The sequence below is a fragment of the Cryptomeria japonica genome, chromosome 7, assembly GCF_030272615.1.
Source record: "Cryptomeria japonica chromosome 7, Sugi_1.0, whole genome shotgun sequence".
NCBI classification, from domain to species: Eukaryota; Viridiplantae; Streptophyta; class Pinopsida; order Cupressales; family Cupressaceae; genus Cryptomeria; species Cryptomeria japonica.
The window spans coordinates 694,284,068-694,356,156 of NC_081411.1; the positions used below are offsets into that span (position 1 = coordinate 694,284,068).

The following is a 72,089-nucleotide window of genomic DNA, read 5'->3' on the forward strand; positions in this document are numbered from 1 at the left end:
ACCGAAGGCATTTATGATCTTGCATTTTCCATCCTTTAATTGTAGATCATAACCTTTATCAACCATCTATGCAACAGTCAAAAGAATATGCTTCAAACCTTCAACATACAAGACATCATTAGTGTTATGCTTACCATCAAAAGAAATAGAACATCTCCCATGGATTACACAGGTTTTGTCATCTCCAAATATAAATATTTCACCATCATACCTTTCCATACTCACAAATTTTCTTTTATCACTGATCATGTGATATGAACAACCACTTCTAATTACCCATTCATCTTTCTCTTCAACTTTAGCAGCTAAAGCTTTCTCCTCAATAGTACAACTAGTGGAATCAATAGGTACATGTCTATCTTCCTTAATTGTAATCAACAAAACTTCATCTAATCCTTCATTAGTAGCATAATAATAGTTCTTTTGATTCCTAAAATTCTGGTTAGACTTGTAGGGTTTATCATACTTCTCATGCTTTTCATATCTATCATTCCTATCATGCTTATTAAAATTATCATGTATGTCATACTTATCCATTCTCTTCGGGCATCAAGAAGCAAAATGTCCTATCTTATTACAAGAGAAACATTTCAAAAGCAACTTTCCATCATACTTACCAGATCCTTTAGCTAATCTCTGAGAAATCAGTGCTTCAAGGTCACCTGGCTCTCTTTCTTGCTCTTCCATCTCTCTTCTCTCTCTTTCGTATCTAGATATTATGCACTCATCAGGATCATACTTCTTTTTACCAAATACAGATGTTGATTCTCTAAATTCAATGTTAGACTTTCCATGTAATTCTCCAAATTTACTTAGCTCAAATGCTACAATCTTTCCAACCAGCATATCTCTTGTCGTTGTAGTCACACTTCGGATCTCATCAATAACAACAACCTTATGTTTGTAAGTAGGAGACAAAGATCTCAACATCTTAGAAACAATTTTGTCTTCCTCAATGGTTCCACCAACACATCTGATACCTAGGACAAGGTCATTCACCTTAGCCATGAAAGAGTGTATGTTCTCTACATCTCCCATCTTCAATGTTTTATATTTTCCTTTTAAGCTCTGGAACTTAGCAACTTTCACCTGTTTATCACCTTCATATAGGATCTCAAGCTTCTCCCATATCTCATATGCAGTATGAAGTCCCATTACATTTGTCATCTTAGAATTAGTTAGGGATCTAAGGAATGCTTCCTTCGCTCTAATATTATGTTCAACTTCCTTGATCTTATCTAGAGTAGAAGGTTCATTCAGAGGAATAGATTAAAATTCTTTATAATCTTCCAGTAATCTTCTCCAAGACTTTTCAAGTGCATTTCCATCCAGTTCTTCCATATAGCATAGTTACTTCCATCAAACGTTGAACTGTCCTTCTTAAAGATAACACCTTGAGTTGTCATCCCTGATCTCCTCAAGCAATTAAGCTTCTACTGGAGGATCTAGCTCTAATACTAATTGTCCGTGCAACCAAGAAGGAAGACTGAGAGGGGGGCCCTAAATCAGTCTTCACCGGATCAACAAATTTAATCACAAAATAGATCTGATAAATTGTAGTAATAGGACAAATAAGCAAATTGAAAGCACAACACCAAGATTTTGATGTGAAAAACCTAGTTATTGAAAGGATAATTTTTTTCTACTAGCTTGATTGTGTGAGCTAGCATGTAATGTCAGAATTTTTGAGAGGCAAATACCACAACTAGACAAGCCTTCTCAATGAATGTGTAATTCAGCTCATATCCATTTAATGTTCTATTGATGTAATAGATAGATCATTCCATGCCTTCTTGATCTTCTTGTGCTAACATTGCCCCCAATGATATGTGTTAGGTCCCGGAGACAACTAAGAGGGGGGGTGTGAATCAGTTGTCCAATATAAATTTAAACCAAAACAACTTAACCAAATTATTACTTAATACCGGTGAACCAATCTATTATAGCAGTGGATACATTTAATAGATAAATGCAATACCGGTAAAGATTAATGCATGAAACAAAAGGACAAAGTCATCCACAACACATAACACCAATATTTGTACGTGGAAACCCTGTAAGGGGAAAAATCACGGTGGGAAACCTTACACACAATCAGATGATACTATTGTAGATAGTAAGTGTACATAAATGGGGTCGGCACATGCAGAAAGGCCAAGCGCCTAGAGCTCACTACTCAAGCACAAATGGGAGTAACACTGACTACAATTGGATGGTTAAATCCAATAAGAATGTACTACTCAAAATAGCATCTTCATTTGCTAGATTCAATACCGGTGTAGTTCTGATATGCTTTCACAAAAACCTAGCTTCACCTTCAAATGATGTCTACGTGTATAGTTCTGCTTAATCTCACATATACCATCACACAAATCCTTTTTCGCATTCCACATTCGATCTTACAATTAAGACCTTACATTTATACCATAACCTAAGACCAATTTTAGTAGGTCAGCTCTACAAGATATTACAATAAAATCATTTTACAAACAATACAATATCCGATATAATAACCGATTCAACATGTCGGCTTAATGTATTTACAACAATAATTAATCATCTCCATAGCGTGTCATGCTGATCTAGAAAAGATAAACCTGCCGGTGTATAGCCTTGACCTATTTGCTGATAACAACAAATATGCAAATATGAATATGCTAATAAACAATTCTCCAAGATAAGATGTCCAAACAATGTCTTCGACATTACCAAGTGTTTTTCATGCCACTACAAGTGCTGGTGATCATTATATCCTATCGGTGTACCATATACTGGTGACAGTGCAAAAGTCACTTTCTTGCCGGTGAATGTTGTTGGATCTCCAAAGTGCTAGAGTTTTAGTAGGTGTTGACATCAATGACAAAACCATACCAAAATACCAACAATCTCCCCCTTTGGCATTGATGGCAACACAAGATGGAAAAACCATCAAAGTGCCAAAATAGAAATGCCAAATATAAAAACCAACAATCTCCCTAAAGTAACAATATCTCCCCCTTAGAGTAATATGAGTTACCTTATGTTTTTCTGCACCAATCTCTTCCCAAAAGATAATGTGTTTTTCAATAGATATCACTCCCCCTTTGACATCAAATGCCAAAGTTATAACAAAATTAGGTCCATATACAAAATAACAACCAATTTCAATATACCAACTACTCCCCTTGAGAAGTAGCTTCCTCATCAAAGATGAAGTAAGAATATTTCTCTGTTAATTTTGTCAGTTGATGACAAACATCATTTCTCTAATTATCTACTGGTGGGGGTATGACCCCAAGTTGTTCTCTAAGATATTCAAAAGTCTCTTTAGGCAAAGGTTTAGTGAAAATATCTGCAAGTTGTTCTTTAGTATTCACATAAACCAGTTTTATTTCTTTTGCTTCAACTTTTTCCCTTAGAAAATTCAATTTGATTGAAACATGTTTTGTTTTAGAATGTAATACCGGATTCTTAGATATATCAATTGCTGCTGTGTTATCACAATAGATAGTTATAGGTTCCTTGCATTTTACCTTTAAATCTTTCAACATTTGTTTAAGCCAAAGTAACTATGTACAGTTAGTTGATGCTACAACATATTCTGATTCTGTTGTTGATAAAGATGTACAACTCTATTTCTTACTCATCCAAGAAACTAATCTGCTTCCAAGAAAAAATTCTCCATCGGTGGTGCTTTTTCTATCATCCACATCTCCTACCCAATTTGCATCTGTGTATGCACATAGGTCAAAGTTTTCATCTCTATGATACCATAATCCAAGATTTGTAGTGCCTTGTAAGTACCGAAAAATCTTGTTTACTGTTGATTCATGATTTTCTCTAAGATAACTCTGAAATCTTGAAAGAATACATACTACATTCATAATATCAGGTCTTGTTTGTGTTAATACAGTAAACCTCCTATCATGGATTTTTACCTTGTTGGATTAACAGGTGTGGATTCATTCCTTAAAGATAGTTTGTCATTTATAGTCATAGGTGTGCTTACCAGTTTAGAGTTCTCCATCCCAAATTTCTTAAGTAACTCTTTTAAGTATTTTGATTGACTCAAGAATAAACCTTTGTCAGTTTATGAAATCTGCAATCTTAAAAAGAATCTTATTTCACCAATCATACACGTTTCATCTTCTCATCCAAAGACTATGTCATCAACAAAAACTTCTATAGCCAAGATTTCATCATTAGTCACTTTATAGTATAAGTTACTGTCAGCATTACCTTTAGAAAAACCAACTTTCAAAAGATACTTATCCAATCTTGCATACCAAGCTCTTGGAGCTTGCTTCAATCCATACAAAGCTTTCCTTAACCTACAAACCATATCTTTGTCATATGTCAAAGAAAATCCATCAAGTTGTTCAATGTAAACTTCCTCCTCAAGATCTCCATTCAGAAATGCACATTTAATATCCATTTGATATACTTTGTAGTTCTTATGTGCTACAAAGGCCAAAAATAATCTAACTACCTCAATTCTAGCTACCAGTGCAAAGGTTTCATTATAGTCAACTCCTTCTTTCTAAGAGTATCCCTTACACACTAGTCTTTCTTTATTTTTGATAACCTTACCATCTTCATTAAGTTTGTTTCTAAATACCTATTTTGTTCCAATTACATTTGTATCTTTAGGTTGGGGAACTAATGTCCAAGTGTTATTTTTCTCAATTTGTTCTAATTCTTCTTCCATAGCTTTAGTCCAATATTTATCTTCACATGCCTCGTTAATTGATGATGGTTCAATTTGAGAAATAAGACATACCTCTTCATTTGCCAATCTTCCTCTTGTCATAACTCCTTTGTATTTGTTTCCAATTATCTGATCTTTAGAATGATTTAATCTAACATATCAGGGTGTCTTTGTTTGTTGTTGTTCTTTAGTCACAGTGGAATTTTCAGATGATACCGGTGTAATTGGATCTTCACTCTGTACCGGTGGATTTAGTGAAGGTTCATTTGTTATAGTTTCTGTTGCTGGTTCAGAATCTATGTACCTTGAAGTTCCTCTGAATTGTTCATCAATCTTTACATTTGTACTCTCAACAATTTTTTGCAATCTCTTTTTAAAACATTTGTATGCTTTACTCTTAGATGAATAACTAAGAAATATTCCTTCATCACTTCTAGGATCAAATTTCCCAATATAATCATCTCTTCTAATGTAACATTTGCTTCCAAATATTCTAAAATATTTAAGAGTAGGAGTAATACCAAACCATAGTTCATGAGGGGTCTTATCGGTTTCACCTTTGATGTGTACTTTGTTAAATGTATAGACCATTGTACTTACTGCCTCTCTCCAATATACATGTGGTAGATTTGCTTCTGATAACATACTTCTAGCTGCATCCAAGATAGTTTTGTTTTTCCTTTCAACAACTCCATTCTCCTGAGGTGTTCGAGGTGCTAATAGTTGTCTTTTGATTCCATTTACTTCACAGAATGTATTAAATTCCTTAGAAGTAAATTCTCCTCCTTGATCTAATCTTAAACATTTGATTTTCTTACTGGTTTCATTTTCAACCATTGCTTTGAATAGTTTAAACTTTCCAAGTGCTTCTGATTTTTCTTTGAGAAAAGTAACCCAACACATTCTAGAATAGTCATCAATGATTAGCATGAAATATCTATCACCTTGTAAGCTTTTAGTTCTAGCTGGACCACATAAATCAGTATGAATTAAATCAAGAGCATTATTGCATTTTTTTGGAATACTTTTGAAACTAGCTTTAACTTGTTTTCCAAATTGACATTCCTTACATAATGTATTGTGAGGTTTGACAATTTTAGGTAAATCTCTAACTACCTTAGTAGTACTGATTTTTACCATGCAATCAAAGTTTACATGACAGAGTCTCTTATGCCATAGCCAACTTTCATCTATATGTGGAATCAGGCATTCCTTTTCACTATTATTCAAATGAAAGATATTACCTCTAGTCTGATTTCCGGTTGCAATTTCTAAACTAGTTCTGTTCATGATTTTGCATTTTCCATTTTTAAATTGTAACTGAAATCCTTTCTCAACTAATTGACCAACACTCAAAAGATTATGCTTTAAATCTTCAACATAGTAAACATTGTCAGTGTTATGCTTACCATCAAGAGATATTGAACCCTTACCTTTGATCTGACAAGCTTTTTCATCTCCAAATCTTACTAAGCCACCACTATATTCTTGAAAGTTCAAGAGTTTACCTTTGTCTCATGTCATATGATGTGAGCATCCAGAAACAATGATCCATTCATCCTTTACTTCAATTTTAGCTGCCAAGGCCTGTTCTACCGGTTGCACTGCAGGTGTCGGTTGATCTTTTGTTATAGCAACAAAAACCCATCCATTGTCTGTCGGATCTTCATCAAAATCACCAGTCACTCCATCAGCAACATAACAAGATTTTTCATTATTCTTCTTAAATCTGTATCTCTGATATTCAGGATTAGGCTTGTATGTCCTTCTAGCTTCTTCTCTTAGTCTAGCATGTCTATCAAGGCATCTTGAAGCCATATGACCAATCTTATTGCAGTTAAAACATTTAAAGGGTTCTTTACCTTCATACTTACTTCCAATTGGACCTTTAGGTATTTTCCTTGCAAATAGTGCTTCAAGTTCTCCAAGTTCTTCATTTTCTTTCCTACTTTCCTCAAGTTCTCTTGCATAAAAGGCTTTCCAATCAGATTTGTCAAATGATGATGTAGATGATGTTGATGCTTTGAAGGCTAAATCTGTCTTTATAGTAGCAATAGGACCAAATTCTTCAATTTCAAAGGCTGAAAGTTTTCCAATCAATGTATCCCTAGTTACTGATGTATTAGGCATTGTTCTTAACTCATTTATAGCAGTAACCTTCATTTTATATGCCGGTGGAAATCCTCTTAAAACTTTTGAAACAATTTCATCTTCACTTAAGATTCCTCCACAATATTTAATACCCAAAACAATTTCATTAACTCTTTCCATAAAAGTAGAAATTCTTTCATCTTCTTCCATTTTTAGATTTTCATACCTGACCCGGAAGCTTTCAAGTTTTGCAATTTTGACTGTGGGATCTCCTTCATTCAGTGTTTCTAGATGATCCCAAATAGCTTTAGCAGTTGATCTATCTAATAATCCCATGATTTGTTGATCTGTTAATGCGGTCAAAAGTGCTTCTCTTGCTTTGCAATCATTTTCCTCATCTTTAGTCAAGTTAGGTGGATTAGGCTGACTGAGAGTAGCAGTAGTATACCTATTCTTTGTAACATCCCAGATGTCCTTTCCAATGCAATTCAAATGTGTCTCCATTCTGATCTTCCATATGCCATAGCTGGTTCCATCAAGTTTAGGACTATCCTTTCTGAAATAGTTAGTAGACATTGGATCTCCTCAAGCTATTAAACTTCTACAAATAGAGGACTTAGCTTTGATACCAATTGTTAGGTCCCAGAGACAACTGAGGGGGGGGGGTGAATCAATTGTCCAATATAAATTTAAACCAAAACAACTTAACCAAATTATTACTTAATACCGGTGAACCAGTCTGTTATACTGGTGGATAGATTTAATAGATAAATGCAATATCGGTAAAGATTAATGCATGAAACAAAAGGACAAAGTCATCCACAACACATAACACCAATATTTGTACGTGGAAACCCTGTAAGGGGAAAAACCACGATGGGAAACCTTACCCACAATCACATGATACTACTGTAGATAGTAAGTGTACATAAATGGGGTCTGTACATGCAGAAAGGCCAAGCGCCTAGAGCTCACTACTCAAACACAAATGGGAGTCACACTGACTACAATTGGATGGTTAAATCCAATAAGAATGTACTGCTCAAAATAGCATCTTCATATGTTGGATTTAGTACCGGTGTAGTTCTGATATGCTTTCACAAAAACCTAGCTTCACCTTCAAATGATGTCTGCGCGTATAGTTCTGCTTAATCTCGTATATACTTCATAGAAATCCTTTTTTGTGTTCCACATTCAACCTTACAATTAAGACCTTACATTTATACCATAACCTAAGACCAATTGTAGTAGGTTGGCTCTACAAGATATTACAATAAAATCATTTTACAAATAATACAATATCTAATGTAATAACTGATTCAACATGTCATCTTAGTGTATTTACAACAATAATTAATCATCTCCATAGCGTACTGTGCTGATCTGGAAAAGATAAACTTGTCAGTGTATAGCCTGGACCTATTTGCCGGTAACAACAAATATACAAATATGAATATGCTAATAAACAATTCTCCAAGATAAGATGTCCAAACAATGTCTTCGACATTACCAAGTATTTTTCATGCCACTACAAGTGCTGGTGATCATTATATCCTACCGGTGTACCATATACCAGTGACTGTGCAAAAAAAGTCGCTTGCTGGTGAATGTTGCTCGATCTCCAAAGTGCTAGAGTTTTAGTAGGTGTTGACATCAATGACAAAGCCATACCAAAATACCAACAATATGTTCATTGTTGATATGTAGAGAATAAGTGGCTTTCCTTCTATTAGTGGTACCAGAACTAGTGGATTCATTAAATATTATTTGATTTGATAGAATGATTCTGCACACTTGGCTTCCCATTTGAATGGTATGTTCTTATGTAGCAAATGATTGAATGGTAGACTTTTATCTGCTAGTTGGACTATGAATGGCCTGATTGACTAGAGACGTTGTTGTAGAGATCTGAGTTGACTGATGTTCTTGGGAGGTGGAATCTCCTTGATGGCCTGTACCTTCACTGGATCTACTTCAATGCATTTTGCTAACACAATGTAGCCTAATAATTTTCCTGATGTCACCCCTAAGACACACTTCTTAGGGTTTATGTTGACATGGAATTTCTCCTATCTTTGAAAGATTTTATCTAATATGCCCAAATGTTCTACCTAGGTAAATGTCTTAGCCAGTAAATCATCCACATAGTCTTCCATGAAGGTATGTATCATATCATGAAAGATTATCGTCATTGCTCTTTGATAAGTTGCCCCAACATTCTTCAAGCCAAAAGGCATGACATTCCAACAATACATTCCCCAAGGATAGGTGAATGTTGTTTTATCTTGATCCTCTAGAGCTATCTTGATTTAAATGTATCCAGATAAATCATGCATTAATTAGAGAATTACATGGCCTGCTATGATGTCTATAATTATGTTAGTGTTAGGCAAAGGAAAGTCATCATTTGGATAGGATTTGTTAACCCTAAAATCTATGCATATCCTGATGCTTCCATTTGGTTTTGAAACTGGCACAATGTTTGAAATCCATTTAGCATAGTCTATAGGTTGAATGAATCTGATGTCTTATAGCTTCTTTAGTTTAGCTTTGACCATTAGGGCTACATGTGGCTTCATCTTTCTTAGTTTTTGCTTGACTGGCTTAGCTCCTAGAGTAATAGATAAATGATGCACGATTAAGTTTGAACCTGTTCCAAGCATATCAGCATAGGACCAAGTAAAATTGATTTTATTTTCTTTGAAGAATCTGATAAACTAGTTTTTCTTCTTCTATCAGAGATTCTGCTAGCTGTATGTTTTTAGTTGCTTCTTCTGTACAAATGTTGATTGATTGAGTGGGATCAATCAATATGGGTGATTGCTCCTAATAGTGTTCAGGAAGAGTTTCAAGTCTCCCATCCTTAGGTGCCTTCAAAAGGTTTTCACCCTCAGATGCGTCCTTTATTTTGACTTTTTTGTGATCTAGTGCTGCCATTGAATGGTTTTTAGCATAAGATCCTTTATTTCTTTCCTTTTTGTGACTGAGAGACTTGGCACCCTCTTGATTATGGATATCATTATTTTGTTCGCTAGTAGAGTCTGTTTCCAGGTGGACTGTACAAAGGTAATAGATAATGGATTCATCATTTGGAAATATGGGTAAGTCATGGTGTTCAGGTTCATCCCAGTCTATGAGATCAGGAAATATGAATGGTAAAGAGTCATTGGGTGGGTTGAGGTTGGCTGAGGTATGTGTCATGATAGAGGTATCGTTAGGGTTGTTTGGGATATTGGCTAAGTTAATGATATTGTCGAGGTCTTCAATGGTATCATCTTCCATGTAGACTTGCTCATAGTGTCGCTGCTCATTTTCCTTAGCTTCGTAGATATGTTGTGGACCAAATTTAAGTAATCTAGACTCTATGCCTTGTCCTTCTTGAGATAGGGGTGTATGAATAGAAACTTCAGGTATATCTTTAGCAACATTTGAACAACTACCCCACTCATAGTCATTAGAATCAATTTTAGAAGTACTGTCTCAAAGTCTTTCAGTGTTGTGGACAGGTATGTTGTAAGGTGAAAAGAAATCTCTGATAATTGATACCAGTTTTTTAGCTTTCTCTGATTTCGTATCAGAAACTTCTTGTACTCTTTGCATCTATTAATATATTTTTTCTCCTTGCGGAGTAGTGATTTCTTTAGGAGGTGATTCTGCCTTGTTTTGAATAGGTTCCTAGACATGGTGTACTTCCTTATAGGATGCTTCTTCTCTCTGAATGGCCAACTCCTCTTGTTGTTTCTCTTTTTGCTGGTGTTCTCGCTCTTTCCTTATTGTTTCTACTTCTTTGTGTAGTGCCTCTTGCCATGAGTCATCGTTGTATCTCTTCTTTTCTTTCCACTAAGGTTTTTGATATTTATTCTTCTTTTTCCTTGGGGATAGACTGTGTCCATATCCCAGTCCTATTTTATCTCTAGAAAACTATGAAGGAGGGTCCAACAGTTCTATAATGCCTTCTTGATGCTTTCCTATATGTCCTTTGCCATTGTATCCCATCTGTTGCATATCAGGAATCCTTTTCCATATTGTTGTGTTGGTATGGCTACCTCCATAGTAGCAGCTCTCAGTTCTTCCTCATCCTTGTATAGCCAACTAAGGATGTCTTTCTCTTCTGATTCATGTGATAGTGTGCCCAATTGGATAAATTTGCCATCAAACTTGGTGATGGGCTATGTTGCTTGATGTGTCGATGCAAAAGGTTGCCCATGATTTTTTGGCAATGTTGGAAATTTGGTTAGACACATGGGTTCGAAAGAGTATTCTCCCATGCCTTTCTCTTTGATTTTCATCTTTTGTTTGAAACCCATGGATAGAGATTTGAGCTTTTTTTGATGATGATCTAATGCTAAGGAAGTTTGAGCTTCCCTATTGTGTGGAACCAATTTGTCTTGGGCTGCCCCCATGGCATTGCAATGTTTAAAGGGGTTATTATCTGCTGATATAGAAATCTCCTGTCCATTATATGAGAATTTGACACATTGATGGTAGGTTGATAGTACTACTTGCATTTCATGTATCCAAGGGCGACCCAATAAAATATTGTATGTCAAGTCTATCTCTAAGACTTGGCACATAGTGTCTCTTTGTATCGGTCCTACCTAAATAGGTAATAACTATTCCCTTGGATGATCTCTCTTCATCATCATATGCCTTGATGGTGATCTTTTTGTGTCGATCAATAGACTATTCAGAGAAGCCTAACACACATATAAGTTTTAAGGTACAGATATTGAGACCAACTCCTCCATCTATTAATACTCTTTTAACTCAATGTTTGTAGACTAATACTTCACTGTGAAGGGGGGTATTATGTGAATGACTCAAGGAGATATTATCATGCTCAAAAAAAGTGTTATTATGAGGCCCTATCACCATGGCTTAAAATTTATCAATATCCAGATCTTGAGGCACATTTCTTTCAACTAATGCTTGGTCCAAAATGTCCTTATGCTTCGGCAAAAGTTTTAGTAACTCGAGTATGGATATCTGAGCAGGAGTTTTTTGAAGTTGATCAACTAAGTTATACCGAGTCTTGGGGAGAATGGTTGTTGTTGATGTATGTCCTTTCAATACATATTTTTGAGCTCTGGTGGTTACATTGATCGACTCATTTTTGTGTTTGTCTTTGATTTTAATGACATTTACTTGATTGTTATTTGTCGATATATGACTGATGGTGTTATTGTATACATGATTTATGCAAGCTCCTCTAGTATTGTTTGATGATGAAGCTCCATCTTTGTTGTAATTTGGAAGATGATTCTTCAAAGCATCATGATCATCATTTGTTTTGAGACCATCGACCGCTAAATCACCTCTATTAATCATGTCTTGAACAATGCTTTTAAGCCTCATGCAATCATTTGTTTGATGTCCTTTATTTCGATGAAAATAACATAAGTGTGAGTCATTCCACCAAGGTGGTTTGACCTGGGGTTCAAAGTTGTTTATGGCTAGTAATGTGATAATCTTGTTTTCTAGGAGTTCTCGTAATGCTGAATCTAAGGATTGTCCTAAAGGTGTGTAAATGCGTTTATTTTGGAAATTGTTGGTGTTACCCCTTTTATTTGGATTAGTTCCTTGATTTGTTTTGTTTCCTTGGGCATTGTTGTTGGTATTTGGATTCAAAGGTCCTTGATTGGTATTTGGCGAATAAGTTTTAGTGCCTTGGTTAACACCCTTTTGATTCTTGGTACCCTGGGGATTACCTAATAAATCCAATATTGGTTGTTTGGACTTCATATCATTAGCATGAGTTTCTCCCTCATTAACAATGTTTTTGTTTCTGGTCTAGAATCTGGATTTGTCTAAGGTGTTGTTGTTGTTGTTTTGGTTGTTAAAATGAGAGTTAGATGAATTAGTTCCCTCTTTGAAGAACTTCAATATTCCTTTCTTGATACATGCCTCCTCTACTTGGATTCTATTTTCAATTAATTTGGCAAAAGATGGTACACATTGGAGCTTGAGTAGGTAACTCATCTCACTGTTCAGATTGTCGATAAAGATTTCCATCTTTTCTTTCTCAGGCACATCTCAAGGATATCTTGAAAGCATACATCTCCATCATTGAAGAAACACCATGAATGTTTCACTATTTTTTTGTTTGGTATTACATACATCCACCATGGTGATTGTGTGTTGAATATTGTAGGAGTATTGCGTGATAAATTTATTGGCCAACTCATCAAAGGATCTAACATGAGGTGTAAGTTTAGACAACCACTCCATTGTTTGTCATCCCAAACTTCTTGGGAACAACCTCATCAAATAAGTGTCATCGTGAGAAAATTAAAGGCTCATGGTACAAAAATCCCAAACTTGATCGCGAGGATCACTCTTAACATCATATTTGTCATATTTGGGTATGTCTAAATTTGGGGGAAAAGGTATCATGTTCAATCTCTTGTCAAAGGGGTAAGGAAAAATTTCATTTAAAGAGTATTGTACTATGCTCCCCCGTTGCATGTCCTCCATTTGTCTCTACAGCATTTGCATTTATTGTGTAAGAGAAACCATGGGTGCATTTGTTTGCCAAGGGAATGATTCTTCTTTTTTGTTATCCCTAGTGTAGGCATGGGTGTGTTCTAGTATGTTATGTTGTTCATGTATGTTGTGTTCAGGTTCACGTGTTTCCTATTCTTTATGTTGTTCTTGATAAGCGTAATTTTGAGACTGTGTCCTAAATATTCAGCATCGAATTCTTTAGGAATCCTAACTCCTTTGCTTGTTAGCATGAGCATGTATTTTTCTTTGTCAGCTTCTATGAGTCTTTCCATAAGTTTTTGGAATGAGGCGCTTTCTTGACATTCTTGGAGTAGCTCCTCAGTAATCTTTGTTTCCTCTAGATTTGGATACTCGGAAGGATTTGATAATCTTTAACCCATACTAGAATCTGGTTGTGGTTTGCTTTGCTTGTTTCGTTGAGAGCGAGTGACAACGGGCGTCTAATAGAAGCTTTTTGTGACAAAACAAACAAACTCCTCTTCTATTTGTTTAGGGGTTGGTGGTTCAAATCGAGCTATGTTATAAGTGATGCAAACTTGTGGGAAGAAAGTGGGGTTGATCTTTCCTCACCGATTTAAGCATTGACTGAATATTGACTTTTGGCAAAAGGATCTACCTCTCAAAGGTTCGTTGTCAATTTTTTTTGACTTGTCTTGAAGATATAACTGCATATGATGGAGAAAGGTGCGATGTGATTTGAAGAGTTGACGATTTATATAGAGAAATCTATTTCATTTGGCAAGTTTCTGAGAACTGAGTTGTTGTTTCTTCAACTTAGTTTTGTGTTGAAGACTTTTTCTTCTCAAAATATGAGGAGTCATCATACACAATTGATCAATGATTTCCTCTAATGTTTGGATTATGATACTTTGTTTGAAAACATAACGCTACTTTTATTCATTTAGATTCTCCTCTACGATAAAGTATGTTAAATGATATGGAATAAAAGTTTCCCTATATGGAGACTTAATTTGATGACTTAAGTTTAAACTAGGAATGTTTGGTTGATGAAATCCTTTAGATGGTGGACCTTTTGATCAATGCAATGATGTTACCTGATTTTGATAGGATAAAGTTCTATCTCTAGCTAGTTTTAGTTTTGATAATTTTGTTCTAAGATTGACTCGCTTGATTGTTTGAAATATTTCTCTAACATTTTGGTTCAAGTTTTTCTTGGCAAGGTCAACTGAGGATCCTAGAGGGTATCTGAGACTGATGATAAAGTCTTTCCAAAATGCTCAATTTTTCTCTCTATTTTTCTAAGTTTTACCTATGCGCTAAGATAGGGACCAGATGCGCTATCAAAAGCCACCAATGCGTTAAGCTACCTGTGTTATGCGCTAAACCAAAGTTTTGAATTTTGACTGATCTAGATGGGTTATGCGTGAATATGTCATTAATACATGCTAATGTTTAGACTCAAAGCGCTACAGTTTTCCCCCAATGCGCTAGGGTGATGCTTCAAAGTGCTAATATGGGGTCTTAGAGTGCTAGTAAAAAGTTTGCTAAATTTTCAGACTGTTATGCACTATCTTTAAAAATGAGTGCACTAAGTTTCATCTTGGATGTGCTAAAGTGTGCTCTAGATGCGCTAGGAGATTGCTCCTATGTGCTAAACTGCTCTATTTGCTTTGTTTTTGGTTTTCTTGGAAATTTTCAACACTTGTTTTAATTCTGATGGATGATTTTATGAATTATAAACTAAAAACACAACACAAAAGAGACAACCATTTTTGGCTATTCTAAACAAAGAGTGTATATTCTGTGAGGATGTGTTCAAATCCCTAATGTTTGCACAGTTTTGGATACAAATAAGACAATTAAAATAGACTCTTTATTCAAAGGTCATCAACAATACCATAGCTGACTAGTCACGATACTCCGTCAGCTTAAACAACCATGTCACCCCCTAGGGGTCATCCATTTTTTTGCCTTTTGCCAGAAATTAACCCAAAGTGAATTGCTTCATAATTGAGTAGATATCTTGGGAGATATATGGTGAGTAATCTTGGGGGCGGATTCTTCCCCACCCTTGCACTATGATATCGAGGATGTTTGGATACTGACTCGGCTCAAGGTTTCTATTGCTAAAGTTCCTAATCAGGATTTCATTAGGTCTTCAATGATAAACTCCCTCGGGAGGCTTCCCAACCTTTACAACAAAGGCTTTACATATTGTAAAGGTACTGGGGGAAGGCTAATCGCTGAGAAAAGTCATTGAAGGGACTTTTGTCATCCTCCACTTTTGATTATAGTGGGTTGGAACACTTGGTGATAAAGTCATTTCCCACTTAGGTCATTCTCCTCTCACTGACCATTTAAATGTCACTCTAAGAGAAACTCAGAAGGGTAGATCTGTGAAAGGTTTTAATTACTTGAATTACAGAAAGCTTTAAGAGTGGTTTGGCTTTTTGGTCACCCAATTAAGGGGAGAGCATATACCTTCCACTTTCGAGACAAGGCACAAAAATGGTTCTTTTTAACCTTTCAATTCAATGATTTGTTAACTTCTATTGGGAGATGTTTCTCCAAAAAGGCATGATGTTCTTTTTAACTTTCAAATCAGTGATTTTTTTTTATCTAAGTAAAGAAATCTGGGTCAACAAAGAAAATGTTTTGATATGGTCAACAAAAATAAATTCAATAGGGGAAGTATTTCCCTCTTTTGCCTTATCTAGAATTTAGAAATGAGGTTCTTTAACTTATGCAAAAAATGAAATGGATCCTTTTAAACAGCAAAGGATGGTGAGGTTCATTTTAGAACATTGCAAAAATAAAGTTTGTCTTGTTCCTTTTAAACCCCAAAATGAAGTGTTTCTCTCCCTATGAAAGAAAGGTAAGGTTTTTGTTTGTTGTTCTTTTTAAGTAACCCAAAAAGAAAATGAGTTCATTTTTATCAATAATGAAATGAAGAATTTCAGATAGCTAACTTAACAAAGTTAGAAATAAGAAAAATTAAACAAATGCCTAAAATAGTAAAATAAAATCTCCCAACCCTACAAAACAGATGTTAGTGACCTGCAATAAAAACACTAGTTAGAAAAAAGAGTTATCAAGGTGGACTTTTAAAAGTCTAATTTTTTTGTCTCGGTTACAACTGTGTTTATTCTTTGTATCTTCTATGCGCTAATTTGTAGACCCGATGCACTACAAAATCGCACCTATGCGCTAACAAAAGACCTAGATGCGCTACACTGTTGTATGGATGCGCTAGATTGATGCTTATCAAGAATCTGCTGAATTGTTATGCACTAAGGTTACTATGCAATGTGCTAAGTTTTGGGTTCAACACATTATATAGTAAGTGGTATGAGCTAGAAGATAGACTGGATGCACTAAAGGATGGTATCAACGCACTAATTCATGTTTTCCACGTACCTGCAATGTTAGTCTTGCATCAAAAATGATTTGATAAATGGGGTTATGCCCCATGGTGGGTGCCAGAAATGTGTGCGGGAAAAGTGGGGTGATGAAATGGAAAATATGAATTTAGGACTAGTCCACACACCAATGGGACCCTTGGTGTAAGTTATGGAGTTATATGGAATAACTCAACTTCCCGCCTGTATAAGACATGATACTACCTATATAAGACATGGATGATCCAGTGTCTGGTTTCAGGAATGATATCACCTGTATAAGACATGGATGGTTGTGGGTTCGAGCCCCACGGTGGGCGCCAGAAATGTGTATAGGAAAAGTGGGGTGATGAAATGAAAAATACAAATTCAGGACTAGTCCACACACCAATGGGACTCTTGGTGTAAGTTATGGAGTTATATGGAATAACTCAACTTCCCAAGGGATGTTCCATTTTTCTCTATCTTACAAGACCCCTCAAGCCAATGTCTTTGCTCTCAGATCACTAAAAAAAGTGGCTTAGGGATTACAATCATGAGAATGAGGGATACTTGATCAATCTAACATGAATGCAATCCTAAGTGTGCATGATATTTAATAAGTATGAATTAAACTATCATGTATACGATAATAAGATGTAAGGATTAGTAAAAGAACTATCCTAACATGACATACTTGCTAAATATGATTATTATGATAATAGAAATAATTCCAAAATGTTTATTAGATTATTTCTATTCAAAGAGAGACTAAATTCTTTATAAAAATGAGTATAGATTAGATGCACGAAACTTGGATTATGAGTAAACTGTCTATAATTTTGATACAAACACTTGGATATGAAAATGGAGGAATGAGAGATCTATTTATAGGAAGAATAGGGCAATGGATGGTCAGGATTGAATGATCTCATCAAGGGTCAGGATTGAAAGTTATCAATCCATGTTTACAATTCTCACCAATGAAATGTTGACAATTGTCAATATAAGACTACTTGACAAGGGATGCAAGAAGCATTAAATGCTTGAGAAGACTTCATGGTTACCTTAGAAGGTAAGGGTTAAGGTTAGGTTAAGGTTATCCAAATTGGATAAAGCTTTTACCCAAAGGATAAACTTTTGTGCAAGTGTTAAAGGAATAACCAAGGGTAAAGCCATGAATGCTTGATGAGACCCTTGGGTTAGATGAGCGTTGAGTTAGAGAGAAAGTATCCAATCGTGCAAGAGGGTTGAGTTAACCATTAATGGTTTGGAAGACTTTCAAGGTTAACTTGTTGAAGACATAAAGCCTTTAATGGTTTTCAAAGACTTTGAGGTTTTGACAAGTGAGTTCCCTTTGCTTAGGGATGTGACAATATTTAGTAGATGGGTTAGGCTAATTTAGAAGTTATTAGAAGAATCTAGAAGGGGTGTTAGAGAGGCAAGTGGGAGATGTAGGAGAATGCAAGTGGATGGAGGGTAATTTTAATTAAAATAAATTGCTTTATTTCAACAAAATAGATGCAAGTGGGGGATTTAAATAAATTAGATTTATTTATTTACCATGAAAAATTTAATTAAATGTAAATTTAATTAAAAGGGGAGAAAGGGAAATTAATTAAATAAAGTGATTTATTTAATTAAAGGATATGAAAGGCTTAGGTGAATTTAATTATATAAATTGAATAATTTATTTAGTAAAATAGATGAAAGTGAATAATTTAATTAAACAAAATTTAATTAAATAGAGGAATGAGGTTAAAATGAATATTAAATATTCACTTAGAAAAGTGGTCATTTTTATACATCTACAGAACCTATACTATAATTCCTTATTCAATCAAATATGTGTCATAGGAGATTTCAATTCCATTATAATGTGTTAATACCATCAATAAGTGTTAAAATAAAATTAATGCAAAAGTAAAAAATGATAGCAACGAAAAAACACCAAGACACAAATATACTTGGTTCTCTTAATATGAGCTATGTCTGCAAAGAAACACCAAGTCATTACTTTTTATTTTTTTAGAAAAATGAAGGGATACAATCTAGAACACAACCACTATAACTTCCTCTTCTCTTTATCACTATTTCTACATAGTAAAATACAATATATAGTTGTAATACAATGCCCTAATAGAATATGACTACATTCTAGTGAAAGATAAGCTAAGTAACCTCTATTGTAAGATTTGTGACCTAAAGTCCAAGGGGTTGAGCTTAACTGGTTAAAACACTGGGTTCTCACTCTGGAGACCCAAGTTCAATTCCCAATAGGGACATCTGAAGTGGTTGGGGCCCCCTACTGTGTCCCCACTGTGTCCAAACTCTCACTAGGGGAATAGGCCCCCTCTTCGCGAGCTTCGCAAGGGGGTACCTCTACACTGTCTCAAATGAAAATGGGTCCGTAATCAAGAAGATTAGGCTCTATAAAAAAGAACATTCTTGGAAGTAGATGGTGATTAAAGATTTCTTGAGTGAGTTTATTCCATCTTTTTAAAGTTTCAAAATATTATAACTAACTAGTTATTACAATTATGCCAAAACATGATACTACTCTCTTAAGTATATCAATATCATATTTTATTAATTATAAGGTGTTAATTTTGATAATTTTTTATTTTCAAGTTGATTGACTATAAGAAAGTACACAACCCTTTCAACAATTTCTTAGCTACCCACAGGGACATCATAGAGAATTCAATGATGGTAAAAGTGCAATATAACTAGCCAAGAATCTTGATTATTACTCTTGGTCAAATCATATTAGAGTCAATACCATTCTATGAGAGAAATGACTAAAGTATATGAGCATGAGCATGGTTGGGAAAACTTCATTTAGGAAAAACAAAGCTTGGTAAACTTATACAATAGAAGTAGCATGTATAATCTTTTAAAAAAAATACATAGAGTAATGGAAACCAAAGATACATAATATTTTTCATAATATTTAATATTTTATTTAATAAAATATTAAAAATCTAAAAAACATAAATCTAAAATTTTCTAATATAATCTAAAACTTTTATTTTTAATTTTTTTTTACAAACAAAACTATTAAAAACAATTATTAATAATAAAATGATAATATAAACTATTAGACAAAATAACTTTTAAATGTTTTCTACCAATAAAATATTCTATAATATTTATATTGAATGTGAAACACAATGTCCTTGGTATCCATAACTATTAAGTTGTTCATTGCCTATGAAGAAAACAATCTCTTGGTGTTACTACAAGACACTAAAATCTTAAGCACATATACAATATGCTTCATAGCTTAGAGAGAAACAGTAATAATAAAAGATATTCATTAAAAACCAACTAAACCATAGGAAATTGAGATAGTTAATTATACAGAGTTCAGAATTTCATAATTGTCTTCCCACTGGCATAGATCAGGTTCATCAAAGCTAAACACTAGAACCAGAACCACTAAACAGTATGTACGACTGCAGAACCAGATAAATGATGTAACACTAGAATAGGACCATTCCTCTTCCAATTCTAATATTTGTCTTAATAACTGTAGGTTCGATTTCAGCGACCATGGCTATCAAGCATTTCGACCAGAAAACCCCTCTCTACTTGTACCTCGTTCTCAAAACAATTTCCAAGCTGTATAATGCTTTCGAGGGAGCCGATTTCATCCAAGGATTTGGTTTCAGTCAAGGTATGATCATCACTAGAACAAAAGTTATGATCTTCCTTCTCCTTAACATGAGTAGAACTATCACACCCATCTGATATTAACTTTCCAGGACTTGTCAATGGTGTTGTTTCTATGGGTTTACCTTCTGATATACAATTATCTTCAGTAGAAGTAGAAGAAGAATCGCTTGTATTAGAATTGTGAGATTTTGCCACCCTCCTGCTGAGATGAGCATTCCAGTAGTTTTTTATTTCGTTGTCTGTTCTCCCTGGAAGACGTTTTGCTATCAGGGACCATCTGCCATTCATCACAGGAAATTCTAGCAACCTTTTACTTTTCTGTTCTTGGATTGCCATATAAGCTAAGAATAAAAGTATTTTATTGTTATTTTTTCTTTTCCTTTCAAACAAAATGGTGTTATTGCTTACTCAAGCAATTTGCCGAAGCATAATCCAATTTATTGCAACAATCTAATTTTAGAATTGAGAAGATAAGGTAATCTTATTAGAGAAGTTTTTTTCAGAGAAAAAGAAGAAAATACGAGTGAAGAGAGAAAAAATGATTCATTTTAAGAGATTTTAGGGTTTTTTTTTATGCTTTTTTTCTTTTGGAAAAAAGATTTAAAAATGTTTCTTTTGTTTTCTTTTGTATATTGTGAGATTTAAAAAAAATAAAAATGAGTCTGGTTGAATCTAGGCATTGGGATTTGCTAGTTTGAGTCCGAGGTTTCTGCAGACCAGCACTAGTTTGAGACGAGGTTTCTGCAGACTTCCCCAATATCCTTGATAGTCTAATCTAAATAGGGAACTTGATGGAGTCATCATTTTTTAGATTCAAGACCAAAGACCATTTTAAGACAAATTCCATTCTTCTCCATAAATAAAGGACCTTCTTGCTGAGTCTTTGAGCAATCTTCAAGATTGGAAAAAGAAGATAAGAAAAAATATTCAACAAAGCAATGTTTTTTATTATATAAGCAGGGAGACAACCCTGAATGGAGAACAACAAAGAGTTATAAAATATCTAATGAATATGTTTAATGAGAAAAGCTACCTTCATAAAATATTTTTTAAATAACTTTTTTTAAGATATTGATTTTACCTTCTACTAGCTTACAACCTAAATGAATGAAATAGGTGAAATCTTGAGAATACTCTTCTTATTATATATTGGAATGCATAAAGTGGGTTTATGTAGTGTATATGAGATGGCATTTGAGTAAAAGGCTTACTATAATGATATTTTACATTAAAGAATATTAGATGGAGCAATTTTTTAACGTGGAAAATACTTTTGTAACTTTAAGAGATTCATATATGATTTGATAATCCTTAATTTTATTATCTTTTTGTATTTGATAGCCATACATATTTCCCTTTTGTTGATACCTCCACTATTACAAATTATATTCCTTATCTAAAATATTTAAATATATAACATATTAATAATAAACAAATTTAAAATAAAGATATATAAAAAAATTCAAAAGAATAAATATTTAATATCTATATAAACAGTGTATGATAAAAGGCTGATTTTATAGGTACCTATTGCCAAGCAGACGATACATTTTAATAATGAGGTCATCTTCCTCTGCGGAAATATTTCCACGTTTAATATCAGGACGAAGATAATTCACCCATCTCAATCTGCAGCTCTTTCCACTCCGTTTTAACCCTGCAAATCCAGATCAATGCTTTTCTCCATTCATCAATTTATTTTCTATATTGAATGAAGCTAGAAGAATACAGATTAAGTACAGTTAAATACATATATTGTGCTGAAAAATGCATTAAAAAATCTCATTAGAAACCTCTTACACAGTTTTTAATCAGAAATATGTTTTATTTACACCGAACTGCAGAATTCTCAAAACCTTAACATATTGACAGAAATTTCAAAATCTATATTGAAATACATAAACATATGAAGAAAATCCAGATTTAAACATTTTGACTGTCATTTCTTTAACTGTACAGAGCCACTCGTAGTGTTACAACCCAATTTTGTTTTAATTTATTAACTTAAATATATGGAATTTTTGCAGTTTATAAGAATAACAATACTTTTAATCATTTTTCATAATGTATTATGAGAATTACAGAAATATGACAATCATTACTGAACAACATTCACTAGAAACGTTGTAATAATCAGCATTCAGAAATAAAATGAAAACGAACAATAACATTACCCCGTTTTGTTGGGCACATAATCCCATGAACCATCACCGTGGGTTTTTATGTATTTAAATAAAGTGAAATCTTCCTCGAGAGTCCATGCCCTTCTCTGGGGCTCTTTTGAACAGCAAGGAGACCTCATCTCAGATTTAATTGAACAGCTTCCTTTTATTTTCTTTCTATAAATTAGTCAAGACGATAATACTTATGAGACCAAATAAAAAATAAAAAACTACCCAATAATAATACTATTATTTAACTGTGATAAAACATCACATTTTCTGTGAAAATTATGAATATTTTCAGAAAACTTAAGAGAAAATTCGAAACTGTCATCCCAAAAAATATTACAGTCCCAAACTATCACTGAATCAATAAACAAACAACTAACAGCAGCTTTAGATTTCATCAATATAATAAAAAACGTAAACATTAATTTATTTTAATCAATTAAAATTTAATTGTTGATATTTATTGTATTTATTGTAATAATAAATAAAATGTGCAATCCAATTTTCTTTTAGAAAAGATGAGTGTTCAATCCTCATCAATTCTGAATCAATTGTTTATTTTTGGTTGGATCACTTGTATTTGTTTTTTTTCTCCTTTCTTATTCTTCCACTCATTTCACTTTATCATGTGTTAAATATGGTTGTATGTCTACATCAAATTTTTTTAGTATATTGTACAATCTTTTGTTTTCTTTCTCATTCATCCACTCGTTTCATGTTATAATGTGTCAAATATTCCTGTTTGCTCACTCATTTCACTTTTTTATGTGTTATATACCATCCCATGTGTGCATTATATGGGTTGGTTCGTCTCTTATATTGTATAGTCTTCTGTTTTTTTCTCATTTGTCCACTTGTTTCACTTTTGCATGTGTTGGATAAAGCTGGATGTCTACATCATTTGTAGGCATGATGTTATTCTTAGATTTTTTTAGCTTTAGGCAAGTAGTATGCGGGAATATATTTATCTAAACATGATAAATATATTACATCCAATTCAGTCCACATTTTTCAAATATGATTATGTTTAGGCAAGTAGCATAGGGAGAGGTATAATTCATCATGTTTAGCCTTCATCATAGAATATTTGTTATTCAATTCACTACATACCTTTGTAAATATTTTTTTACCAAATTCTTCAAGATAAGCATAGAGATAATAAAAAAGATGGTAACCAAGAATGGATCCTCCATGTAGACACATTAGACCTTGTTGATGGTATAAATTGCTTGGTGAATTATGAGTACCCACCTTCTCCTCTAGCCATTATTGTTTTCCCCACTTAATGACCTCCATAAACATACACATTCCCCTTTTTATTGTTTGTTATAGATTGTGTTCCTTATCTGAGTATTTAATATATTAATACAACGAATATCTTATTTCTTTATAAGCACTATATCTAACTTTTGCATGTATGATAAAAGGCTGATTTTATAGGTACCTATTGCCAAGCAGACTATACATTTTAATAATGAGGTCATCTTCCTCTGGGCAAATATTTCCACGCTTAATATCAGGACGAAGATAATTGATCCATCGCAACCTGCAGCTCTTTCCACTTCGTTTTAGCCCTGCAAATCCACATCAATGCTTTTCTCCATTAATAAATTTTTATTATTTTATTGAATGCAGCTAAAGAATACAGGTTAAGTACACTTGAATACGTATATTTCTGATGAGTATGTTAAAAAGTTTCATTGAAAACATCTTCCAAATTAATTTGTTCATTTACAAAGAACAGCAGAAATCTCAATAGCTCCATTAAATTTAGATCATATTTTACAAAATATAAAAATAATAACATTTATTTAATCAGCATTCATTCAGAAGCAAACTGAACATTACCAATAACACTACCTGTTTTTTCTGGTACAGAATTCCATGAACCATCGCCATGGGTTTTAATGTATTTAACTAAAATGAAGTCTTCCTGGGCACTCCACGCCTTTCTGTGGGCATCTTTTGAACAGCAAGGAGACCTTCCCATCTTATCTTACTACAGAAGAATCAAAACGTATAAGATTCTGAAGCAAAACATAAAGAATTGCCAAATAATTGTACATATGCTTCGCTGTGATATAACATCACACCAATGGACATACAGTGAAAATTATCAACGTTTTCACAACATTCCAAACAGTTAGAGAAAACCATAAACAAAACGTGCAACTACCATTCTCTCTTAAATAAGAACACGGCTAAATTATCATCGCTTTAGTTATTTATTCCTCTCTGAAACCAGATTATAAGCAAACAGTAATTTTTTTTTATCATATATATTAAATTATTTAGTTTTATTAGTGGACATTCACGTGTTTGATATTTGAAAACAATCATACACAAAACGTTCATCTACCATAATAAACCAAACGTGCAGCTACCCTTCTCGCTCAAAAGATCATTGTTACTATTCTCTTAAGAACAGCCATCAATTTATTTCCCCGTGTCTGATGCCTAAAATCCATTATTTTGAATGGTGGGTGAGATGCAAAGATTGCTTTCCTTTTTTCATTTGTCCATTCATTTTGGTGTACTTTTTTTGGGGTTTGTTTTCACTTTCATTCATCCACTCATTCTACTTCTCACATGTTTGATACTGTCATATGCCCACATCATTTGTATTACTTTTTTAAGGCATTCTATATCTTATTACTTGTAGTATATAGGGAGACATTTAGACAAGTGGTAATAAATTATTTTAGAATAGTATTGTAGACACTTAAAAATAATTATTTTAATTATTTTTAATGCCTCACATAATTAATTAATTAATTATGTTAATTCAAATTCTCCTCAATATTAATTAAATATAATTAATATTGTCACTATAGCATGTGATTGATTTATTTAATAAACCAATCCCTTTCTTTATTCTTCTAAAAAATCAAATCCTTACAAATCTCCCTCTTAGCTAATTAATTTCAATTAATTAGATAACCTACATGATTCCTACAAATCATCTTCTTAATTCATCATTAACTTAATAAATTCTTCTAGAAACTCCCTAAAGTCACTTAACATTATTCTTCTAATTTTTTATTCCCTTCACTCATTCTCTCTCCTAGTCTAATCCTAATCCCACCTAACATTTCCTCCAATCCCCCTCCTAAATGAATCGTTAATGGCTAATCATCATGATTAGCCACAAAGTCAACTCCTTGCTTTAAAATAATCTTTTCCTAGGTGAATGTAAGATTTTTGAAATTTCACATTCCTCTAGGTATCCTCTCTCTCAAAGAATTTTTAATTCTTTTTTATTCCTCCAATCCCCATAATATCCTTTTTGGGAGAATTTTTAATTTCTCCAATGCACCTTGTGGAGTGTGGAGATACGAAATGTCTTTAAGGCATATTTCTCGGTCTCCACACCCTCTCTTGGAGCTTGAGTGAGCTCACAAGTAAATCTTAGCCATTTATCTCAAATCCATCCTAGCCATCCATTTTTCTTTCCTCTTCCTATAAATAAAGGGCTCCATCCCTTCATTTGAACATCTTGAAATCCAGTAAGCTTATGCTACCCTTTTCAACCCGGAAAATCATCTTGGCAGCTTCATCATTTTCATCCTTATCATCCTCCTGAAATCCATTTCATGTTGTGCACGTCATTGGAGAGCCATCCACATCCAGCAATCAAAGGAGTCTATCAAGTGGAGCATTATCAAGGGGCACCTTTACTTCATCAAGCTCAATCTGAAGGAGAAGGTAAAATAGCAAGGTAAAATGGTCTTTTCATGCTATTTGAGCAGCAGGTTTATTTTGTTATGTTCTGATCATTTAACCTTCTAATCTGTTTTTCCCTCTTCAAGTATATAGGGAGACATTTAGACAAGTAGTAATAAATTATTTTAGAGCAGTATATAGGGAGACATTTATCATGTTTAGTCTTCATGAAATATTTGCAATTTCTTAAACATAACCGAAAAGATAATGGCAAATATAGTATTGTTGGACGGAACACTCTAGACAATTTGTCCCACCTACTACGACTTTTGTCACTTAGTGATCTTTGACAATTGTGTTAATGTTTCATGCTTTAGGCTATAATTTCATTTGAACTTTCATGGTGCAACTTTTTACAACCACCTATTTTTTTTATAACTTGTAACACTATTTTATAAATTGTAATTTAGACATTTATTCATAAAATCTATAATTAAGACGAGAGGATTCCTACAATGACAACAAATTTATAAGTTAACATTTGGCATGACAACTTATAAGTGAACATTTAGTTTTATGAGTAAATTTAAGAGTCATTTGGTGGTTTTCAATGGCCAGATTGAAAATATATATTGAGATTGCTAATGCTAATATTCTCAATATCGTAGCAGGGTAAGAAAACAATTAATTTCCATTATTATGAATATAATATATTATAATAGCTTTATTGTTACAACAAGCATTGAAATCATATAAAGATTGCTAATGTTAATATTTGTTAAATAAATAATAAATTTTAACACAATTATTAGATATTATCTTTTGTTGCAAAAGAGAGAAAATTAATAACATTATTTAACATATGAATTCTGTTAAAATTTATTAATTTTCCCTCTTTGTATTTAACTTAGATTTTTTTTCCTTTAAATATTTGTTACCTTATACTAAACTTAGATAATTGAATTGATATATGAATTAAAATGAAAAAAAAAAAGTGAAATATTAAACTTAGGTATTTAGTTTTTAAACAATTAATGATATATATATTTTTTTTTCAATAAAAGTGGATTATTCCACTAAAATTTTTTATTTTTTACATAGGATTCAAAGAGCATACCGGAGGAAAGAACTCTGGGAAGAAAACCTCCCATCACAGCTCATAAAATTAACCTATAGTATCTAATAGATCAGTTTATACATCCCGCCCAAAACCACATATAAAATGTAGTCATAACACATATAATATCAGTTTTACATAGAGCCCATATGGAAATTTGCAAACCCATCAGATAATTTTCAAATGAGGACATAATTTTTGAAAGCCCTATGCCAAATCCCATGAGCCAAAAACCTTCCTGCCAAAAAAGAAAGTATCAAAAAACCTTTGGAAAAACACTATTGTATCAAATACCATGAGATCGAACTCTCCTCTACACAACGAACATAAATACTTGAAATGAAAAGGCAAAGCGGGAATAATTATCATCATAAAATTTTACATCAACATAACTCAAGAAAGTCACATAACTATTGTTGCAAACCTTCCCATACCTTAGAAGGAATTTTCTCAAAATGAACCTCTTGCTGATTAGCATTGCTATCAATGGCTAAATTTGGCAAATAATCCACAATCTTATTAACTTCTTTGTAACAATGCGATAACAAAAAAGATTCAAACAACTTTTTATTTTTGTAAAATGAGATCAAGTATATATTGCACATTCCAACAATTTGATTTCTTTTTCATAACACATTGAATAATAACCATATAATCACCTTCAATTATTAAGTCTTTAATTCCCAAAGAGATTTCCATATCCAATCCAAAAGACAAAGCATGAAATTCTGCATAATTGTTAGTTTTAAAACCAATAGCATGACACTTAGCACAATAAAGTACCCCTGTGGAGGAGGTTTCTATTTTTATTTTTTTTCACTTTCATTCATCCACTCATTCTACTTCTCACATGTTAGATACTATCATATGTCCACATCATTTGTATTAGGTAGTTCTTAGTTTATATTAGCTTAGATAATAGCATGTGAAAAGGTATTTATTACTTTTTGTAAGGCATTCTATATCTTATTACTTGTAGTATATAGGGAGACATTTAGACAAGTAGTAGTAAATTATTTTAGAGTAGTATATAGGGAGACATTTATCATGTTTAGTCTTCATGGAATATTTGCAATTTCCTAAAGATAACTGAAAAGATAATGACAAATATGGTATTTGTGGATGGAACACTCTAGACACTTTCTCCCACCTACTAAGAATTTTGTCACTTAGTGATCTTTGACCATTGTGTTAATGTTTCATGCTTTGGGCTATAATTTCAGTTGGACTTTCATGGTGCAACTTTTTACAACCACGTACTTTTTTTATAAATTGTAATTTAGACATTTATTCATAAAATCTATAATTAAGACGAGAGGGTTCCTACAATGACAACAAATTTATTCTTCCATAAAAACAACAAATTCAACCCTAGTAACCTTATCAGAAAAACTGTAAAGCATGCAAACTCATAAACAGAGAAGATCATAAAACATATAACACCATATTTAATGTGGAAACCCAAATAGGGAAAACCCATTGTGGGATTTCAGACTCACTAAGAAATATACTCTTCTAGAGTATGCTCGGTTAAAAGATAATCCTGTTAAAGATTACAAAACACATTGCTAGATGTGACCTGGTTAAGGGATTTCCCTCAAATCTGTTAGGATATTCACTTTGTTAGAAGTGACCTTGTCAAAGGATTTCAAACACTCAATCAGAATATCACCTTGCTAGAGGGTTTTACAAATAAGACTGTTAATTCCATTCAGTTAAGAGATTTTTTGTCCCTTTACAAAATAACAGTAATAAAAATCTATCTGCAACTTCACATCTAAAATGCTAAAGCAGATTCTTATTTGCTCAATACAATCTAGTCATAAGACTTATCTTGTCCCTCTGCTGGGCTCTATACTCTATTTTCAAAATAGGTCTTCAAGCTTCAGTGCTCAGTAAATACTATGTAGCATCCTTGTACTTACACTTGCTCGCATACATTGTTTATCAACAATTCCTTATTTATAAACAATTTGCCAATTGCTTAATCTCCTTGATCACATTTCCCATGATCAATCATAGCCATCAAATCTTCAAACCTGACTAGGTTCAATGTATCCTTTGATCTGAAAAATATTTTACCCTGCCTTGGAACTTGCATACATTTATTGGAACTTGTGCTAGGGTATTGCGGTTCAATCTAAGCTATAGATCTTCTTGTCGATTTTCCTTTGTCATATATTCTTTAACAAAATTGATGCATGGCTTACTAATCATTTAATCAATTCTAGCTCATCAGCTTCCTTCATTAAATAATGCATTCAATCATTTTTTGCATTCTGTTATTACTCGGTTGCAACTCAGTGAATACTATCTTCACTTGGTAGACATTCTGCCTTCATTAACCGATAGCGATAACCTTAGGGTTTACCGACTAGGTTCCTTAGGGTTTACCAACTAGGTTCTTTGCTCAGTAACATAGTATAGTATTAACCTTACAATCAATAACATATGTAAGATATCAAAACAATCTAAAACATCATGATCTCATCATTGTCTAACTCGGTAATAGTTGCCCATTGAATAACTTATTTCTCCCCTTATTCATCATATTCTTTATGTGTCCTTTACCAACTTCTTTATACTCATCAAAACATACTTCTTAAGATATGGCAACATCATACTGAATCAGAAAATCAATTTCTTGACATCAGTGACAAAATAATAATGTTAAGACAGTAAATGTCGTTAATCAGTTATATCCATAATCATCAACAACCTTCTCAATATCCTTATTCAAATGCCAACAATCTCTCTTTGTAATTGGAATGCCAACAATCTCTCTTTGTAATTGGAATGCCAACAATCTCCCTTTGTCTGTTATAATGCCAACAATCTCTCCCTTTGGCATTGATGGCAAAACCAATTGATTTGACCTAATTGATTCGGATTCAGATTGTTGTAAAATGCTAAAATGCTCTCTTCCTATCATCAAAATTCTCCCCCATACATTAGTCTTCTCCTCCTTTCTTCAGTCTTCTTCCCCTTTGACAACAATGCCAAAAAGTAAAGAACTAAAACATAATTTCTTTCACTGAGAAGTGAATTCCTTACTGATATGTGTCAACTTAGTCTCGATAAGAGCATTTTGTCTTCAATTCCTGTTCCCTGTACACCTTTAGAAAACCTCCTAAAGTGTGTAAATCAGTATCAACTCCTGAAAGATATTATGTAGAGTCATCGAATTGATGCTTTCACCGAACTTGTTCAGTGAATGGAAGATAGGGGTAGGACCCCTAACTTGCTTCTGAGATACTCAAAAGTGTCCCTTGGCAGTGGCTTGGTGAAGATATCTGCTATTTGTTCCTTTGTACTAACATACTTCAACACCACTTTCTTCTCTTGAACTTCTTCTCTAAGATAATGATATTTGATAGAGATGTGCTTTGTCTTAGAGTGCATAACAAGATTCTTTGAAATGTTAATAGCATTAGTATTGTCACAGAATATAGTTATTGACTCAATAACTTGCTCATTTATTCCTTCCAACAGTTGTTTGTTCCATGCTATATTAGTGCAATTCAATGCTGCAGCAACATATTCAGCTTTTGTTGTTGACTGTGAAACACATCCTTGTTTCTTGCTAAGCCAACTCACTAGTCTTTCTCCTAAAAAGAAAGCTCCTCCACTTGTGCTTTTCCTGTCATCAATGTTGCCTGCCCAAGCAGCATCAGTATAAACTTTTAAATCAAAATCATTTCCTTTCTGATATACTAAGCCATAATCTTCAGTGCCTTTCAGGTATCAAAAAATTCTCTTGATTACTATCATGTGTGTTTTCTTGGGATCTGCAGAAAATCTTGCAACTATACCTATTGTATGTGTTATATCTAGTCTTCTGTGAACAACATATTACAGTTTTCCAATCATAGATCGGTAGAGTGTCTCATCAATAGATGTAGATTCATCATTCTTTGATAATTTACAATTGGTAGTCATAGGAGTACTTACTGGTTTTGAGTCCTCCATTCCAAATTTCTTCAAGATTTCCTTTATGTACTTGGATTGGGTAATGAAAATCTCAGTTTTCATTTGCAGTAGCTATAGACCTATAAAATACTTTATCTCACTGATTAGTGATATCTCAAATTCTTTGCTCATTTCATATCCAAAGTTCTTGCATAGAAAGTCATTTCCACAAAATATAATGTCATCAAAAAATATGGCTGAGATCAGTATTCCATTGTCTTCATCATTCTTCATGTACATATTACTATTTTCACTTGTTCTTATAAAACAAATTTTGATCAAATAAGAGTGCAATCTCTCATACCATGCTCTAGGTGCTTGTTTCAAACCATATAAAGCTTTGCTCAACTTACATACTTGATTATTATTTTCTCCTTCAACAAATCCTTTAGGTTGTTCAATAAAAACTTCTTCTTCTAATATACCATTTAGAAATGCAGATTTGCCATCCATTTGATATACCTTGAAATTCTTGTAAGCAGCATATGCCAACAATGTTCTTACTCCTTCAAGTCTTGCCACAGGTGCAAAACTCTCACCATAATCAATTCCTTCTTCTTGAGCATAACCTTTTCAAACTAGTCTTGCTTTATTTCTAATGACCTCACCTTTTTCATTCAGCTTGTTTCTGAAAATCCACTTTGTACCAATTACATTTTTGTCCTTCGGTCTTGGGACTAGTGTCCATGTGTCATTCTACTTGATTTGATCAATCTCTTCTATCATAGCATTTATCCAATCTTCACTGTTAAATACCTCTTTCACTATCCTCGGTTCAAATTCAGATATCAGACATGTGTTTTATCTCAGTTTGTTCTTTGTCATCACTGGATCATCCTTATCTCCTATAATCTGACCTGATGCATGATGTCTTTTGACATACTTGGCTAATACAGGCTCGGTAGGCTCTATATGATCTTCTTCATCACTTGGTAACTAGATATTCTCTTCATTTCCTTCGGCAGTCTTCTCGGTAAGACTTGTCGGTTGAACATAGATAAATTCTTCATAACCTTCTGGTTCTTTGGAGTTTCCTTCATCTTTCCTTTTTGCAAATTCATCAATTTTCACATTTGCACTTTCTACTATTTTGTTAGATGATTTGATCAGACATTTAAATGCTTTGCTTCAAGAAGAATAACCTAGAAATGTTCCTTCTTCACTTTTTTGATCAAACTTGCCATTTCTATCATCTTTGTGAACATAACATCTACTTCCAAAGATTTTAAAATAACTTACATTAGGTTTCTTATCATACCAGATTTCATATGGTGTCTTTAAAGTTCCTTTCTTCAGTTGTACTCGGTTCAGGGTGTAAACTGCTATGCTTATAGCTTCTCTCCAAAATGTTTGTGACACTTTCTTTTCAATCATCAGTGTTCTGGCACAATCCACAATAGATCTATTTCTTCTCTCAGCAATTCCATTTTGTTCTGGAGTTCTCAGTACAGAGACTTATCTTTTAATACCATTATCATTGCAGTATAAGTTAAACTTATCAAATGTGAACTCACCTCCTCTATCTGATCTAAGACATTTCTGTTGTCTTCCTGTTTCATTTTCAACTCTTGCCTTGTAAAATTTAAACATTTGAAAAGCTTCTGATTTTTCTTTTAAAAACATTACTAACATCATCCTTGAGTAATCATCCACAAATAATATGAAATATTTATCACCATAATAACTCTGAACTTTCATAAGACCACAAATATCAGTATGCACAAGATCTAAAATTCCCTTAGAAGTGTAGGACTTACTTGTAAAGCTTGATCTTGTCATTTTTCCCATCTAGCATCCTTGACATATAGCATTCTCAGGTTTCTCAAGACTCAGTAGACCTCTTACTTGGTGCTTCTTTCTTATTTTGATCAGATTATCAAAATTTACATGACAAAACCTTTTATGCCATAACCAAGTATTATCAATCTTTGCATATAGACACTTATTCCGAGTTGAGTCAAGGTGAAATGTGTTACTTTTTGTTTGTGTCTCGGTAGTAGCTAACTTTCCATGCTTGTCATGAACTTTGACAATTCCATTTTGAAATTCTATTCGGTAACCTATGTTGTTTAGCTGTGCTACACTCAACAAATTATATTTCAAATCTTCAACCCAATAAACATCATTGCATTTTGCATTGTCAAGAAGTGTTATAGATCCTTTACCTCTTACTAGACATGGTGCATCATTACCAAATCTTACATAGCCTCCATCATAGTCTTCTAATATAACAAACTTGTGTTTATCATCTGTCATGTGATGTGAACATCCACTATCTGTGATCCAAGAATCATTTTTACTTATATGAGACAGTAGGTCTTTTTCTTCATACCTTTCTTCATCTGATCCATATTTGATAGCCACATGAACAACTTCCTCTGTATCAGTTTCATCTAATTTATCGTCATTAGATTTCTCATTAGCTAATAGGCATTTCTTTTTATCTCTTCTTCTGAAATCTCAGTGTCCTCTGTAATGATTATATTTCTGTCTGTCATCTCGGTAATCTCTCTTTTCACTAGATTCTCTGTCAAGACAGTTTGAGACCATATGTCCTATCTTATCACAATTGAAACATTTCAAAGGTAATTTTCCTTTATACATACCTTTGCCTCTCGGTAACCTTCTGGCTAATAATGCTTCAAACTCTTCTTGTTTCCTTATTTCCCATACAACTTGTGTACTTTTTCCATATTCTTGCGAAATCTCTCACTTGCTCCACTGTGATCTCCTTCAATGTACTTACTCATTCTATCATTGTAATCATTAGATTCATCAAGATGAAAAGAACTGAAAGCAGATTCTACTTTATTTACCAGTGACCCACTGTTATCAAAATTACTTAACTCAAAAGCATGTAGCTAACCAATAGTAGCATCTAAAGAAACTAGCATATTGGGTATAGACCTGAATTCATTGATTGTAGAGACTTGGATTGCATAAGCTGGTAGAAGGGTTCTTAACAACTTACTTGTTATATCCTTTTCTTCAATAGTTCCACCTGCTCCTTTGATTTGATTGACAATCTCTTTTAACCCTGTACTGTACTGAGTTATGTTCTCACCTTCATTCATCCTCATAGATTCAAGTTGTCCTCTTAGACTATCCACTTTATCTCTTTGAACATGTTCATCTCCACCATACACAGATATGAGCTTATCCCACATTGCCTTTGCATCATTGCAGCCTTCTAGATCATTAAACTCTGAGTCGGTCAATGCAGATGTTATTTCAATTATTGCTTGGATATGTTATTGCTTTGCCTTTATCTCTTTCATTGTCAATGGATAGGTGCTCGGTGTGATGAAATCATTCTCTAGATAATATAAAGCATATTCTCCAACTCCTGATAAGTGCAGCTTCATCCTTTTTTGCCATGAAGAGAAACTTGATTTGTTCAGCTTCGGTGCATCCCTTTTATACATCTTTGGATCTTTGCCTCAAGTACCTTTAAACTTTTTCTTCTGGAGTACAAACCTCTGATACCAATTGATAGTTCTAATACGAAATGTTTAGTACAAATGCCAAGCAAATAAGATGAGAGGGGGCGGGTGAATTATACAAACTTATTCTTCCATAAAAACAATAGATTCAACCTCGGTAACCTTATCAGAAAAATTGTAAAGCATGAAAACTCATAAACAGATAAGATCACAAAACATATAGCACCAGATTTTATGTGGAAACCCAAATAGGGAAAAACCACTATGGGATTTCGGACCCACTAAGAAATATACTCTTCTAGAGTATGCTCGGTTAAAAGAAAATCCTGTTAAAGATTACAAAACACATTGCTAGATGTGATCAGGTTAAGGGATTTCCCTCAGATCTGTTAGGATCTTCACTTCGTTAGAACTGACCTTGTCAAAGGATTTCAAACACTCAATCAGAATGTCACCTTTCTAGAGTGTTTTACAAATAAGACTGTTAAGTCCACTCGATTAAGAGATTTTCTATCACTTTACAAAATAACAGTAATAAAAATCTATCTGCAACTTCACATCTAAAATGCTAAAGTAGATTCTTATTTTCTCAATACAATCTAGTCATAGGACTTATCTTGTCCCTTTGTTGGGCTCTATACTCTATTTTCAAAATAGGTCTTCAAGCTTCAGTGCTCGGTAAATATTGTGTAGCATCCATGTGCTTACACTTGCCCGCATACATTGTTTATCAACAATTCCTTATTTATAAACAATTTGCCAACCGCTTAATCTCCTTGATCACATTTCCCATGATCAATCATAGCCATTAGATCTTCAAACTTGACTAGGTTCAATGTATCCTTCGATTTGAAAAATGTTTTACCCTGCCTTGTAACTTGCATACATTTCTTGGAACTTGTGCTAGGGTATTGCGGTTCAATCTAAGCTGTAGATCTTCTTGCCAATTTTCCTTTGCCATAGATTCTTTAACAAACTTGATGCACGGCTTACTAATCATTTAATTAGTTCTAGCTCATCAGCTTCCTTCATTAAATAATGCATTCAATCATTTAATGCATTCTGTTATTACTCAGTTGCAACTCGGTGAATACTAAACTTCACTCAGTAGACATTCCGCTTTCATTAACTAATAGCGATAACCTTAGGGTTTATTGACTAGGTTCCTTAGAGTTTACTGACTAGGTTCTTTGCTCGGTAACATAGTATAGTATTGACCTTACAATCAATAACATATGTAAGATATCAAAACAATCTAAAACATCATGATCTAATCATTGTCTAACTCGGTAATAGTTGCCCATTGAACAACTTATTTCTCCCCTTATTCATAATATTCTTTATGTGTCTTTTACCGACTTCTTTATACTCATCAAAACATACTTCTTAAGATATGGCAACATCATACTGAATCAGAAAATCAATTTCTTGACATCAATGACAAAATAATAATGTTAAGACAGTAAATATCCTTAATCAGTTATATCCATAATCATCAACAACCTTCTCAATATCCTTATTTAAATTCCAACAATCTCCCTTTATCTGTTATAATGCCAACAACTACTCCCCCTTTGACATCAACGACAAAGGTTGACATTCACTGTCAATGGAGTTCTACCTAGATTCTTGTAACCGGTGGGTTACAATCTGAAAGATATTTGTGAAAATCAAATTTATACCATTACTAAATGTTTTGTTGTCTTTTATTGCCTCATGTTCTTTGCACTGTACCAGTGAGCATGTGCATTTTCTCTTCCGGTGTCTTCAGTCGGGGAACCAGAGCCTCAGATATTTCTTTTCTCAAAGAAATGAGGTATTCTAGTCTTGGACCAAGTCTGCATTTCAAGTCCTTTGCTTTATAATTTGTTCTCTGTTTTTCATTCTCTAACTTCTTGATTTTCTCTTCTAACTCTACAATCTTCTTTTCTATCTCCAAAAATGAATCCGATGATCCTATCAGATTGTCAACAATATTGTTAATCTTATCTTGTGCTTTGCTGATTTCCTTGTCTAGATCCTCTATTAGAATGTTTATTTTACAAGTGTCTCTGTATAATTTCTTCAAGTCAAGAATTATTTCTCCAAGTTTTGGTAATAGGGTATCCATTTTCTCCTTGTTTTTCTTCACAATTTCCTCAAAGAATTTCTCTTTTTCTTTAATCATTCTTTCCTAAAATGTATCCTCATTTGTTTGATAAAGAGTCAATATGTTGCCGGTGATGAACTTAGACAATGTGTCTAGTTCGCCTAAAGAATCCTTATTATCAACAATGCACTTTGGTGCTATCAATTTAAGAATTGGAATTGTATCATCAATAGCCTTATAGGCTTGTGAATTACATTATGTGATCTTCTTTATTGAATCCAATAAGACCTCTATTACATTTATAGGTCTGAATTCTGTCGTAGAAGTACTAGATGTTTGTCCAATAGTTCTCACAATAGCCATGCTACTAGTTGTGGTAATTACCTTGCTTGATTCAACCTCTGGTAGGTCAGTCTATGTTTGCATTTCAATAAGTAGGGGTTTGGGATTTTTAGTTTGGGCTGGTGGCATTGTCTCTATCTGAACCTGTGCTTCAACTTGTACCAGTTTTATTTTATCTATTTGTATCTCAAAGGGGTTTCTCTGAGCTTTCAATTGCCGGTTTCTTAGATGTAGTCTCACTTTGTACCTCTGAACTCTCTTTTTTTGGTTCTTTAGATGGTTTTTCAGTTGTTTCTACCAGTTTCTCAGTGGTACCCTTAGTCGGTTGCTCTACTTGTGTAGGTTTTTCAATGCTTATCTCAAATTTTGTAGCTGATGACTCAGTAGTCACATCTTTCTCCTTATCTTCAATGGTTTCTCTATCAACCACAACATTTACTTCCCATGTTTCTACATTCACAGTATACAAAATTTTAGACTCGGGATTTGTATCCTCTAGTGGAGTCTCCATACTCTCTGTGGCTGGTTGATTGTCAGTAGTATCTACCGGTGGAGTATTTGAAAAAAGTGGGGGTACATTATTAATGATTTTAAGGATTAGAGGACCACCTACCTTACCTTTCCCCTTATCTCTATCCTTTTGATATACTTTAATAGTCTTTGGTCTAAGTAATTCTTCCTATTTTTCTTTTTCCACAAAGAATATATCCCATGCATCTATTGTTTCCTCAAAGACTTCCTTTACTCTAGCTACCATCAGTGCTACATGGTGGTGAGCAGTGGATAATATTGTCTATATTGATTCACTGATTAGTTTATCTATTTCATCAGTTGAATTGATTGGATGTACTGCAAGTAATTTTTTGATCTTAATTTTCTTGTCCAGCTCAACGATGGTTAACCTTCTAGCTTCAAGTCTCCTATATAGATCATTTGGAATTTCATCAACAGCTTCCATAAAAAATTTCTTATAAATATCTTAGTGTAAGATTACATTGTTCTCTATGCTTTCCTTATCATCTGTAGATAGTGTGTTGTATATTTTGTTGATGTTCTTCAGCTTACCATCCCCTGCAATTTCACTAAGAAGTTTGTCTATTGGAGCGATATCTTGTTTTACCTTCTTCTTCTTAGGAGTCATTTTCTTTACTGGAGGCCTTACTGCCTTTTGTTTTTGTCTAGTTCTTTTTGGTGTAGGAGAGGGTACCGGTGTGGGTTTTCTTTTCCTTTCTACCCTTTTAAATACTACCAGTATATCACTCTTAGAAGAAGTTCCAACCAATGAAAGATGAGTTTCCAGTTGAGGTGCTTCCAACTCACTCTCACTTATACTAGTTTGTCTCAAAACATCTTCCTTGATTGGTTTAGCCTGCTGAGTTCCTTTCCTTACGATTGCTTCAACTTTATTAACCCTTTTCCTTGATTGAATTCCACTTTCTATTGTTTTAGCATTTCCAAAAATTTCCTCAGTAGGTTCCTTTCGTGCTTCAAGGAGGGCTTTTGCATAAGTTTCAATGATATTGTCATCTATTTCATAGCCCATTTTAGTTACCCAGATAGTTCCAGGGACAACTACCTCCATCCAGATTTCATCTTTCTTGATTACAAAACAAATTTCCTCATGATATTTATCTACAATAGCTTGTGACAGTCTTATTCTAGTTTTCATGCGAGCCTTCAAATCTTGAAAATGTTCATTTAGGTTTTTCTCTCAGTTTTCTCCCATATTGTTCAATAGATCCAACAGTTGTTTTCCTACCAGAATGTCAAAACCAAAATCTCTTTTACCAATACTGGGCACTTGTTTTGTTATGTACAGCATCAGACAAACAAGCAAATTTCCAAATCTGAATGTTCCTTTCTTATTTCTTTTAATCTTTCCCAGATTGTCTATCAACTCATCTTTTAGCCATTCACATACATCTATCCTTACATTATCATTAACCATATCATAGGCACTTTTGATACATATGCTAGAAACTAAGTTCAACCTATTTGCATGTGTATCCTTATAACCTAAGATCATACAAATAAATCTAACATTTATGTCTTTTACATCATTTACCCTTAGAGACCTTTTATCAAATGTTGCACCGGTTAGGTTTATCACTGTGTCATTTGAGACCTTCTTTGTTTTGTCAGGTTTGTTACCGATGGAAGGTAACCCTGTTAGAGATTTTACCACTTCTTTTGTGATTTTATGAATTGAATCTAACCAAAACAAATCACCATGTACTCTGCTTAACACAATCCTTATGATATCCTTGGGAAAATCTGGGATACTAAGGATTTCAGTAAAACCTAGGGTTTCCACTATTTTATGCTCCGACTTGACGTTTCCAGACTCATCACAAATCCCAATCCTAAACATATTCTTAATCTCATCATCACCTAATTCTTGAATATGACAATGTATATACATCCTAGGGTCTTCAACATATACTACTCCCTTAGGAATTTGAGAAAATGCACCTATGCTATCATCTTTCTTTGCAATTTCAGGAACCAACTAGAATATGGGTCTAGGGTGCTTAACAACCTCAACAACAATAGGGTTTACAATAAATTCAGGAGTGGATGAAGATGCCATAGCTATAAATACCTCAATCTACCTTAAGGATGAATGCTTTGATGGACTGCTTCACTTCTTCTCTTAGAATGTCTTCGCTCAGGAATGTTTTAACTCTTGAAGATTTGAATGCTCACTGAATGAAAAAGGAGCCAAAACACTTACTTTAAAATGTTATTTTCTCCAACTACCATATTTAATACTCACTGGTTAAGTCACAACTTAACTCATCTGCCGGTATTGAAGTAATTTCAAATTCTCACCATCAATCGAGGGAATAATAGCATGTTTTTCATTTTGTTTCTAAACCCCCAAAGGATTTTCCTTTAGTTAGATGAAGAGTCTCCTATCAGTGGAGTGTTACTCTATTCTACTGATGGAGGAGTATTCCCATCAATAATCTGATCTAACTTTCTGATCCATTGTTTTGAGAATTCTTACTTTACCTCTTCAACCTTTTCTTTACCTTTCAAACTAGGACCTTTGGTATTTCCCGATGATGCCTTCTACAAAATTTAGTAATATGACCAATCTTGTTACAAGCATAACAAGTCACATTGTTTTTTTGAATAACTTTCCCATACCCTATGTCGGTATGTATTCTACATTGATTAGATAAGTGTCCAAATCTTCCACAAACATAACATCTTACATTCATTCTGCAATTTTTTGAATTATGACCAACTTTGTTGCATTTAGAACATTGACTGATGGGTGTATTAGCATTCTGATAATTTCTAGATCTACACTGATTTTCTCTATGACCATACTTGTTATAGTTAAAGCATTTGCCATTAAATTTGTAAGCAATAGGTTATCTTACCGGTTTGCTATGATCATGATTATTTGCAGTACGGGAGCTTTCACCAACTTCAAAGCCAAGGCCATTTGTATCACCATTAGGTTTCTGATTCTTTAGCATGTCAACAAGTTTTTTTGAACTTTTCTTGAATTTCTCCTTGTGTTGATTTGCAGCAGTCACTTCATTCTCCAAGATTCTTTTTTTTCTCATGAGTTCAGTTTTGTCATTTTGTGTATGCATCAGATCTGTCTTCAACATATCATTTTCATGATTAAGTCTTGTGTTTTCATTTCTAGCATCATTTAGTCTTCTAACCAAGTCTTTTTCATTCTTCTTTCTATCATCAATTTCTTTACAGAACCCCATAGTCATATCCCCCATCTCATTCTTCGTTGTACTGATTTCTTGTCTTATCTTGTTTACCAAATCATTTAGAGTTTCCTTTTCATCTTCATCATTTTGTATCTTTTCACAAAGTTCTCTCCTCTTGTTCCTTGCAATAGTAGAATTCTCTTGAAGTGCTTGACTGATATCCTGAGCAGCCTTCAGATCATCTTCAAGTTTGATATTCTTCACCTTTTCTGCATCATAGTCTGAAAGAGTTGTTTCCAATTGCTTTCTCAAGTTTTCCATCTCTATCGGTGACAAGATCTTCCTCAAGTTGTTAGGATTTTAAAAATAGAGGACCAATTTCTGATACCAATTGTTAAGATTCCCAAAGATACTAAGAGGGGGGGAATCAGTCTCTAACCGGTATATCAAATTACTTAATTTAAAACATGAAAAGCATATTAAAACTGAGTACTAGTAAACCATAAATAATGTAGTAAATAAGAACAACAACAACATGAGCAACACACCATAACATGGTGTTTTAACAAGGAAACCCGGTGTGGGAAAAATCTCAATGGGATTTGTGACCCACAATATTCCCTTACTAGCCAATAAGGGAATATTACTCTTACAATAGGGGCCTGCACATGTAGGAAGGCTAAGTGCCTAGAGCTCACTGCTCAATTACAAAAGAAGTCACACTGACTTACAAAAATGGATTATCCTAATCCAATGTCTTGTACTACTTCATATTAGCATCTACTATGCCAGATTCAGTACTGATTTAAGATCTACTACAACATAAACCTTTAACCAATTCGCATATTAGGTCTGCTATTAGTTTTCATACTTCACATCCTATCTCTTCTACAAAAATGATCTACAATCATATCATAGATATATGAGTCATTACAATCCGCCATGTCGGATTACAAAAGATTTTACAATTAATTACAAAATACATTAATACAAAATTGTTGTCAGCCAGGATGCTGGTATTCTTCCTTTTCGCTGCCAGTGTTTTGTGTGTTGATATAGAGTCTGTCGGTATCATATGATTGCAAGGTTGCAATCAATGACAATACCTTCAATCACCTACAATTTCTAATTGGAGTGTGCATTTACCAATAGCTTTGAACTTAGATAATTGAATTGATATATGAATTAAAATGGAAAAAAAAAAGGGAAAAATTAAACTTAGGTATTTAGTTTTTAAACAATTAATGATTTATATATATTTTTTCAATAAAAGTGGATTATTCCACTAGACTTTTTTATTTTTTACATAGGATTCAAAGAGCATATAGGAGGAAAGAACCCTAGGAAGAAAACCTCCCATCAAAGCTCATAAAATAAACCTATAGTATCTAACAGATCAGTTTATACATCCCGCCCAAACCCACATACAAAGTACAGTCACAACACATATAATATCATTTTTACATAGAGCCCATATGACAATTTGCAAACCCATCAGGTAATTTTCAAATGAAGATAGAATTTTCCAAAGCCCTGTGCCAAATCCCATGAGCCAAAAACCTTCCTTCCAAAAAAGAAAGTATCAAAAAATCTTTGGAAAAACACTATTGTATCAAATTCCATGAGATCGAACTCTCCTCTAGACAATGAATATGAATACTTGAAATGAAAAGGGAAAGTGGGAATAATTATCATTATAAAATTTTACATCAATATTACTCAAGAAAATCACATAACTATTGTTGCAAACCTTCCCTTACCTTAGAAGGAACTTCCTCAAAAGCCACCTCTCACTGATTAGCATTTCTATCAATGGCTAAATTTGGCAAATAATCAGCAATCTTATCAACCTCTTTGTAACAATGGGATAACAAAAAAGATTCAAACAATTTTTATTTTTGTAAAATGAGATCAAGTATATATTGCAGATTCCAACAATTCAATTTCCTTTCAATAACGTGCATTGAATAATCAACATAGAATCAAATTCAATTATTCAATCCTTAACTCCCAAAGAGATTGCCATATCCAATCCAAAAGATAAAGCATGAAATTCCGCATAATTGTTAGTTTTAAAACCAATAGCATGACACTTAGCATGATAAAGTGCCCCTATGGAGGAGGTTTCCATTATTTTATTTTATTTTTTTCATATTCATTCATCCACTCATTCTACTTCTCACATGTTAGATACTAGCATATGTCCACATCATTTGTATTAGGCAGTTCTTAGTTTATATTACCTTAGGTAATAGCATGTGAAAAGGTATTTATTACTTTTTGTAAGGCATTCTATATCTTATTACTTGTAGTATATAGGGAGACATTTATCATGTTTAGTCTTCATGGAATATTTGCAATTTCCTAAACATAACTGAAAAGATAATGACAAATATGGTATTGGTGGATGGAACAATCTAGACATTTTGTCCCACTTACTACGACTTTTGTCACTTAGTGATCTTTGACCATTGTGTTAATGTTTCATGCTTCAGGCTATAATTTCATTTGGACTTTCATGGTGCAACTTTTTACAACCACCTACTTTTTTTATAACTTGCAATACTATTTTATAAATTAGAATTTAGACATTTATTCATAAAAGCTATAATTAAGATGAGAGGCTTCCTACAATGACAACAAATTTACAAGTTAACATTTAGTTTTATGAGTAAATTTAAGAGTCATTCTATGGTTTTCAATGGCCAGATTGAAAATATATATTGAGATTGCTAATGCTAATATTCTCATTATTGTAGCAGGGTAAGAAAACAATTAATTTCCATTGTTATGAATATAATATATTATAATAGCTTTATCATTACAACAAGCTTTGAAATCATATAAAGATTGCTAATGTTAATATTTGTTAAATAAGTAATAAATTTTAACACAATTATTAGATAATATCTTTTGTTGCAAAAGAGAGAAAATTAATAACATTATTTAACTTACGAATTGTGTTAAAATAATTAATAGAGTAGTATGTAGTAATAACATCTTTTGTTGTATTAGGCAGTTCTTAGTCCTTATCTAAGAGATCAGTTTATACATCCAAAACCATGTACAAAATGCAGTAACAACACATATAATATCAGTTTACCATAGAACCCATATGGTAATTTGCAAACCCATCAGATAATTTTCAAATGAAGACAAAATTTTCCAAAGCCCTATGCCAAATCCCATGAGCCAAAAACTTTCCTGCCAAAAACGAAAGTATCAAAAAACCTTTGGAAAAACACTATTGTATCAAATACCATAAGATCAAACTCTCCTCTAGACAATGAACATGAATACTTGAAATGAAAAGGGAAAGAGAGAATAATTATCATCATAAAATTTTACATCAACATTACTCAAGAAAATCACATAACTATTGTTGCAAACCTTCCCATACCTTATAAGGAATTTCCTCAAAACCCAACTCTCACTGATTAGCATTACTATGAATGGCTAAATTTGCCAAATAATCTGCAATCTTATTAACTTCTTTGTAACAATGGGATAACAAAAAAGATTCAAACAATTTTTTATTTTTGTAAAATGAGATCAAGTTTGTATTGCAGCTTCAAACAATTTGATTAATTTTTCGTAACACATTGAATAATCACCTTCAATTATTAAGTCCATAAATCCCCAAGAGATTGCCATATCCAATCCAAAATACCAAGCATGAAATTTCGCATAATTGTTAGTTTTAAAACAAAGAGCATGACACTTAGCACGATAAAGTGCCTCTGTGGAGGAGGTTTCCATAATTTTTTTTATTTTTATTTTCACTTTCATTCATCCACTCATTCTACTTCTCACATGTTAGATATTGTCATATGTCCACATCATTTGTATTAGGCAGTTCTTAGTTTATATTAGCTTAGGTAATAGCATGTGGAAAGGTATTTATTACTTTTTGTAAGGAATTATATACCTTATTACTTGTAGTATATAGGAAGACATTTAGACAAGTAGTAATAAATTATTTTAGAGTAATATATAGGGAGTATTTAGGCAAGTAGTAATAAATTATTTTAGAGTAGTAAATAGGGAGACATTTATCATGTTTAGTCTTCATGGAATATTTGCAATTTCCTAAACATAACCAAAAAGATAATGAAAAATATGTTATTGGTGGATGGAACACTCTAGACACTTTGTCCCACTTACTACGACTTTTGTCACTTAGTGATATTAGACCATTGTGTTAATGTTTCATTCTTTGGGCTATAATTTCATTTGGACTTTCATGGTGCAACTTTTTACAACCACCTACTTTTTTATAACTTGTAACACTATTTTATAAATTGTAATTTAGACATTTATTCATAAAATCTATAATTAAGACGAGAGGCTTCGTACAATGACAACAAATTTATAAATTAACATTTGGCATGACAACTTATAAGTGAAAATTTAGTTCTATGAGTAAATTTAAGAGTCATTTGGTGGTTTTCAATGACCAGATTGAAAAAATATATTGACATTGCTAATGCTAATATTCTCAATATTGTAGCAGGGTAAGAAAACAATTAATTTCCACTGTTATGAATATAATATTTTATAATAGCTTTATTGTTACAACAAGCATTGAAATCATGTAAAGATTGCTAATGTTAATATTTGTTAAATAGGTTATAAATCTTAACACAATCATTAGATATTATCTTTTATTGCAAAAGAGAGAAAATTAATAACATTATTCAACTTACGAATTGTGTTAAAATTTATTAATTTTCCTTGTTTGTATTTAACTTCGATTGTTTTTTTCTTTAAATATTTGCTACCTTTTATTAAACTTAGATAATTGAATTGATATATGAATTAAAATGAAAATAAAAGTGAAATATTAAACTTAGGTATTTAGTTTTTAAACAATTAATGATATATATAATTTTTTTTCAATAAAAGTGGATTATTCCACTAAACTTTTTCAGTTTTTACATAGGATTCAAAGAGCATACCAGAGGAAAGAGCTCTAGGAAGAAAACCTATACTATCTAACAGATCAGTTTATACATCCCGTCCAAAACCACATACAAAATGCAGCCACAACACATATAATATCAGTTTTACATAGAGCTCATATGGCAATTTGCAAACCCATCAGATAATTTTCAAATGAAGATAGATTTTTTCAAAGCCCTGTGCCAAATCCCATGAGCGAAAAACCTTCCTGCCAAAAAAGAAAGTATCAAAAAACATTTGGAAAAATAATATTGTATCAAAATACCATGAGATCGAACTCTCCTCTAGACAACGAACATGAATACTTGAAATGAAAATGGAAAGTGGGAATAATTATCATCATAAAATTTTACATCAACATTACTCAAGAAAATCACATAACTATTGTTGCAAACCTTCCCATACCTTAGAAGGAATTTCCTCAAAACCCACGTCACGTTGATTAGCATTACTATCAATGGCTAAATTTGGCAAATAATCTGCAATCTTATTAACTTCTTTGTAACAATGGGATAACAAAAAAGATTAAAACATTTTTTTATTTTTGTAAAAATAGATCAAGTATATATTGTTGATTCCAACAATTCGATTTCTTTTTCATAACACATTGAATAATTACCATAGAATCACCTTCAATTATTAAGTCCTTAATTCCCAAAGAGATTTCCATATCCAATCCAAAAGACAAAGCATTAAATTTAGCATAATTGTTAGTTTTAAAACCAAGAGCATGACACTTAGCATGATAAAGTGCCCCTGCGGAGGAGGTTTCCAATATTTTTTTATTTTTATTTTCACTTTCATTCATCCACTCATTCTACTTCTCACATGTTAGATACTGTCATATGCCCACATCATTTGTATTAGGCAATTCTTAGTTTATATTAGCATAGGTAATAGCATGTGAAAAGTTATTTATTACTTTTTGTCAGGCATTCTATATCTTATTACTTGTAGTATATAGGGAGACATTTAGATAAGTAGTAATAGATTATTTTAGAGTAGTATATAGGGAGACATTTAGGCAAGTAGTAATAAATTATTTTAGAGTAGTATATAGGGAGACATTTATCATGTTTAGTCTTCATGGAATATTTGCAATTCCTAAACATAACCGAAAAGATAATGACAAATATGGTATTGGTGAATGGAACACTCTAGACACTTTGGCCCACCTACTACGACTTTTGTCACTTACTGATCTTTGACCATTGTGTTATTGTTTCATGCTTTGGGCTATAATTTCATTTGGACTGTCATGGTGCAACTTTTTACAACCACCTTTTTTTAAAATACTTGTAACACTATTTTATAAATTATAATTTAAACATTTATTCATAAAATATATAATTAAGACGAGAGGCTTCCTACAATGACAACAAATTTATAAATTAACATTTGGCATGACAACTTATAAGTGATCATTTAGTTTTATGAGTAAATTTAACAGTCATTTGGTGGTTTTCAATGGCCAGATTGAAAATATATATTGAGATTGCTAATGCTAATATTTGTCAATATCGTAGTAGGGTAAGAAAACAATTAATTTACATTGTTATGAATATAATATATTATAATAGCTTTATTGTTACAACAAGCATTGAAATCATATAAAGATTGCTAATGTTAATATTTGTTAAATAAGTAATAAATTTTAACACAATTATTAGATATTATCTTTTGTTGCAAAAGAGAGAAAATTAATAGCATTATTTAACTTACGAATTGTGTTAAAATTTATTAATTTTCCCTCTTTGTATTTAACTTAGATTTTTTTTCCTTTAAATATTTTCTACCTTATATTAAACTTATATAATTGAATTGATATATGAATTAAAATGAAAAAAAAAACCAAAATATTAAACTTAGGTATTTATTTTTTAAACAATTAATGATATATTAAACTTAAGTATTTTAATTTTAATTTTTATTGAAAAATTAATTAATGATATATTTAACTTAGGTATTTAATTTTTTTGAATAATTAATTTTTGTCTCTTAACCAAGAAAATGAATAATGCCAAAATCATTACTAGGGGAAAGGATTCAATAGTTGTGCACCCTAACTTCGGGCTTCTCAAAATTCTATGTGAAAATTTCAAATCACACTAAAAATTTTACAATAGCTTACTTGGCAAGTCCCCTGCTTATAACTAAGGTTTTAGGGACACATCATCAAATATAATGCCACATTAGCATGCTTTTTGCCAAGGTGTCCAAAACGGCCCCCAAAAAAAGTGAGACCAATAAGTGTGCAAAAGGTTCCCAATACTTGTGCAACTGATGTGGCATCACATGATTGGTTACTTTTCACAGAAAATGGTATATTTCATTCAACTATTGATTCTTATCATACAACTATTGGTGCAATGTTGTACAAAAGTTGGACATTAAATCAACAAGTATGGGAGTATTAAATCAACAACTTCTATCACAAGAATTAGAACATGCTCAACTACTGGGTTCTTTCCTTTAATTGGGTTTCATATTTACATAATACTGATGGTAAAATTTGGAGAAACGTTTCAATATTTTTTGCTATATTCAAATTAAGGAGTTTGTTAATTGCAAGATCAACTTCATATTAACCTTCAACCACATATTAATCTTAAACATTCAGAACATGGCCTACATCAGTTCTTCATTGCAGATACACCATCATTGAATCTTCATTATATTTTTAAATCTTTTTCAACATTTTTGCATTTAAAGTTTGTTCCATTTTCCATATTGACACTTATATGGAAATTCAAGTTATGAAACTAAAATTGTCATGGTTCACAACTCCTTAAATTTAGACATTAACATAGTTTCTTTAATTACTCTCGAAATGATTTATTTCTAGAAATCTTGGAATCCAATGATTAATGATGAACAGAGAGGTAGAGGAAGAAAACAAATAGAGAAATACCAGTGATAAAATAAAAATGTATTTACAATATCATGTATTCATATATATATTTCATGATAAATCCAAATGAAAGAGGAGCTTCATTTTTTTATTATACTGAAAATACAAAAAAAACTCACAATACTCTATTTTTCAACCACAAACCATGTTGTTATCTTGTTATCTTCTTGTAAATATATTAGCAGCGACACACTCTATTATGTTCTATCCTTTTTTTAAAAGAAGATTACATTTTTGTTGCTACACCCAAGGACAACCTTCTACACACTTCTATTCATACCTAACAAAAATAAAAGTTAAGACTCCCCTTCATTCGTACGCCAATAAAAATTAATTAAAAAAAACTTACAACACTAAATCCAGTTGATAGTATGCAAAATTTGGGGGTAAATATTTTACTATATAAAAATATCTACTCAAATTTGTCCTTTAGCATGGAGGGCCATACGTAGGAGATGAAGGAGAAGAAATGTCTACAGGAATGTGCTACGGTGGAGTTAGAGGAGTAAATTATGGTGGTTGGTGATTAATTCCTACACTACCCCTTAATCACAACTGCCATCTACAATACCCAAGTTATTTCGTTGATGCACAAAACTTTCTTTTCCTAGTGGTTTGGTGAAGATACCAGTAAATCGGTCTTCTGACTTGCAATGTTCCAAAACTATTACTCCATTGTTGATCAACTCCCTGATGAAGTGATACACTGTGTCTATATGCTTGCTCCTTTTGTGAAATACTGGATTTTTTTATAATGCTATAGCTAAGTTTTTGTCACAATATATATTAGTTGCACTTTCTTGTTCATACCTCAATTCTTTCAACATTCTTCTCATCCAAACCGCTTGACATGTTGCACCTATAGCTACTACATACTTTGCTTCAGTTGATGACAGAGTAAAAATTGTTTGTTTAATTGAAGACCATGATACTACGCCTGATCCAAAATGAAAAGCAAAGCCTAAAGTGCTCTTCCTGTCATCTATGCTACCAACACAATCACTATCTATGTATCCTATTAGCTTGAAATCATTTGAACTTGAGTAGAATATTCCATAATTCTTTATTCCACTAACATATTTCAAAATTATTTTTCTAGCATTCCAATGTGTAACTTTTGGAGACTCCATGAACTGTGAAATGAAACTAACTCCAAAAATTAAATCCTACCTTGTGGTTGTTAGATACATGAGACTACCAACAAGTTTTTTATACAAAGTTGGATTTACAATAGCTCCTTTGTCATCTTTACTCATCTTTAACCTGACACTATTGGTGTTGGTGCTGATTTGTAATTCATCATATTAAACCTCTTCAAAATATCATTTGCATACTTAGATTGTGAAATGAAAATACCTTTATCATTTTGACTTACTTCAATGCCAATAAAATATCTCATTAAACCCAAACCAGTCATCTCAAATTCTTTCTTCATAGTTGATTTGAACATGCCAATTGAAAGATCACCAGTGAATATCAAGTCATCAACATATAAACAAACAATTATGATCTCATCTTGCTCATTCATCTTGGTATACAATGTGGGCTCACTACTGCACCCATTGAATATATTTTATTAAAGATAAGAATCAATTCTATTATACCATGCTCTTGGGGATTATTTGAGTCCATAGAGTGCCTTCTTGAGCTTGTAAACCTTGTTTTCATGACCTAAAATCTCATACCCAGGTGACTACTACACACAGACCTCTTCTTCTAAAATGCCATTTAAGAAAGTTGATTTGATATCCATTTTATACACTGCCCACTTGTTTTGAGCTGCTATGGCTATTATTGTTCTCATGGTGTCTAAGCGGGCAACCGGTGCAAATGTCTCATGGTAGTCTACCCCGGGTTGTTGTGAATAACCTTTTGGCATCAACCTTGCCTTTTGTTTTTGCACATCACCATTTACATTCAATTTTGTTTTGTAAACCCACTTTTCTCCTATCACCTCTTTTCATTGTGGAAGACTAACTCCAATGTTTCATTCTTTTCAATTGCATCGATTTCTTCATCCATTGCATCTAGCCATTTTTCTTCCTTAATAGCATCTTCAAAATAAATTGGATCATCTACATGTGAGTATAAAGAAAAAAGAAAAGTCTAACATGCATTATTTTCACCTTCATTTTGTTCATAAATCTCCCTTAAACTTCTAATTATTTGTCTCCTTGAGCTTGCTAATTTAGGATTGGACATATCACTTGAATTTATTGAAGGTGGGCTTGATGGTTCAACACCAAGAGTGCCAATTGATGATGGAGTTTGTTGCATATTTTATGGTGTATTTGTTTGTGTTTGTTGGGTTGTCCTTACACTTGATGGTATCATTTGTTGTCCACTTTGTTGACCTTGAATAACTATAGAGGAGTCACATTTGAAGGAGTACTTGCTGATATAAAATTTTCATTTTCTTCTTGTGGTATGCTGGCTGTAATTTATTGATTGTTTTATACAAAGTTCCATCCCATGCTTCATCTTCTATGAATTGAACATCTATGTTTATTATAACCCTTTTTCTGATTGGATTCTATAACGTGTATGCCTTTGGCTCATCACTATATCCCACAAATATACATTTTTCTCCTTTGTTGTCCAACTTTCTTCTCAACTTATTCGACACATGTGCATATGCCACACAACCAAATACTCTCATATGAGAAATATTATGTTTTCTTCCATTCCATGCTTCTTCCAGAATCATATTGATAACACTTTTAGCAAGAGATCTATTAATTATATATGTTGCACATGCTACAACTTCAACCCAATACTCATTTGACAAATGTTTTGCCTTCAACATGCTTCTTTCCATTTCCATTATTGTTCTATTTTTCCTTTCAGGTACACCATTTTTTTGTCGGGTATACCTTGTAGTAAATTGTTTGTGGATTCCATGGTCTTTGCAAAATCTTATGAAGTCATTTGAAATGTATTCACCACCTCTATATGTTTTCAATGCTTTGATGTAGTGCCCACTTTGTTTTTCAACAAGAACCTTAAATTGATGAAAATAATGAAACACCTCATGCTTATGTCTAAGAAAGTAGACCCATATTGTTCTTGCGAAGTCATCAATGAATTTCAAGTAGCTCCCACCAATAGAAGGTCTTTGCATTGGTGCACACAAATCTGAATGAATAATCTCTAATGGTTTGTTTGCATGAATTGACTTTCCGGTTCTAAATTATTCTCTATGTTGTTTACCCAAAATGCAACCTTCACATATTCTATCCGAATTGTCTATAAGTGGAAACCCCTTCACCATTTTCTTCTGATGGAACAAGGTTAAGCTTCTAAAGTTGAGATGCCCAAATCTTAGATGCTATAACCAATTTTCATCTTTAATTTCAGCTTGATAAACTACTTGGGGGAATGCTACAACTTTTTATTCATGTACTTGTGGCTTCATTGAGGGGTATTCTTGAGAAAGATCTACCTTCAAATCTCATTCTATCCTTAAGGGAAACATTCTATTGTTTGTCATTTGTACTTTTTCTATGAGTTGATTTCTTGGAAATTTGTCTAAAATTGTACATGCTTTGTTCTTGAAATAGACTCTATACCCCTTTTGAATGAGCTTCCCTATACTCATTAAGTTATGTTTAAGCCCATGAACAAAATATACATCTGAAATATACTTTTTCTCCCCCATTTTTGTTAGAATGTTGACACTTCCTTTACCCATAAGTGAAACTTTGTTTTCATTTCCCAATGTTACATCTGATTTTACACTCTCATCCAAACTAGAAAACATTTCCAAATTTCCAATCATATGATTGCTACAACCTAAGTCTAAAAACCACATATCTTTCTCACTTTCTTGTGCAACGTTGCAAGCTATGCACATTCTATCCTAAGTTTGGTTTTCTTTGATGAAATTTGCATTTTCTTGTCTAGAATCATAGTGCTTCTAGGCAAGTGCAAGCTAATGAGTCACAAATTTGCGGAAGTCTGTGTGTTGGAAAAAATGCTCCTCAAAATGGGCCCCCGTTTTCAAAAAATAGGGGCCCGTTAATGGTTCGGGCTCCTGAGCCAAAAGGTGGTGGGGGCTTGAAGCTAAAGTAAACCGGCCCTCATTTTTTTATAAAATGGGCCCCCATTTGTAAACAAAAAGGGGGCCCATTTTTAAAAAACGGGCCCCCATTTTTAAATTGTATTTTTACCATTTTTTTGGGTGAATTTTTTCATTTTCACCGTGACAGTAAATTAAGAAGAGGAGATCAAAAACAAGACCCCATGCTATGGATTCCATTTCAAGCCTTCACCACTATCCTAGGTACACATTCAGTCATCTATTTTCACATTTCATAATTTTCTTGTATATTTTTCCTATTTTTTGTGTATTATTTAATTTTTTTTGTATTTTTTTTTTTTTTAAAGTAGCCTATAAATAAATTAGTTTTTCTATTTGTAAATTCTTCATTTTGATCTAAAATATTCTTCAACATTTAACCCTAAACCCTAATCAACAAATTTACAAATCAAATCCAAACCTAGATAGTTAACAAAACAAAATATCAAATTAGATATCTCAGAAACATCAAAACGAAAATGAAATCGAAACAAAAATAAAAAATGAAAATGAAATCGAAACAAAAACAAAAATGAAAATGAAATTGAAACAAAAACAAAAACGAAAACAAAATCGAAACAAAAACAAAAATGAAAACGAAATCGAAACCAAAAAAAATGAAAAATGAAATCGAAACAAAAACAAAAACGAAAAGGAAATCGAAACAAACCCAAACATATGTACCAAAATTGTTCTTAATCCTCATTAGGCAATACAAAAGTTACCACTATTATAACCTTAAAAGTAATTAACATTACTCTTTAAATTTTAGATATCAAAGTTTAGGCTTAGGTTTATGCCATGTCATGGCATAAAGGTCCTATAGTGGTCCTATTGTGTCATGTGATGGTATAAAAGGACCAATTATGGACACATTATGTCATGTCATGGCATAATAGGACACGTTATGCCATGATGGCATAATATATCCTATTATGCCATGACATTGCATAATGGGTCCATATTTGGTCCTATTATATCATGTCATGTCATAATAGGACCTATTATGCCATCATGGCATTGTTGGTAAATGCACACTCCAATGAGAAATTGTAAGTGATTAAAGGTTTTGTCATTGATGGCAACCTTGCAATCATATGATACCAGCAAGACAAATATACCGGCACTAGAAATGACAAACTCTACACCGACACACAGAACACCGATAATGAAAGGATGGATACCGACACTCTGGCTGATAGGAATTTTGTTGATAATACATTTTGTAATTAATTGTAAAATCATTGTAACCCGACATGGTGAGTTGTAATATGACTCATATATGTATGAGATCATTGTAGAACAATTAGTAATAAGGTTATAGATGAAATTATGCAAACCTAATATTTGAATTATAGGTTAAGGGTTTATGTATGAAGCATAGCTAAAACCGGTACTAGATCTAGCATAGCAGATGCTAATTTGAAGCAGTACAAGACATTGGATTTGTATAATCAATTTATGTAAGTCAGTGTGACTTCCTTTGTAATTGAGCAGTGAGCTCTAGGTGCTTGGCCTTCCTGCATGTGCAGGCCCCTCTTGTAAAATAGTAATATTCCCTTATTGACTAGTAAGTGAATATTGTGGGTCACAAATCCCACCTAGATTTTTCCCACACTGAGTTTCCTCATTAAACTACTGTGTTATGGTGTGTTTTTCATGTGGTTGTTGTTATTCTTGTTTACTACATTATTTTTGGTTTACCAATACATAGTATTGATATGCTTTACATGTTTTAAATCAAGTAAATTCATTAACTGGTTAGATACTGATTCACCCCCCCCCCCTCTCAGCATCTTTGGGAATCCTAACAATTGGTATTAGAGCTTGGTCCTCTATTTTTAGAAGCCTAACAACTTGAGAAAGAGCTTAACATTGGTAGAGATGGAAAACTTGAAGAAACAATTAGAAACAGCTCTTTCAGACTATGATGTAGAAAAGTTGAAAAATATCTAACTTGAAGATAATCTAAAGGCTACTTAGGATACTATTCAAGTGCTTCAAGAAAATCTTACCATTGCAAGAAATAAGAGAAGAGAACTTTGTGAAAAGATGTAGAATGAGAATGATGAAAAGGAAACTCTTAAAGATTTGGTAAACAAACTAAGACAAGAAAACAATACAACAAAGAATGAGATGCAGGATATGACTATGAGATTTTGCAAAGAAATTGAAGATAGGAAGAAAAATGGAGAAGACTTGACTAGAAGACTGAATGATGTTGCAAATGAAAACACAAGACTTAATCATTAAAATGATATGTTGAAGATAGATCTAATGCATACACAAAATGACACAAATGAACTCATGAGACAGAAAGGAATCTTGGAAAGAGAACTAGCTGCTGCAAATCAACACAAGGAGAAATTCAAGAAAAGCTCAGAAGAACTTGGTGACATGCTAAAGAATCAGAAACCAAATGGTGACACTAATGGCCTTGGTTTTGAAGTTGGTGAAAGCTCTAGTACTGCAAACACACATGATCATAGCAAACTGATTAGGAAACCAAATGCTTATAAATTTAATGGTAAATGCTTTAACTATAACAAGTATGGTCATAGAGAAAATTAGTGTAGATCTAGAAATTATCAGAACACTAATACACCCACTGGTCAATGTTCTAAATGCAACAAAGTTGGTCATAATTCAGAGAATTGTAGATTGAATGTAAGATGTTATGTTTGTGGGAGATTTGGACACTTATCTAATCAATGCAGAACACAAACCGATATAGGATATGGAAAAGCTATTTAGAAAAACAATGTGACCTGTTATGCTTGTAACAAGATTGGACATATTGTAAAATTTTGTAGAAGTAAGGCACCACTGGTAAATAATAATGGTGCTAGTTTGAAAGGTAAAGAAAAGGTTGAAGAGGTAAAGCAAGAATTCTCAAAACAATGGATCAGAAAGTTAGATCAAAATATTGGTGGGAATACTCCTCCACCGGTAGAACAAAGTAACACTCCACCGGCAAGAGACTCCTCATCTAACTAAATAAAAATCCTTTGAGGGTTTAGCAACAAATAAAATACATGTTGTTATTCCCTTGGTTGATTGTGAAAAGTTGAAATTACTTCTATACCAATAGATGAGTTAAGTTGTAACTTAACCGACAAGTGTTAAATGTGGTAATTGGCGAAAATAATATTATAAAGAAAGTGTTTTGGCTCTATTCTTCATTCCCTGAGCATTCAAATCTTCGAGAGTGCGAAAATTCCCAAATGAACGCATTCCAAGTAAAGAAGCAAAGCAATCTATCAAATCATTCATCCTTAAGGCAGATCGAGGTATTTATAGCTATGGTATCTTCATCCACTCCTGAATTTATTGCAAACCCTACTATTGTTGAAGTTATTAAGCGACCTAGACCCATTTTTTAGCTAGTTCCGAAATTGCTAAGAAAGATGATTGCATAGGTGCATTCTCTCAAATCCCTAAAGGAGTAGTATATGCCAAAGACCCTAGAATCTATATACATTGTCATATTGATGAACTAGGTGATGGTGAAATCAAAAATTTGTATAAAACGGTAATCTATGATGAATCCGGAAATGTCAAACCTAAACACAAGATAATAGAAACCCTAAGTTTCACTGAAATTCTTAGTATCCCAGATTTCCCCAAGGATATCATAAGAATTGTGTTAAGTAGGGTACATGGTGAATTTTTCTGGTTAGACTCTATTCATAAAATCACAAAAGAAGCGGTAAGGGCAGTAACAGGGTTACTCTCCACCGACATCAAACCTGACAAAACTAAGAAGGTCTCAAATGACTTAGTGACAAACATAACCAGTGCAACATTTGATAAAAGATCACTAAGGGTAAACGATGTAAAGGATACAAATATTAGATTTATTAGTATGATCTTAGGTTACAAGGCTACACATGCAAATAGGTTAAACTCAATTTCTAGCCTATGCATTAAAAGTGCCTATGATATCGTAAATGATAATGCAAGGATATACATATGTGAATGGCTTAAAGATGAGCTAATAGACAATCTAGGAAAGATCAAGAGGGAAAACAAATGAACTTTCAGATTTGGAAACCTACTTGTTTGTCTAATGCTATACATAACCAAACAAGTACCCGGTATTGGTGCCAAAGATTTTGTATTTGATATACCGATAGGTAAACAACTATCAAAATTGTTGAACAATATGGGAGACAACAAGAAGAAAATCATAAATGAGCACTTTCAAGCACTAAAGGCTCAAATGAAAACAAGAGTAAGGATATCACAAGCTATTGTGGATAAGTACCAAAAGGAAATATATTTTGTAATAAAGAAAGATGAAATTTGGATTGAGGTAGTTATTCCTAGAACCATCTGGGTAACTGAAATGGGGTATGATACTAATGACAACATAATAGAAACTTATGCAAAAGCCCTCTTGGAAGCTCCTAAGGAACGAGAAGAAAAATTATTTGGTAGTGTTGAAACTATAGAAAGCCAAATTCAATCAAGGAAAAAAGTTAAGAAGGTTGAGGCAACTATTAGAAAAGGAACCCGATAGGCAAAGGCTATTAAAGAAGATGTGCTAAAACAAACCGGTATAACTAAAAGTGAGTTGGAAGCACTTCAACCAGAAACTCACCTTTCACCGGTTGGAACTTCTTCAGAAAGTGACATACCTATTGTATTTAAGAGAGTTGAAAGGAAAAGAAAACCTTCACTGACACCTTCTCCTACACCAAAGAGGACAAGATAGAAGCAACAGGCAGTGAGGCCCCTAGCAAAGAAATTAACTCCAAAGAAAAAGAAGATGACTCCTAAGAAGAAGACACAACAAACTATTGCTCCCATTGATAAAATTCTTAGTGAAATTATAGAGGATAGAAAGTTTAAGAACATCAAAAAATTATATGACACACTATCCACTAATGACAAAGAGAAAGTAGAGAAGAGTGTAATCTTACACTTAGATATTTTCAAGAAATTCTTGATGCAAGTTATTGATGAAATACCAGCAGATCTATATAATAGACTAGAAGTTAGAAGAGTAGCTATTGTTGAGCTAGATAAGAAAATAAAGATTGAAAAAATACTTACAGTGTACCCTATTAACTCACTTGATGAGATAGATCAATTAATCTTTGAGGCTAGCTAGTCAGTATTCTCAACTACTCACCAACATGTAGCACTGATGGCAAGAAGAGTGAATCATGCAACAAAGGAAACAACAGATGCATGGGACATATTTCTAGTAGAAAAAGAGAAACAAGAAGAGTATATAAAACCTAAAACCTTCAAGGTATATCAAAAGGACAGGGACAAAGGAAAAGGCAAGGTAGGTGGTCCTCCCAGTATAAAGATATCAGACAACTTAACCCCATTGCCTCTAGATACTCCACCAATAGACACTACTAAAAATCAATTGGCAATTGAGAGTATGGACACACCACATGAGGATACAAATCCTGATTCTGAGGTGTTATATACAGTGAACATTGACACTCAGGAAGTCAATATCGTGGTGGATAAGGAATCAACTAAGAAATCAGATGTGGCAACAGAGCCACTGATAGGAAATATTGCAGTAGAAAACATTGAAATTGGGGAACTAAAACAAACTAAAGGATCAAGTGAACCCCTAGACACTAGAAAGGTAGGGACTATAGATGTGCATACTGATGCATCCACTAAGCCACTAGCAACTACTGAAATTGAAAAACCAATTGAGTCATCGGCAACAGGTAGCACAGAGGAAATCTAACAATGGACAACATAGAGAAATAGGAAGAGCAACAAGCTCCTTCACAAGTACAGACAGAGATAGTGCCACCAGCCCAAAATGAAAAGCCTAAAATTTTGTTTGTAGAAATGAAAACTCAAACAGATCATCCAGAGAAAGAGGAAAGCAAAGCTATAACTACAACCGACAGATTACAGATTGTAAAAACTATTAGACAAACGCCCAGTATAGCCATGACAAAATTCAAGCCCACTAATGTAACTGAGGTCTTAGATTCAATAAAGAAAATAACAGAGTGCAATGCACAAGCCTATAAGGCTATAGATGACACTTTACCAATTTTGAAGATGATAGCACCAAAGTGCAATGTTGAGAATAAAGATTCTTTGAGCCAATTAGACACATTGTCTAAGTATATAACTGACAACCTAATAACACTGGACAAAATAAATGAGGATACATTTAAGGAAAGAATGATAAGAGAGAAAGAAAATTTATTTATGGAAATTGTGAATAATAACAAAGAGGAAAGGGATACTCTTTTACCAGAACTCAGTGAAATCATTTTTGACTTCAAGAAATTGTACAAGGACACATGAAAAATGGATGTATTAACAAAGGATCTTGACGAAGAAATCAAAAAAGCACAGGATAAGATTAATAAAATTGCTGATAATCTGATTGGAACATCAGACTCATTTTTGGAATCAAAGAAGAAAATTGCAAAGCAGGAAGAGAAAATCAAGAAACTGGAAAATGAAAAACAAAGGATAAAGGACAAAGCAAAGGACTTAAAATGTAGACTTGGTCCAAGACTAGAGTATCTTATTTCTTTGAGAAAAGAAATATCTAAGGCTCTAGTTCCTGGACTCAAAACACTAGAAGAGAAAATGCACATACTCATCGATATAGAGCAGAGGACTCAAGAAGCCATAAAAGACTACAAAACATTCAGCAATGGAATAAATCTAGTTTTGACAGACATTTTTTAGATTGTAACCCACCAGTTACAAGAATCTAGGTAGGACTCCACTGACAGCGAATGACAACCTTTGTCATTGATGTCAAAAGGGGAGTAGAGGAATGAGAAAAATGGATGGTTCATCTACTCAAGGGGAGCACACAGTTTTGAGCATACAGGTTTGGTAAGACATTTTTGGCAGACTATTTTTGGATATCATTTTTTAACACTTTTTGATTTTTCTCAACGAGTGTTGCCATCAATGCCAAAGGGGGAGATTGTTGGCAAATGCACACTCCAATGAGAAATTGTAAGTGATTGAATGTTTTCTCATTGTTGGCAACCTTGTAATCATATGATACTGGCAAGACAAATATACCAGCACTGGCAATGACAAACTCTACACTGACATACAGAACACTGGTAGTGAAAGGATGGATATCGACACTCTGGCCGATAGGAATTTTGTTGATAATATATTTTGTAATTAATTGTAAAATCATTGTAAGCCGACATGGCGAGTTATAATATGACTCATATATGTATGAGATCATTGTAGAATAATTAGTAATAAGGTGATAGGCTAAAATATTCAGACCTAATATGCAAATTATAGGTTAAGGGTTTATGTATGAAGAAGAGCTAAAACCGGTACTAGATATCGCATAGCAGATGCCAATGTGAAGCAGTACAAGACATTGGATTTGTATAATCCATTTTTGTAAGTCAGTGTGACTTCCTTTGTAATTGAGCAGTGAGCTCTAGGCGCTTGGCCTTCTTGCATGTGCAAGCCCCTCTTGTAAAACAGTAATATTCTCTTATTGGCCAGTAAGTGAATATTGTGGGTCACAAATCCCATCGAGGTTTTTCCCACACTGGGTTTCCTCATTAAACTACTATGTTATGGTGTGTTTTTCATGTGGTTGTTGTTATTCTTGTTTACTGCATTATTTTTGGTTTACCGGTACACAGTATTGATATGCTTTACATGTTTTAAATCAAGTAAATTCATTAACCGGTTAGATATTGATTCACCCCCCCTCTCAGTATTTATGGGAATCCTAACAAGGATAACAGGTCCATAATAGGACCTATTAAGCCACAACATGACATTATTTTATTGAATTGCCAACTTCATCATCTAATTCATCTCCAACACTTAAACTATGCTAATTCGGCATTTTAATTTAGTATGATAGGACCAACTATGGACCTATTATGCCATGATGGCATAGTAGGTACTATTGTGCCATGACATTGCATAATAGGTCCATAGTTGGTCATATTATTGGATTTTTAAAAACTTATAAATATCTTGTGTATCATTTAACATATCCACACCTAAAGGATTTGGTCTTGCATTAAAATTAAAAATAAGAGAAAAGTAAACATAATTTTTTTATTCATGGGTGAAAACCATTCTTATGACACCTTGGACAAGTACCTTGGCATCATGTATATTTTTTTTTAAAAGTACCCTACACTTAGAAGTATACCATAATCCATTCAAATTCTCTTTATTCTCAACCATCCTTGTCATCATCCATATCATGTATCTCACATTCCTATTTTTTGACCTTGATTCAAGTGTTTTAATCATTTTGAGACATGTTTTAGGAAAATTCTAATATATTTAATCTTATTTACAGAGAACTCTTACAAAAAAATTGAGAAGATCAGTAACATATATCCACATCTCTACCAAAGTAGGGAGTATGAGTTGAACATGTGATGCCTACCTAGGTAGATATCTACCCAAGTAACCTTATCCTATCCTCCGGGTGAAAATATGCAATACAATAGTTAGCTAAATACAAGAAAATAATGATGCACCAACAAAGTGAATGTACACATTGAGGTGACACATAACATAAAAGAGAAACCACTAGATATCACATAATTTAATCTTTTATGTTTACTTCATATTCTATTACCCCACTTGTAGGGTATATTTAATATTTTCTCACTTGATTTCCTTTTTTAATCCTACTTTTACTTCATGTGTAAATTGTCTCCTATTTTTACATTATCTAATCCTTATTAGTAATGAGACTAATTTCCCATAATGATTTATGTCTTATACTTTAATCTTTTTTCTATCTTATGATCTTCAAGACTATTTGCTTCACATGTATGTTCATATAGTGTTTTTTTAATCTTATGTTTGTATATTGGTTAATCTATCTTCTTAAAGTATTATCTTATGTTCATGCATTGGGCAATTTATCACTTTAGATCCTATTACCCCACTTGTAGGGCATGTTTAATATTTTCTCACTTGATTTCCTTTTTTAATCCTACTTTTACTTCATGTGTAAATTATCTCCTATTTTTACATTATCTAATCTTTATTAGTAACTAGACTAATTTCCCATAATGATTTATGTCTTATACTTTAATCTTTGTTCTATCTTATGATCTTCAAGACTATTTGCTTCACATGTATGTTCATATAGTTTTTTTTTAATCTTATTAAAGCATTATCTTATGTTTGTATATTGGTTAATCTATCTTCTTAAAGTATTATCTTATGTTGATACATTGGGTAATTTATAACTTTAGATCCTATTACTCCAATTGTAGGGCATGCATTATATTATCACTTTAGATCCTATTATCACTTTAGATCCTTATACTTCCGTGAATTTGTGCATGTATTCTATTACCCCACTTGTAGGACATGTTTAATATTTTCTCACTTGATTTCCATTTTTAATCGTAGTTTTACTTCACGTGTAAATTATCTCCTATTTTTACATTATCTAATCTTTATTAGTAACTAGACTAATTTACCATAATGATTTATGTCTTATACTTTAATCTTTGTTCTATCTTATGATCTTCAAGACTATTTGCTTCACATGTATGTTCATATAGTGTTTTTTTAATCTTATTAAAGCATTATCTTATGTTTGTATATTGGTTAATCTATCTTCTTATAGTATTATCTTATGTTCATACATTGGGCAATTTATCACTTTAGATCATTTTTGTATATCCTTCCATTTATATATAATTATATCTTATGTTCATACATTGGCCTATTATTTTAGAGAATATAATAGATTATCACTATTTGATCATGGATTTTTGCATCTTAGTATCATATGACTATGCCTCACATGATGATCATATGATCATATATTGGTTTATAGAGCATAATGATCTTTCATTTCAATATCTCATTTTAAGCACTTATCATCAATCCTTATATATTCTTACACTAGAAGGAGGATCATCTTATTTCTTACTTCTTTATTGATCTTATGTATGAAATATTTTATATTGATTTTAATAGTTGATGCATTTTACAAGAAATGAATGCATTAAAATGAATATATAATAGGTTTATGAAGTTTCATTGAAAGTTTTTATTAAGTTTTGTGTGCAAATTTAATATTTAAAGATTCAATAGTATGTACATGTATATTTTTTTAAGTTTAATATTGTATTATATTTCATGTGTATCTCATTCAAAAACATAGAAATGTTACTATTTATAAATGTTTTTTTTTTAAACTAAAATAGATTCTTCTTTGACATAGAGTTGTATATAATTCATGTATATATTTATATATGTAGGAGCTCTTTGTTATCATGGATGTCTTTGACATAGATGAACTATTAGGTGAAAATCCCCCACCACAACCCCATCCTTCTCCTCCTCCACCTCCACCTCCACCCCCTAGATTGGATGAAATTCATTTAAGAGAATGAATTAATGAAAACCTACAAGTGATTGAACAAAATATTGCTTCTATCCAAAATGAGCCAATCACGCCATCCCATCTTCTATAGTTTGCAAAATCAATGCAAATTGTTGTCAAGTCAATTAGATCTATTGATTCTCAATTAGATAAATTTCATTGACGACGACGACAAGAGTTGCGTGATTTTTATGTCAATGGTTTAACTCATAGGCAAATCATTGATATGAAAATAACCAAAGCTCATTATGTCCATATTTTACTAACCCAAAAACAAGAGAACCAATGTAACCTAACTAGAAAAGAATTTCAATTAGTTGGTGTGTGCATCCAAAAATGGATAGACACTTTTGGGATAGATGGTGGATGGTTTTTGATTATCTACCACATCATAATTATGAGGTCCCTTTTTATTTTTTGAAGAAATTATAGTGTGAGTTTGTAATGAACAAAAAAACAAATTATTTTGGCATTAAGTCATTCCAGGGTGTTGGTCGTGGAATGCCACAGCATAGATTAGGGGCACGGAGTAATAATCCCCTACCAAATCCACCCATAGTTCCACTTGTTTCTCCATCGATTCCTATAGATGTCCAAAATACATCATTCATTTTGACATTAGATGCTTTGACTTCCCTCACAGGTAACCTAAGTAAGCAAGTTGCTCACATGGCCTCCACTCCTCAATGGATGCCACATATGTGTTCAAGTTATCATGAGATGTGTGTAGGTCCTACTACTGATGCAGGATCTACTTCAGTTCTAACTAAGCATGATGCAGTAGATGATAGTATGATGACATCATATATGGATTTTCTTTGCTCGGATGATCATATTGACCAGGTATAGATATATATACATGTACATGTCATTCTTTTAATACTTGATTAAATATAGGTATAAATTAAGTGCATGCCTTTTTTTTATACAATCTAATACTTCATTAAATAAATTTTGTTTATGTAGATAAGTACTACACCTAATATTAGATTTAATATTGCATCTACCGGAACACAACTCGGCACACCTTATGGGGTATAGTATAAATTTCTATCTAGATATTGTACTATATTTTTAAGTTAATATGATATCATTGTATACTATATAAATTTTCATGTTGATACATTGAATGCTTCTTTCTCTAGGATTCAAGTCATGAGGGACCCTCTACATCACATCGAGAAGAGGGTTTGACTACTATGACACCATCTATGGTATGTATCTTATAATTAAAAAATTAAATATGAATTCTTACAATATTGTAACTTGAAATTATTTAGTACACATATATATGTTCACTACATATGATTTCATTAAATGGATGTATGCAGGTGGACACTACCATTAGGATAGGTTATCCTCATAATTTTGATCAGAGCCAATTTGAATGCACATCAACATCCTTTGAGGTATTAATATGTGATACTTAATTTGATCTTATTTTGACTCTTAATTTAAGATCTAATTGGACACTTTGAATTTGACCTTGTACAAGAGTTAGCTAGCACTACATTTGGTGTTGATACTGCACAAGATACTGATAGAGGAGATACTGTTAGAGGATCTGATGAGCATATGGTAAGTTTGTAACTTAATTTATGAATTCTAATTATATTTGATAAATGATTCTATTAATAGTTAATTTCAAGTACTTTAATATTATTTTTTTCTTGTACAGCATGAGATGGGTGGATCTGGACCACATCCCGGGGACAAGAGACCACGTGATGTTATTGATGATAGTACTTAGATTTAACTATTTATTTGGCTCTGATATGTACTCTTTTATGGATTACACACTTTTTTACATGTGCACATACTTTATATATATGGATAGTTTCATAATAGGATTAGATCATATATATTTTGTGCATACTTTATATATTTTGTGCACATTAGATATTATGTGGAGTTCATCATGTTACCATCCAGATATATATATGGATTATATGGACTTGAAATTTTACTGTTTATTTGGCTCTGATATGTACTTTTTTATGGACTTTACACATTTGTTTACACGTGCACGTACCTTATATATATGGATAGTTGCATAATAGGATTAGATCATATATATTATGTGCATACTTTATGTGCATTGTTCCCATTAGATATTATGTGGACTTGAAATTATGTGAAATTATATTTTGTGCACATTAGATCATATATATTTTGTGCATACTTTATATATTATGTCGACTTGAAATTTTATTTATGGAAGTTGTGCTTAAATAACTTTATATGGATTATGTGGACTTGTAATTTTATTTTTGGAATTTTATTTAAATAGTTCTTGTGATTAGATAAACTAAAGGTGTACATCATGAACTAAGTATCGAAACATATCTTATAATTATAACATATTCTAAATTAAAATGTATTAATCATCATAAATAAGAAAAATATATAATCAAATATATAATTATCATTACAATAATAATGATGATAATCTAGAAAAGTATCAAAACAAATATATTGAATAGAACTTGATTAAAACATAATTATCTCATTCATAAATTTGACCAATAGTCTCTCATTTATGTATATTACACAAAATGTAATCAAGAAGACATATCTAAAATGTATATTACACAACATAAAGTATGCACAAACAATATAGTAGTCATTGAGGCTGAGTCTACTCTGAGAGACCTAGAAAAAATAAATACATATGATCAGTTTTTATAATCAGGATGCATTGAATTTAAAATACAAAGGGATTTGCCTTAAGGGTACAAAAGTTTAACTTGTAATTATTCAAAATAAAACATAAAGTATGCACAAATAACTTTGTTTTCATTGATGCCTTCTACTTGTGGTATACCTGAAACAAAATTTTACTAGATTGGATTTTATAATTATGATGCATGATTTAAAATGCTATATATAATATGCATCACAACTTTTAAAAGGGAGGTGGATTAAGGTTTCAAATTATAACTTACTTGATATTCATTCTGTTATACCATCTGTATCCTCTCTCTTTTACAAAGCATCTATAATTGTCTCGTGCTCTTCCATAGAGAGAGTCCATAATTGTTTATTAGCAGGCCTGCCACGATATCTATCCAATTTTATATTAGTTGCCACTACCAAATGCAAGTAATGTATAATCTTCTTCTCTAATTCATAATCTTCAAATGTGGGCAATCCATTCTTTCTTGTTAGATATTTGTGTAGCCAAGTGCAAACAACAACCACGGATCCTATTGGATAGTCATAACCATCATCATCTACTCGAGTAGTGGTTAGCTTATATTTTGGCTCTACACATCGAGCCAACCAATACTCTGTCCCCTCTTCATTGTCCTCTAGTGCAACAACAACATAGACATGTCTTGTGCATAAAATAATTTTATTTTAATATTTAATGAGAAATAAAAACAAAAATATACACTGTAAGATTTCATAAATATGTACTATTTAATAAATCAAAACAAATTTCAAAAACAATTTTACCTTGTTGTATAAGATCTGAAATATGATCATAGTAATTTGATGCAAACATTTGATCCATATCTTTATCAGTTCTTTCATGCGGATCATTTGCATCTATGGGTGTCAATGATCTTTTTTGCCATTCTTCAACGAATTCTTTATTCTCACAAAATTCCCAATCTTTGGAAACACAAAACTGACAAAAGTAAGCAATTTGCCTTGTGAATATAGTCCATGTGTTTGAATTAGAACTCTTAAATGAATGTCATTTAGCTGATCCAATGATGGTATTAAAATCATGTCGAATAGGAATACTATCTTCTTCTATCAACCAGAAGAAATGTTGAATTGCAAAGTTTTTAGTTGATCCTTTTGACAACTTTGAATTGCACCAATCTATAACTACACGAGCATCTTTGAATTTCACTGGATCCTCAAATTTCAATTTTTCTCTAGCAAGAGATTTTTTTACACAAGCATCTGCTCCATTGTGTTCCCCCTTACCATGTCTTGCTTCAAAAAAATTCCATAAATGTTGGACATTGGTTGTCTTGTGAACTTTGCATAACCAATAAAACATTCTTGCATTTTTGAATTGTCTAGTGCAGTTAGCTGACCATATCATATGTTGTTTCATGTCAATTTCTCTTTCCTTAAGATTATCATAAAATTCCTCGAAGCAATGTTGAACAAACTTTGAAGAGTTCAATCGATTATAACTAACATAGAAATGATACTCTCTCAAAACATTTATGTTATCTTTTGTACTATCATGGTCATGTCTATATATAATGTGCACAAATATGGCCACTTGTACTGAGTTGTAGTATTATGATTGAGTTTCCTCTTGTGGTTTAAGAGTATAATTTTCTTCAAAATCCACAACTGATACTATTGTTCCAATTGGAAATATGTTCTTGCATATGTGAAACTCTCCATCAAGACATCAGGCATGTTGGGAATGTTTCACATATTTTGGAACAATATGAGTTTTAAACTCACTAATAAATGAATTCACACTATTATGTTTTGCAATCAATTCTAAACATTTTCCCATATTTCCATCCTTTAGAGGGTATTCTATATTTTTAAAGCTCCTAACATTAACCATTTTTTGTCCAAACTCAGATGAAACATGTTCATGCAAACATTCACCTATCAAAGAATAGTTCCCACATAAATTGCAAAGGCCATAAATGCATGAACTGAAAAGAAATAATTGTTCATTGGGTGGTTTACAAAATAAACTTCCAATAAAATCTTTTATAGTTTCATGTGGAACATAAACACCACAATCTCGCACAAGATCATTACCATGCAACATACAATGTATATATCAAAAAACATCATAATAGTAATGAAACTAAACATGAGTTTTACAACAAGATATTCTTTGTTTATTGATTTTAACATACCAGGGTTTGCATTTTTTAAATGATCTTTGACTAATTCGTAAATTCATTAACATAGATTTATCACTAAAGTTTTTAAAGAATTTAGTTTGAGTCATGTCAAGAAGATGTTTTGGATGAGGATAATGAATTTTTTATCCCACCCTTAACTTTAAAATATCTCTAGCATTTGATGAAACTATAGTGTTATCATGCCAAAATTTTGCAATTAATTATTTAGTTTCATCATTTAATTTCATATCCGACCTTTGAAGTCTACCACTAAAACTCCAACATTAGTTTAGTGGATCAATTTCAATTGTGTCTCTTCTTTTGGCCGCTCTTGACAAGGTTCTAGGATGTAAGTTCAAATAGCCACTTATATCACTTAACATTCTTTTACTAACAATCATTTTGTCAACTATAGCAATCGTTATAACTCTACGTGTTGCATTCTTATCTTTAGATCAACTTGTTTTTCTGATAGAATCAATGACAACAGTAGATACAACTTGCTTATATGATTCATCTTTTCTTTTTGGTTTTGCATAAATACCAATTTTTTTCTTGACTTTATGCATTTTTAACATTTTTATTAATTGTAGCATTAATTGACATTGGAATCCTAACTTTTTATTATAGAAAAATTGTTTATATAATATGTTCGCATGTGTTCTAATTTTGTCTCCAAGAAACTAACCCATTAAGATTATCTAGCACATTGCTATCAATAGTAGACAAATTACATTCATTTTCTTTCAGAGAGGATGGTGTAATATTTTCAATTTTTTATTTCTTTTCGTATTGGTGTATGAAATATATATCTAGCTTCATTTAAATCAGCAATTTGATTGGCATCATAGTCATCAAGATTTAAAAACATACCAGGATTCGCATCCACATGAATATTTGCATCAACAGTCATACCCAAGTCTGGTTCTACATTTATTGCATCCATTATGATGTCTTCAATGGTCTCATCTACAACGAGCATTGAACTAGATGCTTCAGAAGTGTTATTCAATTGTCATTGTTGTGATCTTTGATCTCTTTGGTGTTTTGCCTCCTCTCTTTGTGCTTGAATTTCGTCTGCTATCATTGTCCTCTTTTTTTTCTTTTGACGTTGCTTAGAACCCATATTTACAAACTCCTCTTGAAAAAATAATACCTTTTTACTAAGCTCTTCAAACAATCGTGTAAAAATATTAAAAAGTACTGCCAAATGATGTACAAATCTTTTTTAGTACATATTTTATTGATAGTATGGTAAATCAATGCAGTATGTCTTTTTTTTTTACAGTAACAGTTATTTAGAAATGGGGGCCCGTTATTAAATCTAACGGGCAAAAAAATGGAGCAGGCCCCTATTTATAAAATAGGCCCCTGTTCAGTAGAATTTGAATCCACAACCTGCCACTTGCCTCAGGATTAGGCTCGGGATAGGCTTGGGATGGCCACACTTGAGACATGAACCTGCAAATTCAAATCTCCATGAATAAAAGCACAAATAAGAACTTCTGAAATAGTTTATGTGCCTCTAATCAAAGAATTTTTTATACAAAATTAAACCCCATTTCAGATTATACTGTCTAGATTCTAAATATTTAAATTTATTTAAAAATTGATTATTTTAACTATTTTTCATTTAATTTATACTAAATTTTGTCTATAAATTTGAAATATTAACTAATTTTGTTAATTTAATAACTTTTATTATTTTAATGAATTTTGAAAAAAAAATTGTATGTCACCAATGAACACAAAATTATTTTCTATTTAAAAAAAAAATTCAAAAAATGTTTAGTTTACATCAAATTATGTGGGTTGTACACATCAAATTTTTAAAAAGATAATTACGGCCATTAAAAAATCAATTAAAAAAAAAATATTAGGAAAAAAAATACAGAAAAATATGTTCATCAATCTTCAGTGTGTTACAAACCATTTCCCAAAATGATTTGAGAAAATAATTTTAATTGTGTCAAAAAGTGTGGGTTGTACACATGCATGGTATGGTCCTGAAATAGGCATTTTAAAAACATGGTTTTTAGAACTCCATTCAAAAAGTTATTTTTTATTGTGTGGGTATTAAAATAACTTACATATCTGGAAAGTAAACTCAGAGGGATATCTTTTACATTACTGACTTTTTCCAAGAGTCAATCTCTAAGTGTTTCAAAATTTAAGCTCAAATGAGACAAAATCTGAAAAACAGGGAAAACACTTCCACTTTTTAGCCAAAAAGTGGACTCATCTTCTTGCACTGATCCTTCTTTCTACATTCATTTATGTAATGCCCAAATTTCTTGCAATAATGACATTGGACTGAGGATTTGTCATACATTTGGCTTTGGGGCTGATTTTGAGTTGATGTTTGATAGTTGCCTCTTCCACTTGAGCTTGATGGGTTGTTACCTCATCCACTTGAGTTTGATTAGCTACCTCTTCCACCTCTATATGAATTTCTTCCTCTACCTCTCAAATTTGTTCTTCCCCTGCCTCTACCATGGCTGATTAAGACTTGTGTCTTGAATGCATGCTTCAAATTTGAATTTGTTGACCTACTCAGTCTATGCTCATGAGAAATGAGTGAAGCATGAAGCGCATCCACTGAAAACTAAGAGAGAATCTTTGTCTCTTCTATGGCCACCATAATAGATTCAAATCATGTAGGAAAACTTCTCAAAATACTTTCAACCACTCTTCTATATTCAAGGTTTTCACCATGAGATCTAATTTGATTTACCAATCCAATGATTTGAGTGAAAAATGAGTCTATTGTACCTGATTCTTTCATGTAGATGGTCTCAAAATTCCTTCTTAACATTTACAACTTAGCTATTTTTACCTTTTCCATTCCTTGATAGGTTGTTTGAAGAATTTCTCATGCTTGCTTGGACTTTTTTACTGCTTGAATCCTTGGAAAAATGCTTTCATTCACTCCTTGAAAGTTGAAGAAGATGGCTTTTGAATCTTTCTTTTTGTTTTCCTTCAATAATTTTTTCTCTGCTTGAGTTAATACATTATATGTTGTTGCATCTACTAGTTCTTGGTAGCCACTTTCAACAAAGTCCCATAAATCTTGTGCACAAACTAATGCCTTCATTGTGATTGCCCAGTAATCATAATTTTTCCCATTAAATTGTGGGATCTGTGGATTTGTCAAACTTGGGCTTAAAGTTGCCATTATAGACTATGAAAAAAAAAAAACCTTATCTCTTTAAAAAACTTTCTTAGTCACTTCATCCAATAACCTTTAACCTTCAGCTCTAATACCACTGATGAACAAAGAGGCAGAGGACAAGAAGAAAATAGAGCAATACCAATGATAAAATAAAAAATGCATTTACAATATCATGTGTTCATATGTATATTTCATGATAAATCCAAATGAAAGAGGAGCTGCATTTTCTGATTATATTAAAAATACAAAAAAAAAACTCATAATACTTTGGTTTTCAACCACAAACCCTTTTGTTATCTTGTTATCTTCTTGTAAATACATTAGTAGCAACACACTTTGTTTTGTTTTGTCTTTTTTTTTTAAAGAAGACTACATTCTTGTTGCTACACCCAAGGACAACCTTCTACACACTTCTATTCATACTTAACAAAAATAAAAGTTAAAGACTTCCCTTCATTCATATGCCAATAAAAAGTAATTAAAAAAAAACTTACAACACTAAATCCAGTATGCAAAATCTGGAAGTAAAGATTTTACTATATAAAGATATCTAGTCAAATATGTCCTGCAACATGCAAGGCCATACGTAGGAGATGATGGAGAATAAATGTCTATAGGAATTTTCTATGGTGGAGTCAAAGGAGTAAATGATGGTGGTTGCTAATTAATTCCCACAACTAATTCTAGCCTTCTACACATTTGAGTCCTCCTATTTATTTGTAATCTTGAAATCTAATGATTTAATACTAGCCTTCTACACATTTGATTCCTTCAATTTATTTCTGCTTTATCCATTACGACAATTATATCTATCTCATGTTTCTTGAAGCCATAAATGAATCGATTTTGCATTCTTTTAAAAAAAATGACAATATGAATAAAAGTTGGGGCATCATCTTCCTTTACAACATCTCTCTTTAATGGAGAATGCAAGATATATAAGAATGCTAACTGTTTTAGACATTCCATAATATCCAACAT

At 32.5% G+C, this 72,089-nt stretch overlaps 1 protein-coding gene across 1 annotated transcript; it reads right to left on the minus strand.

Moving 5' to 3' along the window:
• Positions 1 to 20,131: 20,131 nt before the first annotated feature.
• LOC131033049 (transcription factor MYB1-like) lies at positions 20,132 to 24,459 on the minus strand. Its single transcript, XM_057964163.2, has 3 exons — positions 24,330 to 24,459; positions 23,914 to 24,043; positions 20,132 to 20,575 (listed from the first exon to the last, which is right to left on the minus strand). Exons 1-3 carry the CDS (start codon positions 24,457 to 24,459, stop codon positions 20,167 to 20,169), a joined length of 669 nt encoding a protein of 222 aa, XP_057820146.2. The 3' UTR covers positions 20,132 to 20,166.
• Positions 24,460 to 72,089: the final 47,630 nt, after the last annotated feature.

What these genes read in the sequence shown, in the direction of transcription:
- LOC131033049 (XM_057964163.2), bottom strand. Translation starts at nt 24,459, where the DNA reads ATGGGAAGGTCTCCTTGCTGTTCAAAAGATGCCCACAGAAAGGCGTGG. An exon ending in TTCTGTACCAGAAAAAACAG is followed by an intron (nt 24,044 to 24,329) that starts GTAGTGTTATTG and finishes GTGGATTTGCAG; the next exon opens with GGCTAAAACGAAGTGGAAAG. An exon ending in TATAGTCTGCTTGGCAATAG is followed by an intron (nt 20,576 to 23,913) that starts GTACCTATAAAA and finishes GATGAATGGCAG; the next exon opens with ATGGTCCCTGATAGCAAAAC.